Here is a 53,232-nt window from a genome sequence, read left to right as displayed (position 1 = left end):
AGAATGGAATAGGAGATGTGTTGAAAAGTGAGGTTTCCCTTGGAAAAAAAACCCACTGTTTGTAATTTTTAACTGGAGCCAGTGAGGTTCATTACACTCCCTAGTATAACTGACGAGAAACAGTAGGGCATGACAGAGAAAAAAATCGGCCCAGTACTTAAAAACAAATTAGATTTCTCTATCAGAGCAGAATATTTTTTTCAGCATGATTCCAACAGAAAGTTCAGGTGCACTTGAGGAAGAACATTTGCTAATTCAGGTAAGGAACTGCTTATAAAGCAAATTAATCGCCAGAATGAGCACCAGAGCAAAGCTGAAAAGGTAACTGCACTAGAAACCAATGTAGAAGTTTGAACAAATGAAATCAGAGTATCAGTCAAATAAGCTTCTTCTGTCTTTATGAGGAAGGCTTTGGTTTAAAACACCCATTTATTTTGAAGCTTTGATGTACTTGAAAAGGATCAAGTGCCCTTACAGAATACACTGTAAACACAGAGGAAATTAAAATCTTCTAAACTATGAGAACTCCAGGGCTAGTTGATGAAAAAAAATACAACAGATCCATTTCAGCTATTGGAATGAGTAATTCTAGAAACCAAACTGATAGATTTTCCTTTATTAGAGATACAAGCTATAACAGAAGCTTCCTTTCAATCAAAAAGAATCCACAGTGGGGTTTGCACATCCACAAAACAATTGATGCTCCATTAAAAATAATTAAAATGTAATTTTAATTAATCTGGTGCTTAATCTGGGTGAAAAAAAAAAATCAGGAAAAAAAGTGGTGGTGGAGGGAGGAGAAAAAGCCAACCAGAGCAAAACAGCAAGGTCTAGGAAAAGAAATAACAATTTGGAAAAGGAATATTGAATTGTCACTGGAGAGATTAATTTATTTATCATGGATACTTTCTGGAAAAAAACCCACTTTTTTCCATCCTTGCCACTTCATACCCCATAGCTGTGTTAGTCTTTAACTGTTTATCAGCTTATTTGACCTCACATAAATGCTGTATCAGGATGGTGACTTTCTGACAAGCAATTCACAATCCTAAACCCAACAAAAAAGTGGCTTCCCTTCAACTCACTTTCTTACAGTTCTGTTTTTCATGATAGCAAATACTTCCCCACAGGGTCATATTTGTACTGAATTGTGAATATAAGCAGTGGATTGCAGACACACCATAAACCTGTTATGGCCCTTTAAAAAGTCTTTTGCCCTTCACCTCAAGGATCTTTCCTCTGGGCTGTTGTAAAATGTGACATGTTACCATTGATCAGTAGCGTGCTGCTCTGCCTGGATGAACTACATGAAATAAGTGGTGCTTCCTCTCATTGCCATTATAATAAGCAAGCCAAATCTATGATTTTCTGCAGTCCAGCATATACACCTCAAAGGACTGACAATTAAGAACACTAGTCTTGGTGGTTCAATCAAACACTGTCCAGCCTTGTTTCTGAGCTGTACATTCAGGTGAAAGAAGAAAGACTGAGTTGCAGTATGTACCACTTTGAAGACCGCACAGTCTTTTGCATTAAGGTTTACAGAAGAAACATTGAAAGAGCTCCAAGAGGGAGGACCTCAGAAGAAATAACATTTGCAAATTCTGTTTTCACGCCAGTCCTCTGCCTGGAGAAGAAAACCTGTCTTCTAAATTTTAAAGGAATTAGATGCCAGAACTGCAATTTCACTTTGGTGTTCAAGTACAGGAGTTAATAGTACTCATACATCCTCAAAAACATCTGATCAGTGTTTGGCTGTTACCAGTTGAGATAACCTTTTTTTACTTCCCAAATTCTCTTCCACTTTACCCATTACTAAAAAAAAAAAAAAAAGAATAAAAAGTCCTGCAAAAACACCACCACAAAATAAACCACAAGCAAAACTGTTCTAAGCAATGGATATGTATGCACAACCTAATCTGGAAGTGCATCCAGAGTGAATGGTTTAGCTCTAGCAGTATTAGACTTTTCCTGGGGGAGAAGGAATAAGAAGTCAGCACACATCTACTTCCTCTATAGGCAGAAACAAGAAATGCAATGGGGCTTTTTTTCATTTGTACTTTCCTCCACCTCGTGATTGACCTCCTCCTTCACTGGTCTTTCCCTAACCATTTGTCTTTTATTTAAAACTTGTGCACCTGCTCCACAGAAAAGCTGGACATCATTTGGAGCTGCACATGAAAGTTCCAACTTTCACATTGATCTTCTGCACTGTTTTCCACAGCACTCACATAAGCAACAAAGGCTAACTTTCATTTGTGTGTGCTTTGCTGGGAGTACTGGATGGAAGAGAGTTCAGAGAAGTCCCTTTGGATCCAACAAGAAACCACAACTCCTCCTTCCCTTACAAAGCAGCTAACCCCCCTGCATGCTCCTCCAAAGTACTACACTGTAGCTCTTTCAACCTCAGTGCACAGAATTACAGACAACATAGGCTGTGGGAATTTCTACATGTGAAGTCAATTCAGCATCACACCCTGGTGCTGGTCAGGGGTAACACTATAACCTGCTTTCCTGACCTGGTCTCAGGGGGTACTTGTGATGCTTCAAGTGGAAAAGGGAGTGACAGCCCTGTCTGACTTTATCAGAAGTACCTAAGTTCACCCACAAATTCAAATTCAAGCCAGGTTAATGATAACAAGAATGACCGCAGGAAAGGTGTGAAGGTATGTTTTACATGCTGCACTTGAAGTTTGTTCATGTGAACAGCATCAGAGGATGTCCTAATAGCTGTTTCTCCACTGGTCAGTATCAATATTTCCTCACAGTCATTTTGTTTGGCTGCCTTTGATTACAGATATAGTCACAAGTTCCACAGCAGTGATTTGCTATTGGAAAAACATATCTCCTCACTGAGTCAGGGGATGGGTTAATGTTAACCTCTTGTCGTGATTTAAACCAAGTTCGCACAGCTCATTCACTCACTCCCCCCCTTGCTCCCCCAACTCCCAGAGAGTTAGGAAGGAGAATCCAAAGAATGTAGCCCCCACGGGTTGAGATAAGAATGGTTTAATAACTAAGGTATAACACAAATCACTACTGCTACTACTACTATAAATAATAATGATAAAGCAAATAACAAGTGAAGAGAATACAACACCTCACCAGCCACTGACGCATAACTCACCCCACCCTGCCCGACCGAGCACCGACCAATACCTCCTCCATCCCCACAGAGCACCAGCCCTTCTGGGTCTCTCCCAGTTACCTCCTGGGTATGACATGCTATGGTATGGAATACCTCTTTGGCTAGCCTGGGTCAGGTGTCCTGTCTCTCCTTCTTTCTGGCCTCCCTCCTTCCCTGGCAGAGCATGAGCTCAGAAAACGCCTTGGACAAACCAAACATTTGAGCAGTAACTCAAAACATATTTGCTATCAGCAACCGTTCTCAGCCCGAAAGTCAAAACACAGCACTGCACCAGCTACCAAGAAGGAGAAAAATGACTGCTACTGCTCAAACCAGGACACCTCTGAAAAATGGTTCACTGTTGTTTAGCTTTGCTACAGATTATGTATTTTAAATTTGCAGGCTGCAAGGTCTCAATAGAGGCTATTTGCATCTCTGAGGCTACATCTATATTAGAAAACTATCAGGGTAAGGGTACAGAAGATAGCACAAATAGCATGACTGATTGTTGAACTATTTAATCCCTGGTACAGTTCTGGTCAGTGCCACCTGCAAATCTTCCGGAGACTGCATCCCTTGATTCTACATCATGTTAGGGCAGGATGAGTGGTTTATTTTTAGCTCATGAGTTTGCTAAATTCTCATAGTGATGTTGACCAAAACCAAACCCAAAAGACATTAGATTTCCCTTTTTTCAGTTGGGAATTGTTCATCAGCTTCATCAAAACTCAGCAGCAATTTCCAGCTTGTTGATCAGATTAGATTCTCCTGGAAGGCATGCTAGGGCACATGAAAAACAACAAGGTGCTTGGTGACAGGCAGCATGGCTTCACTAAGGGGAAATCCTGCCTGACCAATTTGGTGGCCTTCTATGGTGACTACGGAAATGATGGACAGGGGTGGAGCAGCTGATGTCATCTACCTGGACTTGTGCAAAGCATTTGACACTGTCCCACACAACACCCTTGTCTCTAAATTGGAGAGACATCAATTTGATAGGTGGACCACTCAGTGGATAAAGAACTGGCTGAATGGCCACATGCAAAGAGTTGTGGTCAACGGCTCAATGTCCAGCTGGAGACCAGTAACAAGTGATGTCCCTCAGGGATTGGTGTTGGGACTGGTCTTGTTTAACATCTTTGTCGGTGACATGGACAGTGGGATTGAGTGCAAGTTTTCCAATGACACCAAGCTGTGTGGTTCTGTTGATACGCTGGAGGGAAGGAATGCCATCCAGAGGGACCTTGACATGCTCGTGAGGTGGGCTGATGCCAACCTGATGAAGTTTAACCATGCCAAGTGCAAGGTCCTACACCTGGGTTGGAGCAATCCCAGGCACAGCTACAGGTTGGGCAAAAAGGAAATTCAGAGCAGCCCTGGGGAGAAGGACTTGGGGTGTTGGTCGATGAGAAAATGAACATGAGCCAGCTTCAGTGTGCACTCACAGCCCAGAAAGCCAACCGTATCCTGGGCTGCATCAAAAGGAGCGTAACCAGCAGGTTTAAGGAGGTGATCCTGCCCCTCTACTCTGCTCTTGTGAGACCTCACCTGGATTATTGTGTGCAGTTCTGGTGTTCTTAACATAAGAAGGACATGGAACTGTTGGAACAAGTCCAGAGGAGGCCACGAGGATGATCAGGGGACTGGAGCACCTCCCATAAGAAAATAGGCTGAGAAAGTTGAGACTGTTCAGCCTGGAGAAGAGAAGGCTGCGTGGAGACCTCATAGCAGCCTTCCAGTATCTGAAGGGGGGCTATAGGGATGCTGGGGAGGGACTATTCATTAGGGACTGTAGTGATAGGACAAGGGGTAATGGGTTCAAACTTAAGCAGGGGAGGTTTAGATTGGATATGAGGAAGAAATTCTTTACTGTTAGGGTGGTGAGGCACTGGAATAGGTTGCCCAGGGAGGTTGTGAATGTGCCATTCCTGGCAGTGTTCAAAGCCAGGTTGAATGAAGCCTTGGGTGACATAGTTTATTGTGAGGTGTCCTTGCCCATGGGAGGGGGTTGGAACTAGATGATCTTGAGGTCCTTTCTAACCCTAACTATTCTATGATTCTATGATTTTGTGATTCTATGATTATTTTTGAGTCCATGTTTCCTTCCAAGGAGGTATACTCCAGTGGGCTCTGAACCTTCACAAGTCCCTGGGGCTTGGGAATTCCCTAGGGTATATCCCATACATGTGAAGGTTGCTTCAGAAGCATTCACCACAGCACATTTTCACTATATGTCCTTCATTGACATTAGTTCTGCCTACAGAGTGAGAATCTGTCTCGTTCTCAGCAGCTTTTTCCCACACCACTACTTCGCAAAGTTTCTCTATCATTATAGCGAAGCCATTCGCAAACCACAAACTTAGTCATTTTTTGCTCTTGATCTCAAACATCCAGGATTCAGAAGTAGCCCATATCAGGAAGACAGGGTGATCTTGATATCATACACTTACAAGTCAAGGTCTTTCAAACATATCCTGAGGCTGTTTGCCCCCACTGTTGGGATATCCAAAGCCAAAACCATTGTACAGAGCTACCTGGCTAACAGGTTGTAAGATTACACTGAAATTTGCTATGGCAGTGTTGACCTAAGTAATTTAAACATACACCACTGACAAAGCTTGAGCACTGGGGGGCTTATTTACAGATGTTTTCATTCTTGATACTGCAGAATGTCCATCTTAACCCCATTTTCCAAAAGTTTACAGAAATTCAAAACAGCATACATAAGACTATTGTTTGTGCAAAGGGTTCAGATCCAGCCAAAGCTGATGCCACACATTAATTCACATGAATTAAAAATGGACACAGATTGCTACTCAGAAGGGGTACTTATTAACAGCCACAGTTCATTGAGATTCATAGACTAAATGTGTATTCACTACCTCTGTCCCTGCTTGCCTGTAGTTTGATATGTCTCAGGATGGTAAAACGTCAGCTAATGGTACAAGGTCATCTAATCCAACTGCCTGCACAAAGCACAGCTAAGCTAACTTGTAAATTAGGTCTTCTCAAATTGCAGTTGGAAGAACTGAAGGTGCACAGTGTGCTCACACGTCTGTGCCTCCATTTTAAGAAGGCAAGAAGCTGGTATATACATGTGTCATGATACTTTTCTGCTAGGACAGGAAAGCATCTAGTTGATGCTACCAAATTGTCAGATCTGTGGCCTGGGCCTCTCAAAATGTATCTGCTGAAGACAGACCTCTGTTTTTACAAAGAAAAGGCTGGGGGAGAGAAGAAAGACAAGATAATTGCATCTAACTCAGTCATCTCCCAGTATCCACTTTTTTTTCCGGGAAAAAAGTAGTCAACCCTCCCAGCCTAGCTATTGATTATGTATCAGAGGACGCTGCACGCCTTAGGCACACACTAGCAAAGTCCTGTTCTCAATCAACTGCCAAAGTCATGGAGTCACAGTACCTTTCTTACAAAAACCCAACGGCTCATCACCAGGAAAAAACATCATGAATACTGATGAATAGCCTAGAGGAGGGACCAGAATAGCCACAGCTGTATCTTCTTTTACTGGTACACTCAGTAAGACATGAGGTAAGAAGGGAGAAGTAAGACAAAGCACTGGAGTTGTGGTGAACTCCATGAATGAGAAGTTAGAAGAAAACAGCAACTTACCAGCTCTGTGTAGGATTTATGTTATAAAAAGGGACTCTGAAGGTGGTAAACATGCTAGTCTATCGGTTGGAGCTATAAAAGGGACAGTGAACTCAAAGTTTGTGAAGAGCAGCCTAGTAAATCCGATACATGTCAAACACAGTGACAAAAAGGATTTATGTAGCCATGTCCAAAATTCATGATCCTCTATCTTTCCCTCAACCACCGGTAAATACCCATAGGCAACTATAAGTCTATTCACACTCTGGGCAGTTAAAGAGCAAGAATACCTTTCCATAGCCCATGAATAAAATTCAATACATTGAAAGAGCTTGAAGTAGCAGTCCAAATATCCTTAAGTTTTGCAAGTGAGGTCTGTGAGATCACTTGGGCATTAAACCTGTATTTCCCACTAGGATAATGAGTTAAAAGGTAACAGATTCCAGGTATACTTTTACAGAAAAACTCTTGATTCTACATAGAAACAACTATGTGGAGAAAGTGAAGACATTTAGACAATGCCCAGTGCCCTGCTCACAAGACTTTCTGTTAATTTTTACATGAGTATCTCTCTCTGTACATTGGGGAGACAACTTAAGAATCTAGCAGTAAAAAAACTACAATAATAAGACTTGAGCTGCCTAAATCTGAAATAATAAGCTACTTCCAAACTACTGAAAGCTATTTTAATCAAAAGCAGGTTAAGATAAAAATAAAGCAGCAACTTTTTTGCCATCCAAAATTACAGCCTGCTCAAAAGTTAATCCTAGTTCACATGCAAGAGAAGCCTAAACTTGTTTTAGGCCAAAGTAAGATACAGAAGATGAATGTAGTAACAAGCCACCTACTCCACTTCTGGGAGAACCCGTCAGCATCCTTCATTATTATCAGTAGTGCCCAGTAACAACTGTGACTCTCCCATCAAAGCCAACTCAGAAGCATACAGAGAAGTAAGCAGAGGACAAAGTTAGCACAGAACAGGACACAAACCTGTTGAGACTCAGGTACGCCTTTAAGTGTTTTGGCAGCAATATTCAAATGCACACTGTTTTCAGACTCAAATGGTTTATGGTGTTTTCCTTTTCGCAACACTTCTTCCTCATTTTGCTCACAGTAAAGCAATATCCAGAGAGTAAACTAGGACTATTCATCACGGTAAGGTTGCCTGGAAAATCCCAGCTTCATGTGTTACAAATGCTGCTATGACTAAGGCATTGTGTGGCCAAAAAGAAAGGATGGGAGAAAGGATGAGCTCATGCTTATGGCAACAGAACAGCACCCAAAGAAACTGGATTCTGTCCCTGATTCACTCATGGAAGAAAAGGTCCATAGAAATTAGTCCATTTTAGAACAGGTTACAAACAGTGTAAAGTAGATTGTGGAATAGATCAACATGCAGTTCCATGACAGTTAAAATACATTTGTGCTCCATGTCCTACGTTCTCCCTTGTGTCCACCCTCCTTACCACAGAGAGCACAAGCAATCAAAAAGAAACCCTGCAAAGTAAAAGAAACATGTTCCTTGCTGATTTAGCTCTTTGATTTGGCTCCTGTGGGATAAGATATGGGCAAGCATCAGCAGAAGGGAGGGCAGAATAACACAGCCACAGGTGCAGAGAACAATAGTGCTTGCTTACATTGTTAAGGTACTGCACCCTCATGCACAGGCCGCCTACTGAGTTGTGACAGTGAAACAAAATTTTGAAGAGCTTATCACTAAGCAGGCTCTGCCCATTTTGTGCACTGAATAAGGTAAGAATATTGTAAATATGATCACAAACAAAAAAAAATACAAAATGTGCAAATCCAAGTGGAAATGGGGCATTGGTAAACCCAGTTCTAGTACTTTTAAGTGCTTTATTTCTTAGTGTTGGATGTTTTTTTTGCTTCTCGTGTATGTGTAATTTATGACTCTTTTCATGCACCTAAATACAGCTCCTTTTATCTTACCTCCTGGATAACCCTACAAATTGCTGAGAAGCATTTTTTCTCAGCCAGGCTATGAGAACAGAATAATTCTGTTGTGTTTGTAGGCCAGTCCATTTTTGAGAGTTGATTTGATCAGAAATTAAAACTGTATTAAAAAAGACACCACAGCAAGTCTCCAAAATGTAATACTTACACAGGTCTTTGACCTTTAGCAAAGTTCTAAGAGAAACTGTATCCTGGAAAAAGATAAAGCATTCAGCTTCTCAAGAAAATCTGTTCTTCTGAAAACTAAGAGCATGATAGACTGAACTTCTAATGACTTCAACTGTTGCTACAAAAGGAGTAACCTTCCATACAAAACTAAACTGCAACAGAATGATACTTGGAAATACTCTAATATTTTGCCCTAGTGAATATTGAACATTTCTTGTTCTATATTTTTTGAGCTTTTAATTTTCTTGAGCCTTTAATTTTCAGTACTGTAATATATTCACTAACTTTGACAAAGTTAATCCCATGACTAGTTAGTTAAACTGAAAAGATCTTGCCAGTGAACTTTTCCATCTTTTACTCTTCACTAGATCAAATATATTCTTACTAACATAATTTCCAGGTTGGTTTTTTTTTAAGAATAATTGAGGGCCATGATGGACATTTTCCCAACATTAACTCAAAATGCTCATTTTTCCTTATTTTTATCCTGTCTTTAAGCTAGGAAGTGACACATTTATCCTTATTTCTTAGCAATGGTCACTTTTAAACACTACTGACAATACACAGTTTGTTTGGGCAGGTGTGATGAAAGTATTTTCAGCACTACTATTGCAGAAGTTCTGCGATATGTATGTTATCTAGAACCTTATTTAATCAGATGCAAGGTCAAGTTTGGCTGGATAGTATCTCTTTAATTTCAGTTCTGACTAGTCTTGATTTTGGGAATAGGAAATACTTGGATGACATCAGTGGCAAGAAATTTAAACATCCTCTCAGACTTTAACAGAAGTATTTATTTCTTAGTGTCAACTTCCTCTTGCATTTCCTGTTCAGTGGCTTGTGACGGTCTCCACATAGTTTAACAGCAGTTAACATTCACTATCAGAAGTGTAAAAATAGATTAACAGATTTAATACACCCCAGCTTTTAGGTGCATTTCTTCATGAATCATCATAGGAAAGAATGACTACACAGAGCAGGATTCATTGCTTCATAATCTGTAAAAACAAGTCCTGTTTCAGAGACCAGAAACGAATTCTCAGCTTCCAAAGTCCAATACAATTATCTGCTCTTGCTGGTGGGTTTTAATCAGCCACAGAAGCAAGATGGTCCCCAGAATGGACAGTTACTCTTTCCTGAGTACCAAAAGGGCTGGGTTCCTCCCAGATGTGCAGGGAAACTGTATGATGAGATTTTTTTGTTTGTTTTTGTTATTACTATGTTTTTTCATCTTCCTGCCTGCACAATCACTTAAATTTGAACCTAACCTACTCAGAAATAAATGGAGGTAATTGGGATCAAAGAGGCTGGTGATTTGTATGCTGCCCCCCAGAAAGTAGCATACAGGTAATTTTGCTGGAGGAGTGCAGAGCTATTTGTGAAGCTGGAGAACACTTGGTGTCTGTACTCTGGCATCTATTCTAGCAGCAAAAAGACCTGATTACAGCAAGGACAGCCGAGTATATCGATTTGGTTTTGCTAGATGGACAGCCAGCACTCAGAAGTCAGTGCTCAGGGTTCTGCTTACTGCCCAGGTCAATGTGGCACAATGCAACTTCAATATTCTGTCCATCACCAAAGGGATCTGTGAACTGCTCGCAAATACTGGCAGAAACAAGCAAGGAGGGTGAGACTAGAAGCCCACATCTCTTGGCTTGTTATTTAAAAGATACATGAAAAAGCCTTCTCCTTGTCAAATGTATATGGAACTATTTTACCAGATGCAGGCAAGCAAACAACTGAGTGCCAGGAAACCTGTATGATGTTTGCTAGGTCTGTGACTGTGCTGTGCTGTTGAAGTGCTGAATTTTTAAAATGAAACCAGAAATTACTCATGACTTTAGGAGCAATTTGAAGCTTTAGTAGCAGACAAAATTAGAGGTGTGAGTCAGCTATTATCTTTATGTACTAGGACACTGAAAAATTTTTAAAAGTGATTAATATCAGCAAAAGAAAAAAAAACCCAAAACATTAATTGACAGACAATGGATACCAGCAGTCATCTATGAGGATCTCTCATCAAAAAGGCTTTCTGTTCCTGACTTGATCTTATTTATTTGATTATGTGCTGTAAGATCCACCTACATTCACAGACACTTGGGGAGAGCATTACCTGAGGAACCTGCCAACTGGGATTGTCACTGGCCTGGAAAATAGATATGAAGAACATAATAGGAATAGTTTATTTAGATTTTGAAGGTCAGGTTCTTAAGCCTGGTTTAAAAAAAAAAAACAAAAAAAAAAAACAACAAAACCAACAAACCACAACCCTATGAAAAAGACTGTGTATCAATAGAAGGTCATTCCTGATAGCAATTTCTCCTTTTTTCTCACTTTATCTTAGCAACTGGCACTCTTCCAAACCATCATAGTTAATATTGCATACAGTTTAGAAGCAGGCTAGTTAAGCTCTTGAAAGCAGTACCCTTGCAAATGTAGTAATATTTGAGACAATGTTTCAGGCAGTGAAGTTACATCAAGAGAAAAGACAAATTGTTCAATAATTTGTTAACCATCAAAGATAAAAAAAACAATTCACACATCTTTTAGAAAGACAGAACTCACATCAGATAATAGTGACATATCACCAGACATTCACAAATGCACATTTTAATGTAATCATTAGGATTTTGCACAGGATGCATAGATAGATGGGAATATTTCCACATCCAAAGACACAGGAACTATGTATTTGCTTAGTCTGCTTTTATATACAGTTATTAGGACCTCAGTAACTGGCAGTCAGCAACCCCACTTGGAAAACAAAGACCCAACATGAAAAAATGCCTAAAGATGGAACAAAAAGCAAGAAAATGAACAGTTACTTTCTACCAACAAAACACTCTATACTCAGTAATAAGAACATTCAGTTTCTTGTGCGAGGATATTGCAGTTGTCACTGTCTTTGAAACAGTAAAAAAAACCAAAAACCTGCTTCAAAAGTTTGTTTACTAAGGCCACGACTTAAAAACTCATCCTTCCAAGTAGTTTATGGTACAAATGAAATTATCTTTCAATATATGTAAAGTTTTGTACACCCCTAGCCTTTCCTAAACAAATTTGAGATTTGAGAGCTTCCACATCTCCATAGTCTCTCACTACTTTTTTAGCCTTACTGTGCTCTTCAAGTTGTATTTTAGTACCAGCAATCTCACTACCTTCCTTAATTCTCAAGAGAGACAGTTTTGTCAGCAATCTTGTATCAAGCCTAATATTCTTCTTGGATAAAAGTCAACCTCTGGCATCACACTTAAGGAATATGGCTGATGGAAAATTACCTTTGTAGAGAAACAGCATGAAGTACATTCTTATTATCTGCAACCGAGAAATGTTGTTCAGAATTCTCATACTAACTCAGAAATGAAAACAGCAAAAATTATTATTTTTTATAAGTCCAGTGGCAAAAGTCTTCCCTGTTAATAATGTCACTTAAAAATGGAGAAATAACAAAGGACTTAATCTCAAAGTTATATATTCTTGGAGAAAAGTTAGAAACTTAACCGCTCAAGAACTGGTAAAGAACAAAGTTCTACAACTGATTTCCACCACCTCTCTTCACTGACCAATTTGTCATCTTATTCAAATAGATCTTTGGTCAATTTTTCTCTTTTAAAATTTTTATTCCTAAGTAGGTACAAACTCCATTACCTGATTTAAAGGAAAAAGCACCTTTTTAGAATGCACTACAGAAAATCTCCATATGATTTTCTTGGTGCGCACCTTTGAAGTAAACTCAGCTATACTGTTTGTAAATGAACAAGTAAAAACATACAGAAAACACTGCTAGGAGAGACTACAGAAACAGGATTTTGAAACAATCAGGCAGAACCTAACTGCAATAGAAAGTCTGACATATGTCAGACAACCTACAGTCACAAGTTCTGAAGAATAGGACTGAGAGGAGTAAATACAGCAAGTCTAGAAAAACCGCAGTGAAATAGTCAGTTCCTACAACATGCTCTAGAATAAACTCTCTTTTCTCATTCCCAGTTTGCAGGGCTAATAAATCAGTGTCAGGAGTTTACATCATTACTGAAGGTTGCGGTTTTTTTTGTATTTATTTATTTATTTATTGTGGATTTACACATAACTGAACAAAATATTTTAACAACAGAGTGGAAGTTTTATTGGGAAAAAAAAATCAGGAGGATTGATATTTAATCTAAGCCGGAATATAGATCCTCTGTCTAATACTTTGGGATCTTAGCAACTGACCACAATATCCACTTCCTGCTCTAAGAAATTTCTTTCCTGTAATGATCTCTAATTCAATGGAAAAAAAAGTCAAGTTCGTCAAACACACAATAGGAAAACTTCATGATCTGTGCATTGCTAGAGAGACACTAACTTTTGGTGCTTTACACATGCAGCTCCTTCCCTACTGCAGTCTGAGTCCAATCTCAAATTTGGTGTCAGTGTAGGAGGAAACTAACCTTTCTTGAAAAGCAGAATGACATAAATTATTACTTGTCTCATACCATATTACTTGGTATGAGGAGCAGTGTCCAGGAAGAAAAGAAAAAAAGTTGTACTTCCACAGAAAAAAAAAGTATCCTAATTAGACACAAGCTACATTAATGCATCTATCCTTCCCTATAGTCACAGGTGAGATACTCAGGAAATTTCACTGTTGCTATAGCAATATCAGGCCTTCAAATAGATAATGACTTGCAGTCTAAAGTCATTTCCAGACCCTGTTGATGTCAGCCTGTTTGCTTCTGGCAACCCCTCCCTAAGCTAACTGGTCTTAATCACTTCTGTGTTTTGCAACATGTCTTGCACTATGTATTTCTTCCTCACTTTCAGCATAAACTGGACTTCTCCTTAATCAACACTGATCTCTTCGAACACATTTAAACCTGATTTCAAATGAAATAGGATATCGTGTAGAAAACAAGCTTGGCAGCTGATGGACTCTACAAGCTGGAATGAAACACTAAATTCAAGGGGTTTAACAGCAGCAGCGCAAAACTGTCATCACTGAGATATGCTGAACTGCAGAGTAAGATCTTGCAACATTATAATGTTTCCACAAACATATTAGCTATATAATACGGAAAGTGTTAGCTGGAGGGATCAGGCATACTGAATACTGATGCAGGCTATTATTAGGCTGCTCAGTTCGTGACTGTGAGATATGGATCTGGTATGTTTCACAGTGAACTAAAAGCAAAAAGGGTTTCATATATCTTAAGCTTTGACTGACTTTTTATTAACAGAGTTGATGAAGTGGAGTTTAAATACATAAAATCTCACTGTATTTAGTTTTGGAAGCAGTGATGAGGCAAATCAGGCAATGTTCATAAAGGTTATTAAGTGAATAATTCTGAATATTTTATAAAGCAGTGACTTAAAAGTGTTCTGCTTGACTAATTTAGCAAGATCACAAATCTTTCCTAAACTTTCTGATTTGTGGGCTTATAGAAACTGCACACTAAAAAGCACTTTGATCCTTTCTGTCCCAGTTTTGAGTAGGAAAACTGCTTGGGAAAATCAAAGACTGATGGGTGGGGAGGGGGTGGGGCTGTGGTGGGGGTTGTTTTGGGAGGTGTTTTTTTGGATATCACATACTTTGTTGTCTTGGTAAACATTACCATTCAGTATTTTTCCTCTTGCTGAGTTCCTTGGTGAACATAATTTGTAAATATCATGATGCACTCAATAGTTCTTAAAAAAGCATACAAAATTTAGTTAACTACCATGGAGAGAAAACAGTAAAAGCTGCATGTGAAGTTTTGCAACACCTTTATTTCTTCATGTTCTAGCACTAACTGTGCGTATTTTCTTGCCAAAAGATTCATTAGAATTCCTTATTACCTTGATCTTCACAGTGAAATTATTTTTTCTGGTTATTTTGGCAGAAAAAAAGGCCAAGTAATTACTGTAATTTTGAAAAATCTGAAATCACGGGAGAGTTATTTTCTTCCTAAATAAAATGTCACTTTACAGAAAGGTGTATCTTAGAAACTGTTTATTGACTGTGTCATGGTCTAACATAGCCTTATTGGTGCAGTCCAATGTAAGATCTCATTTTCTTTGGACTGGCATTCAACTGTTTGCAGACACAGGGAGAAGCCTATTATTAAATTCTTCATAGGCTATCATTTTTATTTTGTATTTGTTATGTAACTGTACCATCTTACATGGGAAAAAATACAGATGATTAATTACGAACAGAGTATATAACTTGAACTACTGTGCATCTCAAACAGTAAATCTAAGTACGTCCCACATAACCTTCCCAAAGATGCAGTCCTACCCAGACCAACTAAAAGCAATGATGAAGTTCATATGAAGAAACAGGAACACCAAAATACTAGAAGGGAAGAACTGACTATGGAAGCAATAATGGAAAAAAGATGATGGAAAAACACAAGGATGAATCTTACAGAAACAAGGGGCAGCTAATGAGGAAAGGTGTAGGTACTGACTTTTACAGTCAGTGACCTTCCAACAAGATCAAGATCCAATTGTCTACCAGAGTCCTTTTAGCATCAAGAATCTGTTTCATAATCTGAAGCTCCTAGACACCCCCTTAATCAAGACCAGAAGGTGCAGCCCTAAGAATCTAGAAACATGGGATGGAAGCACGGCAAGAAAAGAGGGATTCCAGACATACAGAATCCATTTCAGCAGCTTTGCAATCATTAAAATATGATTTTGCAAGAGAAAATATAACTAGGGTCTGCTTATATATGATGCTGGTGGCTGCTCAGAGAGAAATGGAAAGAGAATGAATTAATGAAAATGTACCTCACTTTGAACCATTATATTATCAAGATTCTTATCCAGGTGAACTGTACTGTAGGAGAAACAAGACTTTTTATAAAAGCTGCGTTGGCTGAACAACTGGGAAGGGGGAAAAAAAAACAGGAAAAAGGAGACAGGAGATCGATGTGACATGGAAATGAATGTGGCACTGAAGACTGCAGAGGTTGCTGTCCTGAACACTGAACTGGGAAGTCACCATTTGGCAGAGACAGTACATGAAGCTTGCAAGACTAACTGCAAGTAATAACGTAGTAAAGCTCCTGTGACCTACATCTCTTGTCCTACGACTGGAGGGTCACACCACAAGTAAAACGAATAGTACAAAAGTATATGCTGAACTTGACGGACTCTGAACTGATTAAGGATCTGGACACAACAGCCACGTAAGGGAGCTAGGATGTCGGGGGAGAGGGGGCAGATTCCTAGTGCAGGCAGATAACTGATCCCAAGAGAGAAGAGAGCCTTTCCTCTTGCCACTCATACAATAGCTAATAAAGCTCTGGACAGAATTGACAACCTCAGTCATGGTAATTTTCTTCAAAGGGTTGATTATACTTGCCACAGTTTGTAAGATCAAGTAGAACCTCAAACAGCTATTTGGACTGTCCAAATTTGTTTCTGATTTTCAAGTAACTCCCGCAGTTAAACTGTGAAATAAGACGGGAGCCACACATGGGGACTAGCGCTGTTCTTTCCTTGCACAATACTAAAACTTGTAAGCTCTCTACCCTATAGCACTTCGTGCTGCGGGAAGGTGCATCCTTTACTCCCTAATCGCGAAGCAGGCTGCACTAGCAGCACGAACGCTGAGCCGTCTCATACATACACCAGCTGGTACGTTAGCAGGGAATAAGCTGTCAGACTGCCTGTTACATCTACAACCCATCCGACAACTCACGTGAGAGAGAAGCATCGCAGCTGAGCAACGAAAGGGCTCCGCATACTTCTCCTAGCCCGTCTCCCACCCGCAGTCTCCAGAGGAGTAATTCCTCCGGTAACTGCAGCTTTTCCTCCTCTCCCGAAGCTATCTGAGGGCTGTCTAACTCCTCCCGCCTGATTAACTGCTACCCCCGCTTCCTTTCAGCCCCGGGACCGGATCATAGCTTTAACGGCCACGCGGCGGCCCTGGGCCCTGCTGTGTTTGGTGGTGGTCGGTAAGAGTAGCCGCAGAGCTTCAGTCACACGCCAGGGTGCTCCCTCACCACCCTAACGCGCGGCCCGCCCCTGTTTCTAAGAGACGCTACAGCCTCTGCCACCAGCTACATCGCCCCGGGCTGCGTGCGCAGGGACAGCAGCTCCCGCCGCCCAAGTACCTCACAGGGCCGGCTGCTTTCCCGCCGCCGCCGGTCCTCACCAGCACCGCGACGAGGCGCCGACAGCCAACCGCCAATCACAAGCCAGCCGCTCCGCGCCCCGCCCCTCGGACGCGCCGGTTGCGCCCTCCAGCCGCCTGTTGTTGTTGTGGCTTTCCGCAGCTGCCGGGGGGCGGGGCCGGGGCCGGAGCGGGAGGGGGGGAGAGAGGCCAATCAGGCGGCGCTGCCGCGTCAGTTAGTTTAGTGGTAGGAGCGAGCCGGGGAGGTGTAGGGGTAGTGTGAGCGGCTGTCTGCTTCTCTCTCGGGGGAGGAGGAGAGGGGCGGGGCCGCGATAGGCGGAATCCTGGCGCGCGGGTGCGCGCGCGCGCGCCCTAGCTCCACGGTTTCGGGACCGGACCATGGCGGTAGCGGCCACTCGGCGGCTCTGGGCCCTGCTGTGCCTGATGGTGTCCGTGCCGCTCTTCCGAGGGGCGTCCGGTGAGTGCACGCGTGTCTGAGAGAAGGAAGGAAGGGAGGGAGGGAAGGAAGGAAAAGAGGGGAGGGAGTGGGTGAGGTGGTTCTTGGGGCGGGAGGGGAGGGGGGGAGAGAGCGGTGAGGAGCTGCGGGTCCCCGTCGGTTCCTTTCAACAACATGGCGGAGGGGCCGGCTGGGGCGGAGTCGCCTTCCTCCCCCCTACCCCTCCCACCACCCCGGTGTCCGAGGCCGGCGGAGCCCGCGGAGTGTTCATCCCTTTGTTGGCCGAGTGCAGTGGTGGCTACGCGGGAAGGGCCGTGGCGAGGGGCAGACGTGGTGCGGCTGGGTGAGGAGGGGCAGTGATGAGGGGTGGACGTGGTACTGTGCGCACTTGACACTCGCACCCCGCCGGTGCCCGCGTTGCCGCCTCGGGTGCCTCTGTCTGGGATAACTTTCCCGCTCCCCGTGAGCCCCATGGCCCCTAAGGACTGTGGTCGACTCTGGCTCTTCCTTTCACACGCGGGTTCGGGTGGCCGTGGCCCGTGAAGGTAATTTGGTTATCGGTGGAGGAACACCGTCCTCTCTCTTTCTCTCCGTCCTTATGGGCACATCAGCCCGCGAGAGCTACCTTTGCTCTGCCCGGGGTGCGCCAGTTTAGGCACCAGACTGAGGGAAAACCGCCGTGCCTTGTGAGGTCCCGAGGAGCGCTTAGAAACAGTGTCACGGGGGAGGAGAGACAAGCGGCGTCTGCTCGTGTAGATACGTGTTGAATGTTCCATGTAGTGAAGGTAAAAGACTCCCTTAACTCCCACGTCAGATGCTTTAGCTCCGTTACACGCCACATTGTGGTGTGCTGGCAGCGTCTGCTCTAAAAGCTAGTAGCTTGGTGATCTCTCAGTTACAGTCAGACAGCTCTGTAAGGTCCAAGCCATGCAGAAATAAAATCTTTGATGAACCTTGTAGAGTAAACCAGTGTTGTTTTTCCAGCCTTCTGTACGTGTTTTCTTGTAAGAGAGATACACTGTTAGAGCTGTGCTGTTGCAGAGCTAATGTATGAAACAGGAGTTCTTAGCAGCATTCAGAAACACAAGAAATAGGTAATTTTCCATTAAAAAAACCCCACAAATCGTTTTGTTCTACAGTTAGCAGTTTGGGCCGTATGCCTCAATAGGATATACAGATGTTATAGGCACTAGGCCAATTGATTTAGATTTCAGTTTTATCTGTGGTGAGTTAGATGATGAAGACAGACACACAAAATCTGCACTTTATAATTGGCCTGCTCCCTGATATTCCTCTGTAGATACATTGCATGTTGCTTTGGGCTCTAAAGAGGAAGTGGAGAAGCACCATGGCTTTCGTCAGTTATAGTTTTAAGATGTCCCTTCATCTGGATTTTTACCATGCTGTTAGTAATTCAACCTAAGATGGTACTTGTGCAGTAAAGAAAGTATTACTTAAAGAAGACAGAAGTTGCTATACTAAAATGCTATGGTAATTGCCCGTGTTCCTGTTGAAGAAGATGGAGAATCCTTGATGGGGAGACAGTGAATTAAGCTTAAGTTAACCATGGTTCTTGTGTTCTTGAAAAGCTGCAACAGGCTTTAATAATTAAAAGCTTTCTTAAGTAAAATGTCCAGTTTAGACATTGAGGGAAATTTATCTTGATATGAGCTCTGAACTTTTCCCTCTTAATGTCTTGGATCAATCAACAGTTTTCCCTTAATATTGGTAATGAAATTAATGTCTAAAAGCTTTATGTGAAAACAAGGCAATAGACTTCCATACAAAAACATACAGGGATGGAACTGGTAGTGTGCTGCCTTTGTTTTGGTGGTGGTGGTTACTGGTTTGAGTGTGGGTTTTGTTCAGTTTTTTAAAGAGAGAAATCCTCTTTATCCAAGAGAATATGGGGGATCCAGGCTTCTTGATCCATAACTCACAGACCAGTCCTGGTGCTGGGAAGGGATTAATTAGAGCATTGTGGTCTGAGTTGACAAGAAAGTGCAAGGTATGATTTGGCTCCTCTTAGTATTATCATGGGTTGACAGAAGTTAGGCATTTTCTGACTTCTGTTACTGCTGTTCTGCAGTATACTAGTGAAGTTGCATTAATGAATTGCCTTGTGATATGATCACCATATGGAGATCAGGCCTGTAATGAGTCACAGCAGCTAGCTGAACAGTAGAACACCCCTGATTTTAAAGACAGTCTAAAATTTAGCTTGCTTTATTTATTCAACTGTGTGAACAGTAGATTTTGGTCTCCCCAAAGTTCTGGGGAGTCATCTCTTGGAAATTCTTGCATTCACACAATTGCTCCTAATCACATATAATGATGGAAATATGATTTGTATGCTGAAATGAATTTCAAAGTAAAAATGAGGATCTTTATTCTCTCTGATTTCATAATGTTAGTAAAATTATAATCTAGGCTTATAAAAGTGTACTCTTCTATGAAAAATTCCAGAAATAAATTTTCAATACATCTTGCTGCAGGAGGCATGAACCTACCTGCGAGTAGGTTTATGGATTAGCTGAAAAAAAAAAAAAGGAAAAAAAAAAGGTAGTACAACTTGGCACCTGCACTATGGAGAAGATAATGTTGCTTTTTTTTTTCGAAACGGATTTTTCACTAGGGTTTCCCATTACTTTTAATTTTAGAATATTGCCTTAATAAAGTAGTTTGTATGTTTTTTTGAGTGCATCACTTTGTTTTCCACTGAAACTAGTAGTTTTTTTGTAATTTTGCTTGACAAAGATAGATGAAACATCTGTTATAGTCCTGAAAACTTGATATCCAGTGCTATTACTTTACAAAAGTTAAACTTATTTAGTGCCTTTGTGAGAAGAATTAGTCAGTGCTGCTCTTAAAATGCCATGGCTTAAAAAAATGTATGCATGATCCAGAAATTGTAAGACCTAAGATGTCATTTTTATATCTTGAGCTAGAAGAGTTCAGACATGAGTCAGGTGTATTGTTTGAGGGAGTTGTCTGAATAAGAGAATAGAAAGCTGACAGCACTGTTCTGTATTATGCTTTTTTGCTTCTGGCAAATTTCATAGGAGAAGAAAAAAAAACCTACAAGTACAGCCCTTTTGCTCATCTGACAAAAATCTAATACTGTCTCTTGCATATAATATAGCCTTGTCCCTTTCTCCCCTGAAACTACATCTTGTGGAACTGAGAGTCCTAATGGTGGTTCTGATGAAATTCCACTTTCCAGTGAAACTTCTGTTTCAGAAATTGTATTTTCATGGAATCATAGAATATTTTGGTTTGGAAGGGACATTAAGGATCATTTAGATCCTCCTGTGGCATAGGGGTTGGAACACCTTCCACTAGACCAGGTTGCTCCAAGGTCCATCTAACCTGGCCTTGAACACTTCCAAGGATGGGACAGCCATAACTTTTCCAGGCTACCGGTGTTAGTGTCTCACCAACCTCACAGTAAAGAATTCCTTTCTTATATCAAATCTCTATCTACCTTCTTTCAGTTTGAACCCTTTACCCTTTGTCGTGTCACTACAGTCCCTGATGAAGAGTACCTCTCTGGCTCCTTTCTTGTAGGCCCCCCTTCCAATATTGGAAGGCTGCTGTGAGGTCTCTATGCAGCCTTCTCTTCTCCTGGCTGAGCAAGCTCAACTCTCAGCCTGTTTCCATAGAAGTGCTCCAGCCCTTGGAGCATCTTTGTGGCCTCCTCTTGACTCACTCCAACAAGTACACATCCTTCTCATGTTGGGAGCCCCAGAGATGAACACAGGGCTGCAGGTGGGGTCTCACAAAAGCAGAGTAAAGGGGGAGTATCCCTTCCTCTGACCTGCTGGTGATGCAGTCCAGCCCACGATTGTTTTCTGGCCGCAAGCACACACTGCTGGGTCATGTTTTGCTTCTTATTGACCAACACCCACCAGTCCTTCTCCTCAGGGCTGTTCTCAGTCCAGTTGCAACCCAGCCTGTATTTGTGCCTGGGATTGTCCCAACTCAGGTGCAGAACCTTGCACTTGTTCTTGTTGAACTTCATGGGGTTCACATGATCCCACTTCTCCAGCCTGCCCAGGTTCCTCTTGATGACATCCGTTCCCTCCAGTGTGTCAACTGCACTGCACAGCTTGAGCTTGGTTTCATCAGAAAATTTGCTGAGGGTGCTCAATCATAGAATCATAGAATAATTAGGGTTGGATAGGACCTTACCATCATCTAGCTCCAACCTCTCTGCCATGGACAGGGACACCACACACTAAGCCATGTCGTCCGAGACTCCCACTATCCACGTTGATAACAAAAGTGGTTGAACTGTCCCATTACTGACTGCTGAGGAACAGCAATGGTCACTGGTCTCCACTTGGACATGGAGCCATTGACCATAACTCTTGAGTACAACTATCCGGACAATTCTTATCTGCTGATCCATCTGTCTGTCAAATCTGTGCCTCTCCACGTTAGAGGCAAGGATGTCACATGGTATAGTGTCAAAACTTTGCACAAGTCCAAGTAGATGATGTCAGTTGCTCTTCCCTTTACCAATGCTGTAGTCCTTTCACTGTAGGCCAGAGTAGGATTTTGTTTTGCCTTTAATGAAGCCATGTTGGCTGTCACTAGTCACCCCCTTATTGTTCATGTGCCTTAGAATAGTTTCCAGGAGGATCTGCTCCGTGATCTTGCCAGGCGCTGAAGTGAGACTGACCAGCCTGTAGTTCCATCTGTCTTCTTTTATTCCTTTCTTAAAAATGGGGGTTGTATTTCCCCCTTTCCAGTCAGTGGGAACTTCACCAGTGTGCTATGACTGGATAGTGGCTTGGCAGCTTCATCCACCCTCAGGACCTGTGGATGCATCTCATCAGGTCCCATGGATTTCTGCACCTTCAGGTTCCTTAGATGATCTCAAACCCCTCTTCCTTCCAGGTCTTTACTCCATGTCAGTCTGTGAAGCAGATCCACCAAGAGGCCAGTTTGCTCTACTGAAGTCCAGGGTAGTGAGCTTGCTATGCACCCATCTTGTCACTCTACCACACTCTACTCTGCATTTTGTGGTCACTGCAGCCAAGTCTGCCCTTGGACTTCAGGATCCACACAGTTGGTATGGAGCTTCATACTAGTGGTTTCATCCAAACACTGTTGTAATACTTAAAAAAAGAACAGACACAAAACAACAAAACAGTGCCATGGAAAACATGGGCTAAGGAATGAAAACTTTCTTTTTTTTTTCCTCGTCTTTGGGTTAAAGTAGTTTTGAAGGAGGTTTTTGTGGTAGTAGATTGGAAATGCATCATACCTAAAAGATATTCCTGGCTCTGGGAGATCAGCTTACTTCAGAGTTGTCATTCTCTTATCTCGTGCTGCTGTCAACTCATTTTAGGAATATAAGTATTCATTCAAGTGAAGTTGGAGACCTGACTGGTTTCTCCCTGACTTATTTTTAATTGCTGTGACACTTTCCTGAGAAAAATATCGGACTACTTGGAGACAATAAAAATTTACATCTCCAAGAGGACAATGGCATGGTATTTTTCTCTTTGAGATCAGTTACAAGTAAAAACACTTCCTTATAGAAATGAAGTGATTTAATTACAGTTGGTGATTGACATGTCCTCATCCGGTTGATGGTAAATCTCATCTACATAGTCATAGTCTGTTCTTTTACACATAGATAATGGGAGAGTCAGACACAGGACAGTTCTGCTCAAACCAGGACACAAGCGTATTCCAGTTCTGTTTTCTTCTGGAATGGATTGTTGCTGAAGATGCTGAGTTAGCTTTCCTGTTAGAAAATATGGAAATTCAATTATTTTCTACTTAAGTTGGAAGGCATGAAGAATTGTTAGTGGTGAGAGTAGGAAGGGGGCTGAAGAATTTTTAAATGTTGTTGATTTTTTTTAAGAGTATGCCCACTAGGGAGCAGCAAAAACCTGTATTCCTAGAAGCTTTGGTTATTCATCAGATTAGGCATTGTTTTCTCCTTTTAAGGCAGGGGGAGAGTAGCTTCAGAAGGAAGTAAAGATATGTTTATGCTGAGGAAACTATTCAGTTGTATGTGACAATGTACTGTGTTTTGGCAGGAGGTTAGAAGGTACTGGCATCAAGGTGGAGCAGACGTACAAATTGTATCAAATTGCATTTATTGGGAATTCTGTAGCAAAAGAGAGATGGGAACAAAATGAATGAGGATACAGACACCAAATGCTTATTTAGTCATAGTGGTATCAGTGTGTCTCTACAACTTCACCAGATCAGGAAGATGAGTAAGTGTAACAAGGTCAACCCAAACCTCATTTTTCACTTCAAGTAACTTGGTCTCTGTGCACTGACCCAATGTAAACATATCTTACTGAATAATGTCTGTTACTGTAGGCATTCAGATGTGTGTGCTAATGATGATGAGCCAAGAATATTATTTAAATAGGAAAAAAAGTTATGGATGATGCAGTGAGATAAAGTCCTGCTTGTAAGAAAGTTGAAAGAAATATCAACGTGTGAATATTTTAGGAAACTTTAATGCTTTAATGGGTTTAAAAATAAAGTGTAAATTACCCAAGGGACACTGACAGGAAAACAACTGTTAAATATTCTCATAGTTAAACTCTGGATAAGATGTGCCTTACTACTGTGATTGGGGTGTGGGAAATTACATCTTCAAGAAGTGGTACTCTATAGAAGCTTTACCTTCCCATGTGCCAGTTCTCATTTTATATGTATTATAATTATTTTTTCAGTAATATTAATACTAAATAATTTTGCGATTCCATTTCTGCTCCTCTCCCCCCTATTTTTTTTTTTCCTGACTGGGCTATGGGCTGATGAATCTCTCAGAAAAATGGGTTTTCATTCTGTAGCATATACTTTATGCTACAGCGTAAAACAGATACATTACCATGTTTTTACTCTAACAGTAGAGGGTGTTTGGCAGTAATATGTTTTGCCTCAAGATCTGGGGAGAAGGAGGTATTTTCAGAAAAAGGTGTACAGCTTGGAATCAGGACTTTAAGATGGAATGTATGTTTGAGATCAGATTGCCATTTATTTAAATCTGTGATATCCAGTAATTGAGAAGAGTGTAAATTCAGAGACAATTCAGGTGGCTACCTTAAACTCTTGAATTTAAATAAAGCACACAAATTTCAGATCTTGGGGCATCTTTTGCTTTGCCACCAATTAATCCTCACACCATCGAGAGAGGCTTGTTTATGGCTCAGCACACTTTTGTGTTTTGGGCATGGATGTTTAAGATTGTAAATTTGTCTGAATTCCTGTATTTTAGTCTTTCTGCATGCATGTACACAAGCTCTATGCAAACCTTTGCTCTCCACAGATGAACAAGTCAGTGTATTGATATTTTTATTGTTGCTACTGCACTGTTCCCTGTCTGGCTTTGTCCTGCAAATGCAGGAAGAAATATGGAGGAAGAAAGCTGAAGTAGTAGTCCTCCATCTCCAACAACTTCTGCAATGTAAAGAATGTAACCTGGTCATCGTAGATGTGATTAGTCTGTCATTCCTGCTTCCCTACCCATGCCTCCTTTTCTAGTGCAATTGATAGCTTTAGTAAACCAGCAACTTGAGTAATGCAAAGCAATGTTTTCCTGTGGTTTCATAAATAACAAGTCTAAACCATTTTCTGCTTGTGTGAAAGCATGTTCTTTGGTCATTCGGGGTTTGTATTTTTAATAAGGATTAAGCCTTTATATGACCTTTCCTTGGTGCAAAGTTGAAGCCATCAAGTCATGTATAAAGTATTAATCTTAGATAGCCAGCAGCATTCTATTTGTCAGTTACTGAAGCTATTCCTGTGGTTGTTGTGGGGGGAAAAGAAAAAAGAGGCATTATTTGTATTCAGTATGAAAATAGCAAACTGGCATGTTATAGAGGATGTGGTGTTGCTAAAAAGTCCAGAACTTTACTATGACAATCTGTAATGAAACTCCTTTACCTAGAGGAACATCTAGGATTGCGGCCTTTCTCTGTTAAAACATAATTGTATAAGGAGAGATTACGTCCGCTTTAAATTGTACTTTCATCTGATTGTCTCCTAATTTTATTTTGTTTTTGTCCTGCTAAAAAGCCTTGTGTTGTTCTTCAGTGTTGCAGTTCTGTGTTTACGCAACCAAAAAGATCATATGCCACCTAGTGTTTTGAACTCTATTTCTGTAGTCCTTCAAGTTATTTCTTAACTCAGAACAGGTATCAATACTAACGTTCATGTTTTTTCTCAACACAGCATTACGATGTTACTGCCATCTATGCACAAAAGACAACTTTACATGTGTGACAGATGGGCTGTGTTTTACCTCGGTAACACGAACTGCAGACAAAGTAATACGCAATAGTATGTGTATAGCACAGATTGATCTGATTCCCCGAGACAGACCATTTGTTTGTGCCCACTCCTCCAGAGATGGAGTCTTTACTTTCCCTCATTGCTGTGACAGAGACTACTGCAATAAAATAGAACTTCCAATTCCAACACCAGGTAAGGGGTTTTAACATACTTGGGGTTTTGTTGTTTTTTTTTTTTTAATAGAAAATTCTGTAAGAGTAGAAGCTTTGGTTTTGAAGTTGGAGGTGAATTTGAAGGCCTAAAATACACCTTAGATTCTGCAAATAAAATGTAAAGGTATTTGGAACAAGAAATATAATTTTCTGGATAGGGATGTTAGGGACAGTTTTGAAGACCTATATGCAAAGTAAATGGAAAGTGTGAGTAAGCGCGTAGTTGCTTTTGTGCCTTTGTAATACTTATTTTGATTCTTGAAAAAGTTACTGTGCAAAAGTTATAAACAGTACATTGAAATAATTTGAAGATTACTGCAAAATACAGTCAATTTAGTATCATAAAAAGAAAGAAGTAGTTTTACTATTTTCTTTTGTTTTTACTATCAGGCCCTACTCCAGGAAAACCAGCTTCTAATCTAGGACCCGTGGAACTGGCTGCTGTCATTGCTGGACCTGTGTGCTTTGTCTGCATTTCACTAATGTTGATTCTGTATCTTTGTCATAATCGTACTGTAATTCATCATCGTGTGCCAAGTGAAGAAGATCCCTCATTGGATCGTCCCTTTATATCGGAAGGAACTACTTTAAAGGATTTGATTTATGATATGACAACTTCAGGCTCTGGGTCAGGTAATGTCACACTGCTAGTAGTAATTCTGGTTTTAAGAACCTTATAAGATATCATTTTTTTATGTTGTCAAATCTACTTAAACTTACAATTAACTGGAGAAATTACTAGGAAAGCTACTTCCATGTAGAGTCATTCATATCAGTGAAGAGTCAAAATATGGAAATAAGTGAAATAAAAGATACTGAGTTGCTGCTAGTGTTCTGAGATTACAGTCTGATAATGCAGGGACTGTCAAGATATTGTAGATGTTTTTTTTCTCTATTAATAAGCTCAGTCATTCACCTTTTTGTTCTGCACGGTATATATATATTACTGTCTTCTGTGGTTTTGAGATAATTTGTGAAGTTTTTATCTTTAACCTGAAAATTCATTTATTTCTGTAGCTACTCGTATATGAATAATATTCTGAATTCTAAGTATGAGTTACTGTCTTAGCCAGTTCTCTCCTTACTGAAGATATTTTTTGAGTTGTAACTAACAGTATCTATGTGTATAGAATGGATGGAGTATGCAGATCATGTCTGAAGATTTTCTGTCCCTTGATTAATGAATTTTTGTTCTAATTCTGACTTTAACGTGTCACTCTGGAAAATGATGTAATAGTCTGTTCACTGCATATAGTCTGCTGTCATAATCTTGACACTCTTGCTTATAGGATTGTGGTGGTCTGTGTCACAGAAATATGGCTTAATAGGTGTTGATAGGGGATGATGTGTCAGAGAAATAATTTTATAAATTATATAATTTCTAGTCCATGTTAAGGAGAGAGACATCAGATTGTGTACTGCAACCTCTTATCAACTTTCTACTATATAGAAAGATTAAATAATACCAAAAATTATTCCAACTGCTTACAAATGCATGTGCTGAATTATACATGCCCTTTAAGCCTACTTTCTGCAAAGAAATATTGGTGTTTGATTCTCAATGGCTGAATTTTTTAATTTTCCAGAACTGAAAAGATTTATATCAACAAAACCTAAGCATCTAGGTTGTGTTTCTTTCTCAAACGCAGTAACTGGCAAAACTGTTCAGAGTCCATTGCTTTCTCAAGTAAAAGCAATGTAACTTGCTGAGCATATTTAGAATATAGTTTAAATAAAGAGTACTTTTCAGTCATATCTTCACTGAAGAAGGTTAGGTTGCACTGAGTATATAGGGGGTTGTTTCAATTGAGAAAGTGTCCAAATAAGATTTGATAGTGATAGGGGTAAGTTGCTCTCTGGTTAGAACTGGAGCTTTAGTAGTTTGTGTTTATCTTAAATTTCTCATTTATTAATAGTGATAACTAATCGAATAATGAAAGTGATTATAGATTAAATGAAATAGATGTTCCAGTATATCGGGCTAGAACTTGATAAATGCAAATGCGGGACATATTCCTCCAGTTATGACCTTTCTAGGAAAGATACACAGAACTAAGATACTTGGAGAATATGAAGGAGCTGGAGATTTACATTTCTTGGAATGCAAGAACCTATGATATATAGTTGTTACATTATTAGGAACATAAAACTCTTTACTTAATATCTGCAGGTACAGAGTTTTCGTAAAGAAAGCTGAAAAGAAATTTAATGGAGAGTGGGGAACCTAAATAAACAGTTTAAAAGAGCAGGTGTAATTTGTTTTGAAGTACTGTGTGGTTGATAGTTCCCTTTTAACTTCTCAGATAATCACAGCACTTCTGCCACTTTCTACATCGCTGCTTTCCCACACTTCTGATATAAAGAAGTCAGGCCTATGATAATGTGAATTCAGACTTAGTTGTCAATTGGTCTTTCTGCTTGTTATCAGGAATATTCCTTCCTTTTCCTCTGGCCTTACTCCCTGTGGTGTTTCTGAGCCTCTCTTCGTGTTTGAAGACTCTGGAAGTACTCCTTCAAAATACGCTCTTGAAAAATGGGGAATCCCAGTTAGAAGAAACTTAGGATTCTTCCTCCAGAGCAAATGGTTAGAAACTACTGACTCTTCCCTTGCATATTTGTGAATTACATTTTAAGTAAAAGCAGCATGCTGGGGAATTACTTTGTTTTCAGAGCTTCAAGACACTCAAGCTGGTCTAGACTCCCAGAGCACCTTACCTGCTGTAGTATTTGAGCACTGGCTAATGATGGCTGCATCAGAGGAAGAAAACTGACAAATATGGTTGAATATTACTTACCCCTAAGGAAAGCTCTTCACAAATTTGTTTTTATGCTTGAAAGAGAAAGTTGTGTTCCTTGTAAAACAAGACTGGATGTTTCCTTAGAAGTGATCTCTTAAGCTGCAGTGACTTCCATGTTGTTCGTCTGTTTGTAAGATGAGTATCAGCTTTATTTAGCGATCTGTACTTCCCTTTTATTATCCTAGAATGGCTTGGGTTGGAAGGGACCTTAAAGATGATCTAGTTTCAACCCCCTGCCAGAGGAAGGGACACCTTCCACTAGACCAGGTTGCTCAAAGCCCCATCCAGCCTGGCCTTCAACACTGGCAGGGATTGGGGCAGCCACAACTTCTCTGGGCAACCTGTGCTAGTGCCTCACCACCCTCACAGTAAAGAGTTCCTTGCTTATATCTAATTTCTGTCTACCCTTTTTCAGCTTGAACCCATTACCCCTCATCCTATCACTACAGCCCCTGATGATGAGTCCCTCTCTGGCATCCTTGTAGGCTCCCTTCAGGTATTGGAAGGCTGCTATGAGATCCCCATGCAGCCTTCTCCAAGCTGAAAAAGCCCAGCTCTCTCAGCCTCTCTCTAGGAGAGGTGCTCCAGCCTTGGAGCATCTTTGTGGCCTCCTCTGGACTCACTCCAACAGGTCTGTGTTCTTCTCATATTGGGTGCCGTGGAATTATGGCAGTGGGATAGCAGGTGCTTCGAGGACTTGTCTTCTGTACTGTTGGCAGCGTATGTATTTGCAATGACTTGCATCACCTTATTTTAACACTGGTCAATCAATGACTATTTAAATTCACAGTGCCCTAGCACTTGCACTGATAATTTTCTTGTGTTCTGAAATATGCCTGCAGCAGTTGAATCTCATTGAGAAGACTACATTTATGGAATAAACTGGAGGAAGGGTGGGGCATGGTCACTGAAGGGAGAAAATTCAGAGCTGCTAGTTATCATAGTGCTTAACCCTGTCAAACTTAACTGTGTGAAAGGGATGCTGCTAGGCGAGAGGTTGCAAGAAACATAATGGAATTGTGCAGAACAGACAAAATAATCCAAACCTAAGAGGCACAGCTAAGGAAGTGTTTAGTCTAGTGACCTAAAGTAGATGTTCTACTTTAAAATTCATGCTGGGGGACCAGAAGAGATTGAAGTCAAATAAAAAGGATTCTACCAGTTTTGGTTTATGGTATTGTCTGAAGAGAGGCATATAAAATAGAACTGAACAAAACTCTAAAGTGAGGTTCCTACTCAAAAAGGAAGTAGGATTAATTTTCTGCAATGATGAACAGTAAACTGTTGTTATTCAGTCTTGACTTATGTTAGTATTGCCTTGTTGTTTCGTGACAATCAAGACCTGAAAGAGCTAGAGGCTTGGTGAAAGAAATTGATGAAACACCAGAAATGCATTCTTCTGCTGAACTTGCAGCTTTTAAGAGAAGGATTTCAAAGTCTTTTGGACCTGAGAACAATTTTCAGATAATGATGCAGATCTCTTTAAGTATCAACTACATACTGTATATAGATAGATTGTGATGCTCAGCTATTACTTTCCAACTTACAAATGACAAAGTAACTTAGTTGCAAGGAAATTGGAAGAATTGCCTAAAATGGGGCACAGGACACACATATGCATGACTTCAAGCATGAACCTAAAAAGTATTCAGAAATCCAAAGGATCATAGAATCATAGAGTAGTTCACAAAGATTAATGTAAAGTTGAGCCAGTTGAAGTGAATGTAAAACTCCTTTAAAAAAAAAAAAAGGCAACTTAACCTGTGGTTCATTGAAGCTTGAAGGGAAGGGGCTTGTGGTTTTTGTTACTCTTCAGAGGAAGTCTTCTGTGCTGAGACTTATGCGCAAGAGCAAAGCTCTAGCAACTGCTGTTGTTGGCTACCTTTAGTTCTTTAGAACATAATTTCTGAATTACCCTAATCAGGCACACACTTCTTATGCATTGGACAGTCATTGGTCCAAACTTACCAGAGTACAGTTAAGATATGAAAAAGAAGAAGAACTCTTAAACTGTCAGAAGGCTTGATTGAAAGTACTTGATTATAATGTATGAGGATGATGGTGAAGGCTTCAGGGATAAATTGGGTGACTATGGCTGAAGAAAAGGTGCTAAGTGTTCTGAGCTGCTGTTGAATTTAACAGGGTCTTCACTAGCAAACTGACTGTCATCTTCATGCACAGTTGAAAGAAGCTGTACTTCAAGAGCTTGAAGTACAGTTGTGTCCAATGTGTCAGAGGCTGGTGTTGTAGCTATTGCCAGTTAACTACTTTTCGGGCAGTCTGGTTTACAGTAAAGCAGTTGCTCAAGTTCTTGGTGATACAGGGCTGTGTTTCCTCTATAGCAAAATGAAGAGACTGCTCAGTTGCAACAAAGTCTGTAAGGAATTCTTACGGATGTAAGATAAATATGGATTACAAGCTTACAGTTTTGTTCAGCAGGAGTAGTTGGAGAAAGCAAAATTGCAAAAAAAGAAAGGTGAGTTGAATCTTGTAAATACTGCAAAAATAACTATAGGAGCACAGTGGGTAGATCAGTTAGCAGGGAGTTTATTGTACTGTGACATGTTAATGTGATGTTTGGGCAGTTGTGAAGTTGAAGTGCTTCATGTCTGGAAGGTTTAGAGCTTAGTATCTGTTTAGAGGTTCACTAATATCCTTGGACATGTTTTTTAAACAAGAAGGGATATCTGTAAATGGCACAGCAACTTCAAAGAAATACATCTGAAACTCAAAATACACAGTTTACTGAAACATCTGTAAGAACAAATATTAGGCATCTTGCCCATTTCACATATAGGAAATTGGCTTGTTTTTACCATTTGCCAGTGGAATTTGCCGTAGCACATCAGTACTAAGGAGAGAGGTTTCTCTGGCCAGCAAAGTCACATTATACATTTTTAGCATTTGATTTGGTCCCATGGGTTTTCTAGTCTGGCCTTTTCTGCATTTCAAGAGTCTGTCCATAAGGAATGCAAGTTAGACTTCACAGATGAGCCTTTACAGTTCGAGCACACAGTACAGTGAACCTGAGGCCAGGTATTACAGCAGAAATTTTAACTTTATAAGTAAGAATTATCACAGTGCCTGAGAATAATTAATTGCTGATGTGGTGTCCAGGTTTTCCCCTTTTTTCAGGTAGTTATGTTGTCAGCACAGATCTTGCAGAAAATTCCTGTAGGTCTGTAAGTCTTGAAGAACTGCTCAGTACACTGCAGTGTTTTAGTTTGCTCTCCTCAGCCTGAGACACAAGCATGGCAATGCTGCTGACCAGATCAGATGTCCTTTCAGTGCTGTTACTAGCAAAGAATGACCAGAGATGGACTCAAAGTAGTTATTTGAGCTATTGGTATTTCTTTTCTATAGCATATGCAGATGTTCTTCTATGAGCTATTGTAACAGTGATTATGGAGTAATAGATTACTTTATAAAGTGTTTTATTTAAGTGAAATAATCCTATACCTAAAGAGCTTATTGTGAGTAGATAACCTGGCTGCATTCATCCTGCAGCTTAATATCGCCACAGATTCCTGTGATAAGCCTTTTCAACAGGAAAGGTTTAAAATAAACAAACCATGGTTGAGGGATGCCAGTGCTTCTTGTTTCTTGTATGAACTTACTGAAGCATGATATGAGGTGCTGTGAGTTGGAAGCATGTAGATGTTCCAAAGCTATAAAACCTTCATGAATGTATTTTTCTCAAGTATAACTATAGTGAGATGCACAAGAATGGCCTGTGAAATGGGAAGCTTGTGTTACACGAATGTTTTCCTATTTTACGCTGGCTTGAGAGTGCTGACAGGCTGCTGGTGTCCTTGGGCGTGAATGTAAACTTTTGACAGTATTGCTGATAAGCATGGTTTAATTTTAACTTAGAAGTGCTCTTGAACTGTGAGTTACAGGCAGATCCAATCATCCTCCTGCCCTACCACCCCCCCCCCCCCCAGTTAAAAAAACAGACCCCTAAACCTCAATCCTGATCCCAATTGCTTCATGGTTTGAATTAAACTGTAAAAATTCTGAACTGAAAGGCAGGTTGTATCTTCTTCTGTAGAGGCATTTTGTAGTATAACACCTTGTTTTGCTGGCCTTTAAGGTTGAAAGCAGCATCATACTAGTTAGCAGTTCACAAGAAGCTCTTAAAATCTTTAGAGAGTTTATGTGCCTTCTAAGAGAAATATCTTATGGCATATGGATCTTACATTTAGTACTTACCGTGTTTATTTTGTTAGAATGCTGTTTAAATGTTAAATCTTCTTTTTAGGTTTACCTTTACTTGTGCAAAGAACAATTGCAAGAACTATAGTACTTCAAGAAAGCATTGGTAAGGGTCGCTTTGGAGAAGTCTGGCGAGGGAAGTGGAGAGGAGAAGAAGTTGCTGTGAAGATCTTCTCTTCAAGAGAGGAACGCTCATGGTTTCGCGAAGCAGAAATTTATCAAACAGTTATGCTAAGGCATGAAAACATTCTCGGATTTATAGCTGCAGACAACAAAGGTTAGTGATACTATGAATATTCATTTTGCTGATTGTGTATTCAGAATAGATGGTAAATGGGGCGGAAAATAAAGTTGTGAGGATCCAATTAAGATGGCAAAAAAAAAATCTTGTTACTAGAGCATTTCAGGTTTTGACAGGCTTTTCTTAGCCTGTATGAAGGAAAAAAGTACATTTTCCTTTTTCTGGAAAACATGCTTTGTTTATTTTTTTTTAAATTGTATATTTAATGAGCTGTGATTTCTGCAAGCAAGTTAAACTACTGGCTAAGCTTGGTACCAAAAAGGAAATGCCTTGTCCTGTCAGCCCACACATCTGCTGAATACGTGTACCTGTACTTACCTTATAGCCTAATAAGATATATTTGTGGGACCAAAAGAGGTGATGTCTAATCCTGTTGTCTTAATAGAAAATAGAAGTTAGAGAATTCACTTTAAGGCTGAGATGTGAGAAGTTATTAATTAAGAACTCCAGCTAGAAAAGAATTTGGAGAAGGGGAATTATTGGTTTGTTCCTAGTATGAAAAACTGTATCTGTTTCCTGAAGCTTTCCTTATAAACGTTAAAGTATCCACTAAGAGGAACAGTTTAACCTTTCTTTTTTTTTTTAACTTGATTTGTTGCAGTTTCAGTCAGATGAGTTTCCTGGGTTTTCCTGCTGTCCAGTTTAAGATACAAGAATTTGTTGAAACCAACAAAAGTTTTGAATTTCTTACAGTAAGAGGAGCTAAAATGTTACACAGTTTCAGTTATTTTAATCTGAAATTACATGTTTCACCATAAATGGCTTTTGACTTTTTTCACAAAGAAAGTACTGACAGAAAATTCTGTCACACTAGGGGGAAGTCAAGAATTCACACACATCCTTGGCTTCTTAAAGGGCTGTCAGTTTTGTGGGAAATTCCTAAATAGTTTAGCGCAGTTGAAATACACATGTAAATGGAGTTCTTTTTCATTATCAGTAGATTAATTTCAAGTTTCTACATCTATACAGATGTCTAGAATTGGAACAGAACCGAAGAGGTTGTGTGTAACACTTCCCTTCTCCAGGAAAGGGCTAGCTCCTACCAAATTTCCAACAGCTTGCAGTTCCATAGTGTACTAGGCAATGTTTTCCTGCAATTTATTATGCTTACCATTAGAAACTATCTTACTTTCATGCCTAAGGTTGGATTGGATATTACTAGCACTTGTGAGACCTTGAATTTGTTCTGATGGACCTAATGGAGTATCTTCAGCCTGGGTTTAAAATTACTAGATCAGTTGCATTAAAGACATAAATGGAAATCCACCTCTGCAGAAGCCTTAGGTACTATGTCTCACTGAAAAGCATAAAGGATATACTACAATACCTTAGCTGTAACTTTTAACAAAATCTCTCTGTGGTTAAGCATACCAGTCTCCCATTTTGCCCAAAACCCATAGATAGTTTGTCCAAAGATATACTTGACTACTGTGCAGAAGAGTTATGAGGAAGATTTCCTGAATAAGTAGGTTCCTAAAATAGTTTCCTGAGTGCTGGTGCAGGTCTCAGATGCAATAGGAAGAAATTCCATTTGACTTTGTTGTCTTTAGGTTCCTTGTAATGTAATATAATTTGATATAACATTGTTCCTTGATACTATTGTTGATATGCTGTACACACAGAGAAAAACTCCTTAGTTCGTAGGTCATGCCATTATTTGAGGCTTTAGGGGTTATGTGCCAGACTCCTGTTTTCTTGAGAATTAATTGGTAATTGAAAAATGAGTAAAGGCATGTTTTGAAAATGCTGCTATTCTTGGCTGTATTTTCTAACAGTATTGCTCTCTGAACAGATGTGGAAAGCTGGATTATTATTTTCAACCCACTAATGCAGAATTCTGAGTATAACCACCTGCATTCTCTCAGGGAGGAAAGATGTACACACCTTAGATTAAGCATTTGGAAGTCCTGGATATTGAAGTTAATACTTCAGCTCTTGTTAGAATACTTTAGGCCACCTGTATCCCATTAAATTGGAGAACATAATGGAGATGGACCATTATGGAAGTGGTTATTCCAGTTTATCAGGTGTGCCCTGTCATGGTACTCTGAGAGGAGCAAGCGTATCACAATATGTCTTTAGAGATCAGTGGCTTAAAACCCACCTATTTTCTTCCACTGTAGATGCTGGTGCTCACTCATAAATGCTTATTAGGTGCCAGGGGCAAGATGAAGTATTAGTTCACAGCAATAGAATCATAGAATAGTTAGGGTTGGAAATTACCTTAAGATCAAGTTCCAACCCCCCTGCCATGGACAGGGACACCTTACACTAAACCGTGTCACCCAAGACTCTGTCCAGCCTGGCCTTGAACGCTGCCAGGGTTGGAGCATTCACAACTTCTTTGGGCAACCTGTTCCAGTGGCTCACCACCCTTACATTAAATAACTTCTTCCTTATATCTAAACTTCCCCTGTTTAAGTTTTAACCCATTACCTCTTGTCATATCACTACAGTCCCTAATGAAGAGTCCCTCCCCAGCATCCCTATAGACCCCCTTCAGATACTGGAAGGCTGCTATGAGGTCTCTGCGCAGCCTTCTTTTCCCTAGACTGAACATCCCCAACTTTCTCAGCCTGTCTTCATACAGGAGGTTATCCAGTCCCCTGATCATCCACATGGCCCTCCTCTGGACTTGTTCAAGCAGTTTCTTGCCCTTTTTCTCTTGAGGCCACCAGGGTTGTACACATTGCTTGAAGTGGGGTATCATGAGAGCAGAGTAGAGGGGCAGGATCGCTTCCTTCCACCTGCTGGTCACTCTTCTTTTCATGCTCCTTCTGATTTCCCTATAAGGTGTACTGTTGAATGCATTCAGGAGTTACTACAGTCTAGCTGAAATGTACGAAGTCATGAGACTAAGAATCTCACTGTGTGTCTGAGACCTTGCAAAGTTAACTATAGAGATGGAGCAGTAAAATGGTTACTTTTGCAATCCCAACTCAGTGCTTGCTGAAGGCTTCAGTGATACATGTAGAATTCTCAGGAGCAGGTTCTCATGTATCCGTCACAAATGCTGACTCTTTCCTCCTGGCATGTAGCTTGTGGTGCAAGTGTGGGCCAGTGTTATTGCTGCAAATCTTTCCACCACCAAAGGCATTAATTAGGTCTCTCTTCACGCAACTGGCATATTTTTCACAACTGCTGGGGGACATCTGGCTGGCCATTTTAGCTGTAAAATTGTGGGGGTGCCTTCAAGTAGGAAGGTGCATGTATAAGATTAGAAAGTATTTACAACTGTAGGTAGATTAACTAGGTGGGTGGTGTTCAGCTCAGATGGTGAGTCAAAGCTTGTGACTGAACTGCTGTCTTGACTCCTTGTTATGTTACACTGTTTAGTCTTTCCATGTGTCTTAATGGCACATTCTCCCATCTCATTCTTGACTTCCCCATGATTATATGATATTCAGAAGGCTACAGGAACTGATGCCATCTGTCTGCATTCCCATCCCAAAATTTGCTGGGGTAGGTGCTGCTGAAATCAGTAAATTATTGTAGCTGCAGTTGTGTTCTGTCTGACTAGTATGTTTGTGTTCTGGGTAGCTCTTTGCTTAGCCAAGAGTGTATACTAACTTTCAAATACTGCCGGGTCATGGAAATTACTTTCTGGGCCACGTGTTACCTTATTTTGAAACATCTAAAAAGATAGTCTGGGGTTTGGGTGGGTTTTTTGTTTTGTTCTTTTTAATCTAGATACTTAATTGTAAAGTGTATCGGGGACTGCTTATCTGCAATACTCTACTAGCAGAAGAGCAGTGGCAGCAGGCAGCAACCTCTGTTTACAGTACTAAAGGCTGCCCTGGATTAGTTGTCTGTAACCATACCTGTCTGTAGTCATGTTACAAGTAAGGTGAAGTCTTGTACTGCGCACTTTCAGATAACTTTATGTGCTAAACCACTTAAGCCTCTCCATGCCTTCCCCTTAATTGAAAGTTGCACTTGACTAGCTGAAAGTTTTATTCAGACTACCTTATGTGATAAATAGATCCCCAAAAATAATATTAGGCAGTATGCTTTGGAGAAATGAGCAGAATTCCTTCATCTTGAGAAAAGTAATATTTGAGCTATTTACTCTTTCTCAAGTTTTGGCTTTAGCCTTAGGAGTTTGCCTGGAAGATCTTGCTAATCTACGCAGCTCAAGCACTTTTCATCAATTTAATCATGTGACTATCACATTGAGATAGTCAGACTGTTCACTAACAACAAATCAGCCCTCTTTCAGCCACAGACAAAAGTGTTTTCTGTGACATCTCCTTGAGTACCTCATTTCTAAGAGTTTTCTAGATATAGATCGTATCTGTATCTGATCTTTTCAATCATTTTTCCTTTGGGTTTTTTTTGGTATTTTTTTCTTTTACTTTTATCTGCATGCTAAAAAAGGCTATTGTATCTCACTGTCTTCTTTGAAATACTTTTTACTATATGACACTGGAGAACACATACGATTAGGCAGTTTTCATAACTTCTTTTGAACATTCAAGTTGGAACATAAGTCTGTGGTTCAAAACTCTTGTACCAAGCAATATTGTTACATCTTAAAACATAGTATTTGGTTTGAAAACAAGCATATGATAAGCCAAGTCCTAATTTTTGTTTTGCTAATGCCAATGTGAAAAAGTATCTTCACTTAAGTAAATTCAGTCCATTCAATTTTAATTCAAATGTGATTGTATATTTTATAGAGCATTTATTATAAATCCCTTTCTTTAAGAGGCAGCTTGTGTAAGATGAACGTTACTTCAACTGCACTAATGTTTCTCTGAAACTAACCAGGTTAGTCTTCTAGCAAATCTGAAAGCTTCTTTACTCAGAATTTCAAATTTTGTTGGAACTGCAGAAGAAAAACCTTTTACTTCTGAGTGATTTTGATAATCTAAAATGCTTTCATGTTTCATGCAAATAAATGAAATAACCTTAATTAATCTCTTTACAGAAATTAAATAGGTTTCCAAGAACATATGTAATGTTCTTGAATGTTCTGAAATTGCTTAAGATTCTTGATCATGGTGTGTATATGAACTAAATTAGGTTATCTTGTTATGGAAGGCTGTGCTACTGTATGTAATTACTACTTAATGTAATTACTTTTTATTACTTGATAATGCGTATCCTGTAATTGAAAGCTTCATGGCAGATGCTGTTTACTGTGCAGCCAAAAATACTCAGGGTCAGATTAATTATTACTTGGTAATAATTAACTGCTGTCAACAGTATAAGAAGACTTAAGTTCATCATAATGTGTTCTCAGATAGCTGAACAAATGCATAGCTTTTTGAATATAGCAAGGTAAAGAAAATGTAGTATGTCTCACCTAGTAGCTGGACACTACTTACTACTTACTGCATTTCAACTTGTCTGTAAGTAATATTATTCATGTAAGCTGGAATGTAACACCGTCCCTCTTAAAATCTGGTTGAAGGGCCACAAATAAGACATACAATAGGGAAGAACTGTGGCAGGATTGTTTTTTTCTGGGTATATTTCTACTTCTTAGGTAACAAAAAAAACCCCCACCAAACAACAACAAAAAAAAAAAAACAAACCACCAAAATTTTACCCCCTATCCTCATTGACTGTTCTTTTAATAGTGAGGAAAGTCTCTCTGTGGCTTAAACTTCAAGGTATTTTGTGTCCACTAGTTTAATAATGAACAATTTAGTTCTTACTTGTCATTTGTGTTTCTTGGGATATCTGCATATGTATTATGGCCTGTCTTGTTCTTCATAGTTATGTGTAGTCTGGACAATATTGTACTAGACCAACAGTGGCAGGGTTAGTTTTGCATCATGCATTCAGCACTGTTCCCCCCAAGTAGAAAAGTTAAGGGTGGGCAGGGCCTGGCTAATGCTACAAAATAGTTCTGTTCAGAATCATAGTGACATCATATTTCTATGATTTCTGTTTTAGCTTAAATAAAATAATACTCACTAAGCTGTTTGTAAAATCTTGCATGGTAGTCCCAGCTCTTACATAGGCATTTAAATGTTACAGGGATAGAAGTAAAGATTTCAGAGTCTAATTGGCTGAAGTTACTTACAAATCATAATTTGTATTTTGTAAGCGTTGTATTAAAGTGGCGTATATGGTTTGCTTCTTGTTTTGTGTGTGTATGTGTGGTATTCATGCCAGTGTTGTTTTGCAGACAATGGTACATGGACTCAGCTGTGGTTGGTGTCTGACTATCATGAGCATGGATCACTCTTTGATTACCTGAACAGGTATACAGTTACAGTGGAAGGAATGATAAAATTAGCTTTGTCCACTGCTAGTGGTCTTGCTCATCTTCACATGGAAATTGTTGGCACACAAGGTAATCTTACAACTATTCAGCCTGTCATGTGGATAGTATTAGATTTTTAAAGAAATTATACATGCTCTTTCTACTATAATTCTTTTCTTAATTAGAACATTCAGCCTGTAGTTGCTTTGCACACAGCTACTTCTGTGATGATAAGGCAGCTAAACTCGGTGCAGATACGCAGGTTAATCCCTTGTGGAGCTGAGGGAATTGAAAAATGTCTGTTTGGGGTCTGTCGTAATATCTGAACTAATAGAACTTCTTAATTTGGATTTTTTTTTATGTGGTGTGTCCAGGTTTTGTGATGTAACAGTCCTTCCTACAAAATGCCTATTAAAAGGCAGTAAGTAATGGTGCCCTTAGAATCTTCTTTGATTTGAGACAGCACTATGTGTCTGTTTCCAGAGACATTAGAAACTTTTTTTGTGGCAAGTAGTATAGGTACACAGTAAGTACTTGCAGGAAGAGGAAAAGGAGCAGTAGAGTAGTGTAATATGGTGGGCATTTAAGGTACTTTTCTGGACAGCCAGCCAACACAGAATGAATGGTTTCGGGAGTTACCTTAATGTACATGAAGTAGCATAACTGGAAGGAATTCTGTAACATCAAGCAAAATCTGCACCCATTTTAGAACAGTAGCAATTATTTTTTTTTTTACAGATGTGTTATTTCTGTTTTGGTTTTTGTTTTGTTTCCTTACAGGCAAACCAGCGATTGCTCATAGAGATTTGAAATCAAAAAATATATTGGTAAAAAAAAATGGAACATGCTGCATTGCAGACCTAGGCTTGGCAGTTAGGCACGATTCAGCTACAGACACAATTGATATTGCCCCAAACCACAGAGTGGGAACAAAAAGGTAAAATCATTAATGTGATGTGTTAGGTGATATTTACAATGCTTTGGATTTTCTTGTCCCATATAGAATATTTTCATGTGTACAAACACAAGCAGCAGGAAAACGTAAACGATGGCAGGTAGAGTTCCTAGGCACTTCCTTGCCAGCTGGTTATTTAGTTAGACAGTAGGTGCTTAAAAAGCATATTGAGTCTTGGCATCTTCTACTAGCATGTGTAAAATACAGAAAACTTGCAAAAGATTGTAGGGTGCAAGTATATACTAAAACACTTAGGAAACTTCATGAATGACAGTCTTGAAACTTCACTGCTGTATCTTTATTCTTTGTGCCTTGTGTTGCGTGGAAATGATTGCAGCTCAATCTGGAGTGTAAAACAGGATATTGACAGAGAAAGTTAAAAGCTGGATTTTTTTTCAGGGTGCAGCCTATGTGGTAGAACATACAAGGTACAGTCTTGGATATGGGCTATAATAAGATCATATTTTTGAGAGAAATATGAGAACTTAAAACAGCATTCATCTTTGTTATCTAATACGTAAACAGAATTATCAGTACATAAGTCAGTATGCACCCTTTCCTAAGCGTACTTCTGAATTTAGGAATACAGATTTGGTTTTTTGTCCTCAAAAGAACTCAGTGTTTAATTCCATCGACACTAGTGCAGTTTGTTATTGGCTGTAATTTAGCATTGCTGAGCCTTCAGAGAAGAATAATTGGAAGATGTTCTGGAGAGAAGATTAATTTTCTTTAGCAGTCTGTGCAGCTATACAGCATACAGAGATAACAGCACTAACGGTAAACCACAGCAACAGAGTTGTGTGATACAGGCAACATTTTATCCTTTTGATGCCTATAGGTCCAGTACTATGCCAAACTAAAATTTGTATGCCTGTCACAGAGAAATGTGTGGAAGCCCAAGTGGTTCAGGGCTGTTTTTGTAATTAACTTCTGCATATGCCCTAGCAGGTTTTCAGTTATACATCTTTTTAGTGATACTACAATTGGCTTGAGGGATGAGCATAAATGATGAACTGGGATGTACCTTTAGCACTGTCTTTTTGGAAGAAAAATGCAAACTTCTTTTTTAAGGTGCAGTGAACAAAACTTTTTAGAACATGTACTGAAAATTTACTGACAATTATATTGCTGACATTACTTTATTCTAAAGCTCTTCTGTACTAGTCCTTTGCCAACTTTAGAAATACCACACAAATGGTCAGATGAGATTGTCTTTGGAAATGCTACTGGGTCACAAAGTACTGGGTGTTATTCCTTCTCAAAGTCTCCAGGAATCATTGGTAGTAAAACAGCAGACTACTTTGGGATTTGTCATTGCAGACTTAGCTGTGTGCAGGGTGCATTTCATGTCATGATATTTTTTACTACACCTACATGTAAAAAAAAAAAATAGGAAGTGCAAATCTGTTACTTTCTTTAGTTTTTGGAGGAAGCATCCTTTCAGCTGTGTCTGTAGATCCCACTTACAAGCTCTCTTCTTGTGTAGGCACTATTAAATCTGTATCTGAATGAAGATGCAGCTGCCTTATGCTTCTTTGCAATGGTAATGCTGTAGTAACTTGCTTGCTGCAGTGGGCAGCAGTAAGACCAAGTTAATTTCACACTTTGAAGACCTTAGTCACTTCTGCCTTTCTGAAAATTGTTCATTCTCATAAAAGTCTTGGTCTCCTCTTCCTCCCTCTTGTGCATTCTTGGGTAAGTAATGCTGCACCTCTGGCTAATTTTTCATAATACAGTTCAGATCTTACCTTAACTCCCATTGATTGCTGCTGCTGGTACCTTTTCTGCACATGGATGGTCTGTGTGCAGGTTCAGGGAGATTTGGCTATGTTTATAGTTTTCTAATGATTGTCTCTTCTAAGGATGTATGGCCTAGAAAGCAAGCAAGACTCATTCTTGTTTGAAGTTTTGAATCAGACTGATGATCCTTCTTTCTGAATGAATCTTTATTCCTTTTCTGTTCAGAGGCTTAGCTTTATCCCAGAGGGTGTGAACTGTGTGCTTTCACAGCTCAGCCTGCAGTATAAAGCAGAGAATATGAGCTTTAAACTGAGAAGAAAACAGAATTCCTCATACTCCCTGAGGCTCAAATTCCACTTTAACATGGGTGCTTTTCTGTAGTTTATCCAAACCAAATATGAACAGAATTCTAGTTATGCTTGTTCAGAAGATGGAGATGTCATACTCAACTACTGTGTATGTTTCCTGTTTGATGACACCAGCCCTATATGTGCAAGAAGTTTAGACAACTAATACAGAGTTTTAGGACTAAAAGAGGTGGGGAGGTCAGTAGGCACCCAGAGTGCCAAATGTGACCTGTGCTCAACATAATTTTTAAACTTCTTTGTAAGCTTTGCCTGTCAGTCTTGGAGGGTATTGAATTGCAGAGCTAGTTCAGAAGGCCCAAGTTAGTCTATGTAGAGTAATTCTCTCCAGAACCCAAAATACTGTTTCTGACAAGCAGTGCATTTCCAGTATATAAGCTGAAAAGGAGATGTGTGTTTCTCTCTCTTTTATCTGATAGCCATGAAATGGCTAATCTGCTGACTGCACTAGATGACCTGCTTGCCTTTTGCCTCTCTTGTTCTAACAATAATCTCAGACCTTTTGATCAGTCGTTTACCATTTTGTGTTATGGAAACCAAAGCTAATCTAAATGCATTGATGGAAGATCATGGTAAGAAGTCAGTTTGCCAATAAATTCATTTTAGGTGGGAGTGTTTTTTTTTTTTCTTTTGAGGGTATAAATTCAGCTCCACTGACACGTTTGGGCCTCTTTCAGTATTTCCTGTGAAAACCTTTGTCCTTAGGACAATATATAGAAACTGATACAATCTCCTTTACTGCTTGTATAAGTGATTTTGGTGGACAGTCTCACAACATGGTTGGGGGTTTTGGTTTGGTGGCTTTCCACCTTTATTACTCTTCACATCTTAAGACAGCTCAAATACTCTTCCTTCTAAACCCAAAGCTGATCACTATACTGTCAAGTGCATTAAGATTATCCAATAATGCAAAATCCTTGGAGAGCATTAAAACACACATCACAGTCTTGCATTCTTGATTAAAAAGCTTTTGATACAGGTGGCCCAGAATAATTTGAGTCTTGCTTATGTTAAAGATTGTGACATATGTAAACTTAACTTAAAATTCTGCTTCCATTTAATGAATACTGTCAAAGTAAACCTTATGTTTCTCTTTAAACAGTTATCCTCTGCTTGTGCTGTGTTTATCAGTTGTGTGGAATTTCTGTGTCTGTACAGTGCTTAGGAGAACTCTCATGACAGCAACCCTTGCTGAAGTTCTGGATAGTCCAGAGTGACTACTGGGTGCATTTTTGCTCTTTTGTTTATAGCCCATGTTTCCTTGAATGTATGTCACTTCTATAAAACAGTGGTGCTGAGTGTTCTGGAAGGTCTGATAGTCCTGAAATTTAAGTACTGTGTCTTGTATTCTGCCTACCATCCCTATGGAAAGAAAATCCTGGTATTATGTTGATGAAATGAAACTCTGCATAGGCTTCTGTGGATATTCAAGGTTGAGGTATCACCTGACATTGTATTCCATTCCGGTAATCTACGTACATTGCTTTTTTACCAGTTATCTCTGCTTTCCAAAGCCCTGGTGGTGTTTTCCCCTCCTTCATTGGTATGGCAGCTTGAGATTGACAAGGCATGTGGAGAAACACACTGAACTCTGCTAAACATTACATAGTGGGTTTAGTAGCCAGAGCTATACCAGATTGAGAAAGCAGAACTACAGCTGATGTTGACTGCAGCAAATACCATTCATTCCTTCCAGCAGCCAGTGAGGATGCTGCTGTCTAACTTTCACAGTGTAGTCCACACTGACATTTTGCTTGATGTTCCCACATTGGGCTTAGTCACTAAACAAGGTAACAATGCCACGACCAGTTTTCGTCTTTGTTTCTCAGTTGAAAGTCTGTACTGAAACCAGGAAAGTCTGTCACAGACATTTTCTGTTGCAGGAAATGCTGATAAAGTATTCTGGAAAAAAAAAAAAGGCTTTATGTGATTTTTATAATGGCATAATCAGTTACTGTAATGGCAGGGAGCCTTTATTCCCAAGGGATCCTTATCAGCGCTGCCTTTTCAATCAGCTCTTCATGTCTATTCCTTCTGTGGTCTTGATAGAGGAAGTTATAAGGGGCTGCTATATGTTGGCAGGTTCCAGGAGCTTGGGCTTCCTTCTGTCTAGCTTCTCCCAGCCTGGTGTGTCCTAAGGGATGGACTCTATGTATTCCAGGTCCATGGATATAGCTGCTGCTTTCTTTCTTGGGCTTCAATCAGTAGTGGGGCTACATCTATACAGACACATACAATACTGACAGGGCTGGTTACACAGATTGCTATATACCATGTGCTGTCTTCAACACCCACACAAAACACTGTCAGAAATTGTATAAAATATGTTAACAGCCAAGTCTTCTTCCTTCAGCTGATCAGGATTGAACTTCATTAGTTAAAATGCAAACTCCCTGCTGTAGCCTGACAAGCCATGTGTGCTTATGAATTCCTCCTGTGTGAATACAACCTTCGGTCTGTCTAACGCCCTCTTCTGTGCTCTGCGGGTCTCCTGCTCACCAGCTGAGCTAGGTTAATGCACAGTAACAAACAGATGCATGTACCTGTATGCACACCTATATGCATGGATTCCCTTTAATACCAGTGTATACTTGTGTGGTATTCCCTTGAATACCATCCCTGCATGGGTCAGCTCTTTGCTGGCTAGACTAGCTTAAGGTCTGGGGGAAGTACACCCCAGCAGCTGGCATAAAGATCTTGTGACCTGTTATTCCCACTCCAGTTGCTGCTGTTGAGAGCCTGTTACTCTTCTTCTGTCATCTTAGTTCTTCCCTGTAGCCGTTATCTTCAAGCTGGTGACTGTGAAGCCTGTGACACATGGTCCTGCTCAAGTGGCTGAAGCAGAGACCCTCATTTGCTCCAGTTGCTGGCACCAGAGGTATCTTCATGCACTGACTGCAGTCGCTGGTACCTCCACAGTAGCTCTAGATACGTGGTTCTAAGACCTTTGGACACTTACAGGATCTGCAATTCCCTTCCAGTTGATGGCACACAAGGCCCAAGGGCAACTTAATCCCTTGTCTAACTCCAGTTGTTACCTCTGAACTCCCTCATGCCTGGCTCCAATTGCTGGTATGTAGTCCTTAAAGCACATGTGCACATAGGGTTGAGAATGAGATTGCATAAAAAGATAGTTAGGATTTACACTGCAGCAAGCCTTTGGAGGTCTTGGTCAAAAAAGCATAGTAACTGGCAAGTGTTTATGCAAGTGTCTCCTTGTGTAACCTTTACTGTCTTTTGCTCACTTTTATTCCTCTCAGTTACCCTTCTGAACATTCCTTGATAGGAATTGCATTGTCGTACAGGCCTCCCTCGAATATTGACAGTCTTCATGTTCCTCTTGCTTTTGCCGCTTATCAGCAGTTACAGCATGCAGGCTGGCCCTCCCTAAAGCTATGCCTGGAGTTTTTTAATAGCACATCAGTTAGCAGCTGAGACTTTGGGCCTTTGTTATTGTCTCTGTTATCCCATGTTTGTCAGGCTTATGGCTCTATTTGGTCATTGTTTTCCCTTATTCTGTTATTGCTCTGCTTGTTTCTCTCAGTTTACTTACCCCCTTGCATTGGAGGTCTTTGATTAATGAAGCAGATTTTCCTTTGTCTCATGTTTACGTTTGGTTTTGGGCAGCTCAGTAGCATTGAACTTTCTCTACAGAAAGTATTTATGAAATTAAATGCTCTTTTGTTTATTTGGTGTTTTGTTTTGTTTCATTATTGCAAATAGGTACATGGCTCCAGAAGTTCTAGATGATTCCATAAATATGAAACATTTTGAGTCATTCAAAAGAGCAGACATCTATGCCATGGGATTAGTGTTTTGGGAAATAGCTCGGCGATGTTCAATTGGTGGTATGTAGCAGTCTTTACAAAAGTGGAGATACTAAGGAACTATAGCTTACAGAACCTGAATAAATTTTAGTAAATCTGTTCTAAAAATGGTACAACGTAATAATATCTAGTGTTTTTCAGACTTTCTAACTTTTAATCCTTTAGATGATGATGGGCTTGTTTAACCTCTTTTTAAATTGATGAACCATACCTGTTGAAGAAAATATGAGATGCCCCTGTCTATGTTTGGTGGGTTTTTTTTCCCTAAAGCCTTTACATAGATGGGAGAAAAGGGTGAAGTTAAACGTACTTGAGAGCAAGGGGCAAACACCACAAGTGTTAGGTATAATGTGTTCAGGTAACATCCATACTGTATTTAAAATAAAACATGCTGTTACAAATCATATGTTTCCAAGAAGCATGTCTGTAGTATAGCATGTGAAAGATTTGGCATAGCTTTCATCTTTTCCAAATATATAAATCTAAAAATTGAAAATTCCTCAAGGGTAATATGAACATAACCAAAGGTGTGGTTAAGGTGGTGTTTGGGTTTTTTTTTATTATTAGTCATTGTAATGTAGTTTTTAAAAATGAAGACCAAAAAAAAGAAAATGGTAGGGTACTGATAAGGAACACAGTAAAATGTGAAGAGTATGTAATTTACTGTTACCTAAATTAAGCCATTTGCAACCTGTTACAGGAATCCACGAAGATTACCAGTTGCCATACTACGACCTTGTTCCTTCAGACCCTTCTGTTGAAGAAATGAGGAAAGTTGTGTGTGAGCAGAAGTTAAGGCCCAATATTCCAAACAGATGGCAGAGCTGTGAGGTATTAACTAACCTTGCTAAAGCTGCTTTAATGGACACTGAAGCTTTTATTGATTACAATGGATTATAAATTGTGCTTGTTGTTAAAGGGAGAAGGGTTGCTTCAAGACTTTAATTACATTCTGATCATTGTAGCTTTACTGAATGTCATTGATCCTTGGTTATACACTAATATTTAATGTATTTTCTCGTACATTAATAGCTAACATTGTGTGGAGCATTCTGTGATCCATTCCTGTGAAGCACAGGTGATACTAATGTAAATTAAAGCTAGTCTGAATTATATTATACAGGAATCATTGCAAATAAATTGTGCAGCTGGGGTTGTACTGCAGCTGCCTGGGGTTCAGTTAACTTCATATGCCCTGTATGGGTTAACTGCCCTATATGGGCAGTGTTTTGGATTTGTGACCAAAACAGATAGGACACCAGTGTCTTATGTAATGCTGAACAGTGTTTACGCAGCTTGAAGGCTTTCCCCATTTCTCATTCTCTCCCCCCCCCCCCCAGCATGTGTTGCTGAGTAAGCTGGGGTAGACGAGATGCTGAGAAGGAACACAGCTGAGACAGCTGACCCAAATTGATCAGAGAGATATTCCATATCATGTAGTGACATGCTCAGCAGTAAAACTGAGGGAGGGGGAAGTTTTGCAGGGGTTGCTCTTGCTCATGGACAAGCTAGGCATCAGTTGGATGGTGGTAAGCAATTGATTTTGTATCATTTGTTTATAGAATCATAGACTAGTTAGGGTTGGAAAGGACTTCAAGATAATCTAGTTCCACCCCCCCTGCCATGGACAGGGACACCTTACACTAAATCATATCACCCAAGACTCTGTCCAGCCTGGCCTTGAATGCTGCCAGGGTTGGAGCATTCACAACCTCCCTGGGCAACCTATTCCAGTGCCTCACCACCCTTACAGTAAAGAACTTCCTTATATCCTGTCTGAACTTCCCCTGTTTAAGTTTTAACCCATTACCTCTTGTCATATCACTACAGTCCCTAATGAAGAGTCCCTCCCCAGCGTCCCTATAGACCCCCTTCAGATACTGGAAGGCTGCTATGAGGTCTCTGTGCAGCCTTCTTTTCCCTAGACTGAACATCCCCAACTTTCTCAGCCTGTCTTCATACAGGAGGTGATCCAATCCCCTGATCATCCTCGTGGCCCTCCTCTGCACTTGTTCCAACAATTCTGTGTGCTTTTTATGTTGAGGACACCAGAACTGTGCACAGTACTCCAAGTGAGGTCTCACGAGAGCAGGGTACAGGGGCAGGATTTATTTTGGCTTGGTTTTTCCCCTTTACCTATTAAACTGTCTTCATCTCAACCCACAAGTTTTCTCACTTTGCCCTCATGATTCTCTCTCCCTTCCCAGTGGGTGGGCAGTGAGTGAGTGAGTGAGTGGCTCTGTGGGGCTTAGCTGCCTACTGGGGTTAACCCACAACAAGGGTAGTAAACATACATGAGATAATCAGGTCTGTGCCAGTTTTTCTAAAAAAAAAAAAAGTTTTAAGAATTTTCACTCAAAATTGTGATGGCCTTAGTACTTTATGCATCTTGGAATTTGTACTTTATGCACTTACTGAAAGATGAACACTGTTATTAGAATGCTGAAGCTCTAGTAAGCCAAAGACTTAGAACTGCAGTGTATATGTGGTGGTGACTACTGACCATGCCTCTCTAGAAGCGTTTACCTGATTCTGGGGCAAGTTCATTATGCTGGTAGTCACTGCACAGGTATTAGTATGCACAGCAGTGAGCTCTTTCCTTTCCAGCCAGCTTTGTTCATATTGCTTCCTGTAGGAACCCGTCTAGGACTAGAACCAATACTTTCTGATTCAGACCTCAAGAGAATAGCTGTCATAGGCCACAACAGGAATAAGGATATGATGGAAGAGAGAACTGGATTGTAGCATGTGTGAAATGAATACATGGGTAATAATAGACTTCAGAAACAGATGAAGAGGATAAGGTAGGACAGAGGCTACCTGGTCTGCACTGGAACTGCAGTACATATAATTTCTTCTCTTTCCATTACAGGCATTACGAGTAATGGCAAAAATTATGCGGGAATGCTGGTATGCCAATGGAGCCGCTAGGCTAACAGCTTTGCGCATTAAGAAAACGTTATCACAACTTAGTCAACAGGAGGGGATAAAGATGTAATCCTGGATTCGCTACCAACAAATACTGTAAAAATCCATGTCTGCACCAGAGTGGCGTGTTAAGAAGGTTAATTGTTCTACCTCACTGAGGGAACAGAAGGATATTGCTGCCTTTTAGTACTTCATAGGAACGTCACTTACTAGGATTTTTGTGGATGTGCTGAACAGTTGTGTTGGGTCCTTTCTGTGCACTATGAACCTCTTTCCCAGGTTACTTACAAAACATTGTGTAGTCTAGTTTTATTTTTATTAACCTATAATTTTTTATTTTGATAGCTGGTCTTCTAGTTAACTGTGCTAAAAACAGGAGGTCACTTTTAAGATTGAACTGGTTCACTAATTTGTTCTAGAGTGCGTTGATGGCTCTGTAAGCAACTTTATTCCTGGCTGGTACATTGACTATTCTGAACCACTGTCAAGGTTCTTTGATTCAGATTGTGAACGTACTGTTGGAGTACACTTCGCTAGCTATTAAGGTAGTACATTGTTTGAACTCTTTGATTTACAAATTGACCTCATTCAGTTGTGGGAACATAATTTATGCAACTGTACTTTATACGTGATTACTGGGGGCTTTTTCCACTTTCTCAGAACATTACATTGCCTTCAAAATAGATTGTATTATACCAGTAAGTGCCGCTTTTGAGTCTTTTAATGCAAAACAGTAGGAGCGTACAAAGCCTAAGGTACTTTTGGTTTCAAAAAACAAATTAATGATCAACTATTCCTTTGCCTAGCTAAGATCTAATTCACACTCATTTCAGCAATTCATGGAATACCTTTAATTTTACCAAAGTCTGACCCTTTAAACCACTGTGGGAGTTTTAAATAATGTAAGATAATTAATTCACTGTCGTAATTGTCAAGTCATGAGTCATAATTATATTTAAGGGGGTTTTTTGTTGTTGTTTTTTATCAAGTGGTACTTCTAAAATGCTTGAAGTACCTATCTACTTCATAAAAGTAGCATGAGGAGTAAGATGCTCTTAAGGGAGACTTTGCTCCATTAAATCAAATATGAAAAGCATATTTTCTGTGCAGTTCTGCAGAGTCTTAAGCCTCAAAGAACAGTGTTTTCAATTAAACAAGGATTAAGTGCACCTGTAATTAGGGAGAAGTTATTTGGGCTTTTGTATGAGAAAGTTCAAAGCTGCTTATAAATTTTATGTGCATATATTTTGTTTGTGCCTCATACACAGAAAGTGGTGAGCTGCAGAAAGTGCTGAGCTGCAGGGCTTTGGATACAAGTACCAGAGCATTTCAGCAATTCTCTTCATAGTTACAAGAACAGAGCTTATGATGGCTTGTGTTGTCATAAGAACACAGAAGAATATGCATAGCTTTAGTCAAGATTTGCCCAAGATTTTAAGGGTATTACAAAATTTTCACAAACTTCTTTAGAAATGAAATTGCTTCTTTGCCCAGACGTACAACTTCTGGAGGGGATGGGGAAAACTAATGTGGAAAATTCTCTTTAAAAAAATGCTGTTAACAGGAATTTTATTTTCTTGCCACTTCAGGAAGAGTCTGGTTGTCCTTTGCTTTTATTAATACCCAAAACACTCGATAGTATTTCAGTATTTAAAAGTGGTAATTAATATGCCACCTAAGTTCCTAGTCTTCAGAACACATCAGTATCCATCCTGTTATCAACAGATGCATCAACCATAACTCTGCTTCCATTTCATTCTTCAGCATATAGTCCACGAAGAGTTTTTCATAGGCATAACTGGATCTTTACCATAGATACAAATTGGTATAGTTCATATTTCAGAATCATCAGGCTATCGGCATGTTTCAGATCTCTATAGTAATCTTGATGGTAACATCAGAGAGCTTCCAATGAAGTTCATCAATAATTTCGTTAGGGGCTTATTTTAGCACCTACAAAGCTTTATTACTATAATGTTTAGTTTCCTAAAATATAAGGGCAGTTCTGTTGCATTTAAAAGAGAATCCAAGGCAGCTGAGCAACATCACAGCATGCAGACTTTTCAGTCAACTCTACAGTGGTTTGTTACGTATGTCTCATCTCAAACACCTAGTAATCTTCGTTCTCCTGAATTGCTAGCAACTATTCTTAAATTCTAATTTTTCATTTTGTAATAGAAGCTTGCAAAAACAAAGCACAGGAAGGATGCTTGATACAGTGTGTGATGTTAGGAATGTTATTTTGGGACACATTCATATTGGAATTCAGAACAGGGAAATTCTGAATAAGGCTGTATGTATCCTCAGTTCTGACACCACAACTTCAAGCTTTGTTCTTCTTTTCCATTATATAAACTGAACACCTTTTACAAAGGCTGTGTCTGTATATATTATGTAACTTTAAATGTTACCTGTGTAAGATCATATCTTATATATATGGACACAGGTACACATAAGTATTTTTTAAATTAAGATTGTAATATCACCAGATTTGCTCTTGGAAATCCAGGGGGACCAAAATATTTTAGCATTCAGAATATTAATTTTATATCATTTCAAGTATATACCAAAACATTTTCTGATGAATACTGATGCAAATGTTTATTGTAAATATTTCATACCTTATACATTCACTTAACTTTTGTGGATTTAATCAATTTGACATTCTAGTAGCATTGAAGCCTCAGTTTGGTTTACAGACTTGTGACCACGTGGATATGGATGTGGAAAATAAGGAGCATTGGAAATGGTCTGATGCTGAAAAGCCCAAAATGTTGATTTTTGGAATGCTGGAATTCTTCAGGGACCTTCCAACCTTAAAAGCTGGAATTCTGGGATGTTTCTCAAGTTGACTTTCCAAGTATGACACACTGTCACCTTCCAATGGTTCCACTTACAATCCTAAGAAAGACTTTGTGTGCAGGTAAAGACATTGGGATTGATTATATGGGGACATGAAGGTGTCAAATGAAATAAGAGGCTACTTTTTTTTTTCCAGTAATCATTCTGAGTGTGATTGCCATGAAATTCACCTTTTAGTTAGTTCCTCGTTTATATAGTGCCATTGAAAGGATTGCAAGGTGTTAATCACTTTGTGTTTTGGTTTGGTTTTGCTTTTTGTTTTGTGGGGTTTTGTTTTGTTTTTAAAAAAAGAAACCTTCACCATATCAGTTGCTTTAAACTCAAATTACCTCTTAAAAGACCAAGGTACATTTACCTCGTGTATATAATGTTTAATATTTTTCAGAACATTCTCTGGGTTTGCAGTTACATGTTTCTAGAAATATGGGTATTACTAAATTTACAACTTCAGCGGTACTAAATGTGTTATCTGGTGCCCCAAAACACTTTAATTTTCTGTATTTTATTGTATTAGCAAGTTTGCTGCTTTGTCACTGTAGCACCTGCCCTTACACAGCTGTGTGCATACTGCTTTGTAAATTTTACTTTTTTGGATGATTTGAGGATCCTGTACAGATGAGTGTAACTTTTTTAAACCCTACAAAATTGTGTATTTCCCGTACATTTCTGAAAATATGTATTGTATTTGTAGAGTATACATTTCAATGGATTGTAAATAGAACAGTAGAAGAGTGGATGCTTATGTTAAGTGCTAACACTACAGTAGAGAGATTAAAGCAGTGAAAATAAATAAATTTTTTCAAAATGCATGCATTGTCTTTCAGAGGAAGAAGTTTCAGGTAGGTATGGGTTTGGGTGTGATATTCTTACCTGGCAAAAAATGGGTTTACAGCAAAATCCTTTCCTCAGAAGGAATTTCTGCTCATATAAAAATGATAAAGTGGTCTGCTAATGGTGAGGCAATCCATTTCATGTATGCTATACAGATAAATGCCTGATCTTCTGTGTGTCCTACACTATAAATACCAATACCTTGCTTGGTATTCACAAGTGAAGTAAGTAACTTCACTAGACTGCAGATACAGTGTCCAGTAGTCCCTGGGAAGCCCACAGTCTTGAATCT

The 53,232-nt window shown here is 39.7% G+C and overlaps 1 protein-coding gene across 1 annotated transcript; it reads left to right on the top strand.

The window, feature by feature from the left end:
* Positions 1 to 17,326: 17,326 nt before the first annotated feature.
* Positions 17,327 to 52,898, top strand: LOC101877127 (TGF-beta receptor type-1). The gene is made up of 9 exons (XM_034063902.1): positions 17,327 to 17,439; positions 25,630 to 25,881; positions 26,292 to 26,534; positions 32,961 to 33,191; positions 39,355 to 39,522; positions 40,213 to 40,369; positions 46,216 to 46,340; positions 47,020 to 47,150; positions 49,192 to 52,898. The coding sequence occupies exons 1-9, from the start codon at positions 17,361 to 17,363 to the stop codon at positions 49,315 to 49,317; spliced, it is 1,512 nt and encodes a 503-aa protein (XP_033919793.1). The 5' UTR covers positions 17,327 to 17,360; the 3' UTR covers positions 49,318 to 52,898.
* The last annotated feature ends 334 nt before the right edge of the window (positions 52,899 to 53,232 follow it).

This window comes from Melopsittacus undulatus, chromosome 1 (genome assembly GCF_012275295.1).
Source record: "Melopsittacus undulatus isolate bMelUnd1 chromosome 1, bMelUnd1.mat.Z, whole genome shotgun sequence".
NCBI lineage: Eukaryota > Metazoa > Chordata > Aves > Psittaciformes > Psittaculidae > Melopsittacus > Melopsittacus undulatus.
This window is presented reverse-complemented; position numbering and strand designations above follow the sequence as displayed.

What these genes read in the sequence shown, in the direction of transcription:
- LOC101877127 (XM_034063902.1), top strand. Translation starts at nt 17,361, where the DNA reads ATGGCGGTAGCGGCCACTCGGCGGCTCTGGGCCCTGCTGTGCCTGATG. An exon ending in CACAGAGTGGGAACAAAAAG is followed by an intron (nt 40,370 to 46,215) that starts GTAAAATCATTA and finishes TATTGCAAATAG; the next exon opens with GTACATGGCTCCAGAAGTTC. An exon ending in TCGGCGATGTTCAATTGGTG is followed by an intron (nt 46,341 to 47,019) that starts GTATGTAGCAGT and finishes AACCTGTTACAG; the next exon opens with GAATCCACGAAGATTACCAG.